Source organism: Quercus suber, unplaced genomic scaffold (genome assembly GCF_002906115.3).
Source record: "Quercus suber isolate HL8 unplaced genomic scaffold, Cork oak 2.0 scaffold_123A, whole genome shotgun sequence".
NCBI classification, from domain to species: domain Eukaryota; kingdom Viridiplantae; phylum Streptophyta; class Magnoliopsida; order Fagales; family Fagaceae; genus Quercus; species Quercus suber.
In genome coordinates, this window is record NW_027071806.1 from 222290 (window position 1) to 294378 (window position 72089).

General features: G+C 33.1%; 3 protein-coding genes across 3 annotated transcripts; all 3 read right to left on the minus strand.

The window, feature by feature from the left end:
• Positions 1 to 4951: 4951 nt before the first annotated feature.
• On the minus strand, positions 4952 to 9855 carry LOC111984602 (protein CNGC15b). Its single transcript, XM_024016226.2, has 7 exons — positions 9622 to 9855; positions 8987 to 9506; positions 8639 to 8851; positions 6957 to 7246; positions 6364 to 6475; positions 5988 to 6224; positions 4952 to 5710 (listed from the first exon to the last, which is right to left on the minus strand). The coding sequence occupies exons 1-7, from the start codon at positions 9648 to 9650 to the stop codon at positions 5060 to 5062; spliced, it is 2052 nt and encodes a 683-aa protein (XP_023871994.1). The 5' UTR covers positions 9651 to 9855; the 3' UTR covers positions 4952 to 5059.
• Positions 9856 to 27688: 17833 nt separating this feature from the next.
• LOC111984631 (protein CNGC15b) lies at positions 27689 to 32532 on the minus strand. Its single transcript, XM_024016252.2, has 7 exons — positions 32269 to 32532; positions 31625 to 32156; positions 31296 to 31508; positions 29651 to 29958; positions 29193 to 29304; positions 28691 to 28927; positions 27689 to 28534 (listed from the first exon to the last, which is right to left on the minus strand). The coding sequence occupies exons 1-7, from the start codon at positions 32295 to 32297 to the stop codon at positions 27887 to 27889; spliced, it is 2079 nt and encodes a 692-aa protein (XP_023872020.1). The 5' UTR covers positions 32298 to 32532; the 3' UTR covers positions 27689 to 27886.
• Positions 32533 to 56463: 23931 nt separating this feature from the next.
• On the minus strand, positions 56464 to 61781 carry LOC111984612 (putative cyclic nucleotide-gated ion channel 15). Its single transcript, XM_065770189.1, has 6 exons — positions 61526 to 61781; positions 61233 to 61425; positions 58603 to 58901; positions 58234 to 58345; positions 57625 to 57861; positions 56464 to 57464 (listed from the first exon to the last, which is right to left on the minus strand). The coding sequence occupies exons 1-6, from the start codon at positions 61552 to 61554 to the stop codon at positions 56814 to 56816; spliced, it is 1521 nt and encodes a 506-aa protein (XP_065626261.1). The 5' UTR covers positions 61555 to 61781; the 3' UTR covers positions 56464 to 56813.
• Between the last annotated feature and the right edge of the window lie 10308 nt (positions 61782 to 72089).

Genomic DNA, 72089 nt, shown 5'->3' on the forward strand with positions numbered 1-72089 from the left:
GCGACAAATGGCTGAACAGCTCCTTAAGAAAGGGATGGATGGGAAAACAAAGATCACTGACAAAATTCGCCTCATAGAAGCACACCTCGCCAACATAAGAACAACAAGCCCTATCATCGCCACTAGGAATCCTAACCCTGACTAATGAAGGGAATTGAAACCTACTCCTAATCCTACCCTTATCTTTCCCCCTCAAAACACAGCGGACGTCCCATGCCTTATAGAAAGTTGAGGGAGAAGTGACCTTAAGAGCCCTACGATCCTCGGACGAAGAGAAACCTGTTTCAAGTTCACTAGACCTAACTGCATCCTCCCTAGACATCATCAAAGGTCAAGAAATCCCCGTAGAACGATGAACCAAAGGAAGGAGGAAACACAAGGCAAACTTGAAAGAACAATCCCTACCCAAAAAAAGCCCGACCTTGGGTCCTTGTTTACCTACAACCTCAAGCAAATCGCATAAACGAGCAAAGAGAAAAGAGATTGAGGGACAATCCACACAATAGTCTACCATAAAAACGAAAAAAAAAAAAAAAAAAAGAAGAAGAAGAAGAGGAACGTGAAAGACTTACCAGAAGATGAGGAGGAAACGAGGGAGGCTCCAGAGCAACTGAAATGTCGTAAAGAATGAAAAAATGAAGCAAAAAATGGAAAAGGAGAAAAGGAGGGAAAAGGTGAAATAAACAGAAGAAAGCGCGCAAGAAGGCCGAGATTCGCTAACCGAAGGAGACATCCTGACCATACACGTGGCGTGCAGTGAATAAGACGTTGGTTCAAAACAAATGTGCCAAACACAAAACACAAAGCGATGGATAAAAATATGTTTTTGCCTTGTCTTAAAGTTGAGAACATAAATAGGGAGGCAGTTGATGAGTCGAAAATAACAAGGGATCGTCCTTCCCAGTCTAAGATGATCCAAACAAATGTTACGCATTTATTGCATGCATTGATAACAAAAGTAACAGACAAAGCAACGGTAACAAATGAGATGTATGTTTTAGAGCTCCCATTCATGACACACTAGCCATTATCCATAAATGCCAAAATTCATTATCCATAAAGATGGGAGGACAACTATAAAATAGGGGAACAACATAACCAAAAGGTACACACAAAAATACTCACCCAAAAACTACTCCAAGTCATTTTTCTCTCTAAACAACTTTCTCTCATTTTTGACTTAAGCATTGGAGTGTTTTTGGCAAACACCACACTGGTGTATTACACTTCTTTCTCAAGCTTTCTTGCGGGTTTGGATCGAAGACACAACCCACCATGGGATCGTCCATCCAGTGAGACGAGGTCCTCAACTTGGTGATTTTTCGCATCATCATCTTCAATATGACTACCATAGCAATTGGACGACCCTCGTGATAGCATTAATCATAATTTCGAAAGGTCCTAATTAATTAGGAACAAGTGAACAACAGACTGGATTGGTTTGGTCTGAGGCCATCTAGTATGGCTCACAGATCACATTCAAAAGTCTCTTGATGGTTTAATCTATACTATATATAAGAGCATTCCCCTCTTTCAAATGGACTTTTATCTGATTAAAAAAAATACTCTCATTAATGAAGGATAATTTCATTTAGAAATAAGGGTCATAAATGTCAAATAACAAATTTCATTTTAAATTCAAAAAAAAAAAAAAATCCTAAAATTTAGGATTTTTTTCCTTCACATTCAAAAGAGAAATTACAATTACTGCTTATCTCTAAAATTTATCATTTTTATTTGTTTGAAAAAAATATTTCTAAATTATAATATATGCAAATTATTAACCTTAAAAAAAAAATAGAAAAGCATTTGAGCACGTGCTTAGAAGACAGTAATAGAATATGTATATAAATTCGGACAATTAACCACAACATTTAACAAAAATTGATGATGAAACTTTAATTGAATAAATTTGAAATTTAAAGAATTGAAATGAATGAAAATAAAATTAGAACACTAAAAAGAATTTCAAAGAGGGTGAATTTTTTAATACAGATTGAGGTGAACAAAATCCGTCCCAGCCTCCTCACCTCTTTAAGGAGCGAAGCAATTCACCTAGGATGAAACAAGACAAGGTAGGTGAGATGGGATGTTTTTGTCATGTGTATGATCCGTGCAAAAGGATATAAAAAGGAGCGTTATCTATTTGATCTTGTGGGAGCAGTCGCACAATTTCAAAAAGTGTATATGCCTATATAGTGTATGATAGGCCAATAATGTATTGAACCCTTAGATAAATTAACTAATTAATTAGCCAAGTAAATTAATTAGATTCAATTACACGCAATAAACATTGTAGCACAAACAAATCACCAACTAAGTTAAATGCATGCGAAAATAAATTTGACACGGGTGATTTGTTTAAAAATGGGAAAAACCACCGAGGCAAAATCCCACTGAGTGAATTTAAGGTCACTACTTCTGAGAATCTACTATTATCAAAACAAGCAGTTACAAATAAAAAGAATCTCAATATCTAATACCAACCTACAGTTGAACTCTTATCTCAATACATAATTGGACTTGCAATGTAGTGATAATCTCTCATTTTAATGCACGGCTCCAAATACGTGACTAACCAATCGATGCACGGATCGCAACAGTACGTGACTAACACACCAACTTGAGAAAGATGTTGACTACAAAGTTCTTCAGTTCATCTAGACGATGAAGATCAAGAAGCTCCTTGGTTACAAAACCCTTAGTGCAAAGACACAGCAGCTTCTACAAAAAAGATGAACTAGGGCAAACTGTCTCTGGTCACAATTTGAGTGAATAATCACTTTGCATCAAGTTGCATCACCTTAGATGGCCTTTAAAATAATCTTTATATATGTTTAGGGTTATGAGAAAAGAAACCCTACACAAATAGCTTGGATATGTGTGAAAAACAAATCTGGAAATTTGAACTTCGTAATTCTCGATAGATACAGCTTCTGTCGAAAGCTGTCGAGAATTAAACATTAAACCTCGATAGATTTATCTGTCGAGTTATCTGTTAAGATTTAATGATCAGCAGTTCTTCACTTGATTCTTCGACAGATTTGCATGGCTTCAATATTAGACTTGAACTCTTGTTCCTTGAAGTATTAAACACATCCTAGATTTACCCAATTACAAGTAAAGTGTGTTTTGTCAAAGAATTAACCAATTCTACATGACATATGTTCTAACAAGTTCCACATGTGTCCTAATAGTGTAAATGGGTATATGTAACACCCCTCTTATATAGAGTGGTCACGCGCTTATGAGATCCACCCCATATAAGAAGGGTGTTACATGTGGTGATTACAAGATATCCTTTTTTCCACCATTGTAAAACTGCTAAAATTAAAAATGCACGCAATATCGAGAAATTGAAGAACCATATCTTTCAAATCATAACAAGGATCTTACATATTTGAACCATTTTCCGTAAAACTTAAAACCCATTTAAAATACGCATTCATAGAAGATTGATATACTAGCGTTCCTTTTTATTTTTATTTTTTCATTTACTTTTTCTTGAGGTTATATAGACACTAATACAGAGGTCTATATGTTTAAATGCATAGTAGTATGAAACTATTACCACAAGGGGTGTGGCTTGATGATAAGAGTTCTCGTTCTGCACTCAGAGATGAGCAGTTCGAGCGATAACCCCAACAAAGCTTATATGGTAAATGTGGTATTACCCATTACCGTCACGTGACATGGGGTTGATGAGCTGATATCTCCTTTTTTATTCAGCCAAAAAATAAAAGTAGTATGAAACCATTGGTATATTGGCTACTGTGTCAGAGTGAAAACATTGTAAACTTTATGTGGGACTAGATAAACAAATAGGGTCCAAGTCCGAAATAAACGTGTATTCCAAATTTGTAGGAACTAGACCAGCCCAGCGCGCTAGGTTTGTAATTCTAACCATAACAAGTCTTATTCTAATGCTGGGCAGCCTGGGCTAATATAATAGAGTGAGCTTTAGACCCGGATCAATCCGACTCAACAAGCAGAGACCAAGTTGTGAAAAGCCTGCCAACTTGAAAGTTGAACCCCAAACCCATTCTGGCCAGAGGAGAAGGTTTTAGCTCCGAGTCCAGGCCATATCATTCGGCCTTGGTCTTTTCATTGGCCCTTAAACAGTATTGTCCTTTAGACAACTATGGAAGAACACTTTAAAATGCCCACCACAATTTAAAACGAGTACAACATCTAACTTGTGAAGAGCTCTATAAGCCATGATTCATGAATTGTGCATAGATCAGGTTAAGTTAATTTTGAGATATTTTTAATTCAATCAACCTTGATTTGGGTTGAGAATTTCCAACCCAACCCAACTCAGGACAATTTTAAAAATCAACCCAACTTCACTCACAAAGATTGGGTTACGTTGGGTTGAGTTGAGTTGAATTGTCAAGTTAGGCCATTTTGTTAGGTCTTTCTAAAAAAAAAAAAAGGGTTTTCATTTAAGTATTTTAAATCCATTATTTAACAAATGATTGCAATTTACATAAGGTCCTAATATTCTAATTTTATAACAAAAAATCTTAAAGTAATAAAATAAATAAAATTAACAAATATAAACTATGTTTCAAAATGATTTAGGTAGATAACGGACAAATATATGGTAAAGGATGGTAACTCCACGTGCCCACTCCCCATGGTAATAGCAGGCTCTAACTATTGTACCAGTCAAGACATATATATATATATATATATTTTTTTTTTTTTTTTTTTTGAGAAAGTCAAGACATATACATTATTGGAAATATATAATATATAATATATAAAGTGATTAGTGTATATAAGATTTAAGTCAGAACATGCAAAAATATCTTTTATGGTAATTTAGACTGGTGTTTTTTTTTTCCAAGTCATGGGTTCATTTGAACCTCCTTGAGTACATTTAGCGCCGCCCCTGCCACCCTTAACGACCTTCGAAAGCACCATAGAACACAATTTTCATGTCCAGTTTGTGTAAAATTATTTATCCAAAACAAGTAAAAAGAGGATATACACAAACAAGTCTTCATTTGAAGATCAGTTCCGTATATAGTTTGGGTTCTATACAGAATCAGATTCAATCAAAATCTACCTCTACGGGCTTTTGCAGCAAGTTGATAGTGCTGGAAATTGATTCTGCGGATTCAAGGACAAACCTTCTACTTCTAGTTTTCTCAACTAATGCTTCTGCATACTTTGACCAGAAGGTTTCCTTTAGAGGCCGTCCACTCTCACTGATTCCATTTTTAGCCATTTCCTTTAGCTTTTTATGCCTACGCCATGCTGCTTGTATAAAACATGCAGCCCATGTTCGCCATTGGTGTGAGTAGTGCCTAAGCGTGTGTCTAAGTTGTTTGCTATGTAGCCTTCGGAATTGTGATGCAACAAATTTTAAGTCCTCTGCTACTAGAGCAAACGCCTCCACTTCAGTTATAGCCTTCACTGTGCGTGTGGAAGTTGGGAGTATGACATTTGGGCGTGGATCCAAAGCCCATGTCAGTAGCTCCTCACCACAGAAGTCACCTGAGCCAAGTCTTGATGAGTTGAAGAACCCAAAACGCCCACCATCAGTGGTGTAAGAGTCAAGGTGACCTCGAATTATGAACATCATTTGATTGACAGGGTCACCCTCGCGCACAATGAACATGTTGTTGGTGCATATTGCAGGTCTAAGCCTCTCACATATGGCGTCTAAAAGTGTTTCATCCATTTGATCGAACAATGGGACCTGTTCAATTAAATTATCAATGTAGCACATCAGTTCTGATACTGGTTCTCAAAGAGAGAAATGGAGAGAGTTTATTATACTATTAAGATTGTATGTAAGTAATCTGACAACGAGTCATATAGGGCCCATTTGGTAACTTGTTCCAATAACGTTGCTTAAATGCTGTTAAAATATATGTAAGTGAAAAAGTGTTGGAAATATGTATTGTGTTGTTTAAATAACAAAAAATATGTTAATGTAATGAATTTACGAGGACATGGAGATTGAGAAAACTTACTCGTCGGACTAGAGAGAGGCAAAGATGACGCTTGATCTCTCTCCGGAGATCCATAGGGAGGCCATCGAGAAGTGCTTCTTCATTGACACCTTTAGTAGCCAACCACTTCGATTGATCATATTGTCGAACAGACTGCCTTAGTTCTGAAGGTAGCTGCCTATGATGCATCCATTGTTCTGTATCAGTTCTCCTGATCCTCCACTCTTCTAATCGCAGTGTTGCTGATTGAAGGTATCTCTGCTCGTTCAAATGGGTGAAAATTATTACTATTAAAATCTAAAGAAGATTATTGTAGCAATTGTACATCTATTTGCAAAATCTATTTACATGCGGTTCTGATAATGGTTTATATATAGACATTGTCATCAGGACTTACTTGCATATTTCCAATGAGCAGTGCAAACAGAAACAGCCCAAGGGAAGCGACGAAGATGGTGAAAACAACCTCTCCCATATAAGTGCTTGTACTAAGATTTTGTCCCGTAGAACTGCACAAATCGATGAAAGATAAGAAATACAGTAAATTTGTTCGACTTCCTGTGAATATAGGATAGTGTCCAGGACATGACATGATGTTCTTACGTTTAATCATGAGGTGCTCAATTTAGTTGCTGTGAAAATCGAAGGAAATTGTAAGTTGAATTTTAAAATGAAGTTTGCAAGATAATGGTAATTGAGATCTCAAAATTTTGATATTATAATTTTTATTTTTATTTTTTCTATATAAAAATAAAAAGGTTGGTAGGTGTGGCCACTGCTCCTTACTTAATGAAACCCAACTTAAACATGGCATGGGACCATTCGTGCAATTATGATATTTGCCACTATTCGAACTTATAATTCCTAAGCTGGCGAGTGTAATGGGTCATAAAGGTTTCTTATCACTAAATTATTTTTGTGAGTGGTTTTGATATCTTAATCTTGGAGTAACTGAATTAAGTAATTGGGATAACTAGGACAATCTTATACCTTAGGTTCCTTAAGCCCCACCATAAACAGTAAAAGTACTTGTTGAAGAATGGCGAAGCTATAACATTTGAGTTCTCTAAATCTCCAAATATACCGTACTGGTAAAAGTTAGAATTTGGAGTGCATAGATTGGTAACATTTGTCGAGCTGAACCAATTAGACCTAGCATCGTCATTAACGGTATGGCAATCAAAGTATTCATTTTGACAAGCCGACTCAAGGCTGCACGCGCTTCTCCAACATGCTTCTTGTCGCTCAATTCCTAGAAGGTACCACCAAGATCCTGAAAGCTTCATAAGAAGAATAGAAATAATGGGTTTGGAACTAATTTATTCAGCTCACAAAGAATAAAAGTAGGCAAAATTAATTCTTTTTTTAATAGATGTAGGCATAATTAATCCATTGAAAGTAAATCAGTAAAACGTAGTATCAATCACCAGTTATATATGGTGGGCAAGCTTTAGTTCTATTGTAGTAGCAGTATTAGAATGTGTGTGTTAAGGCCAAAACTTTGATCTTTTTTTTTTTTTTCTTTTTTTCTTTTTTTATAATTTATTTCCAATTTCTTTCTTTGCTTATCTTGTTTTTTAAACTTCTAGTAACCTTTTGAGTTGAACATAAAAACATACCAACAAAGGGAAAGTTATTGGGTACACCAAACCCACAACTCATGTGATAAGAGAGAGCATTGCTCTCGGAATACGGAGTAAATTTTTCTAGGAAAGAGGTTTGGCCATGTTTTTGAAAATGACAAAAGTTAGGTACACTTCAATTGTGGGGAAAAAAAGTATAAAAAAAATTGAAAAAATGAAAAAGAAGATCTCTGTATGTTGGGAAACTGCCCCAAAATCCTATTATGACTTGGAAAGCTAGTTGAGTTTCCTTATTGAAGCAGGAAAATTAATTTGGATAGTGTGTAAGAAAAGTATATTTTTTAATGTGGATGGAAAGGCTTGTTAAATAAGTAATTAGTATTACTTGACAAAAAAGTAATATATTCTTTGTCCATTTAGGAATAGAAATTGAAGTTTTATGAATAGAAAGTGTTGCAAAGGTTTTGACGGCCCTGGCCTAGAGGCTCTTTCCTATGCAACAAGGGAAAGAATCATAAAATTGAGCATGAAACGGGTAGAGAAAAAAAATGAACTTTCACTTGAGAGGTAATGCAAGAAGAGAGACAATGTTTAAGTTTGCTCCACAAAACTTTTGGAAAACAAACAAATCAAGGAGAATTTGTGAGGCTTGGATTAATGAAGTGAAGTGACAAAAAGAAGAAACAAAATAGTGCGTACGTATGAGAGCAAAGAAAAGTAAGAGATTTTCTCTTCAATTAGAAAGAGATATAGAGCAACTAATTTTTGAGCACTAGGGGTGTGTTTGAATACCGTTTATTTTGCTAAAAATTGAATACTGGAAATACGGTAGCAAAATAATTTTTAAATGTGTGAATAGTGCTGTATAACTCATTTTTAATGAAAATTTTATTGAAAAAAGGGGTTGAGTCCTGTGAATAGTGCACGAGACTTACTGAAAAAGCATAAAACCACAAAAACGTGCTTCTAAAAATAAAAATAAAAAAACGCTGACACAGACGCAAACGTTGGCCTTTTCATCAGTATCTAAACGGGCACTCAATGTACAATAGGAAGCTCAAATGAGAAATGAGTTTTGTTTCTACTCACATGGCTAGCCATTAGGTAAAGCATGAGGTTATAACCAGCTCCGGTCCATGCTGTGTCTGCCGCAATGCCACCTTCATCAATAATTTTCGATGAGAGAGGATAGGTGAGAATCACCCTTGGGATATATTGGACTATCATGATAAACCACATGGCATTTTTTCTCACAGTCACTACAGTACCCTCAACATTGGGTATAACTACCCAAAGTAACACCTGTAATTATGTACATTAAAAATAAATAATTAACAACAAAGAAGTCAAAACTCAAAACTCCATTGATGCCATGGAAACTGGAAATTAAGGCTAGCTAGCTTGCTATGATACACAAGGTTTTAGTGGAATAAATACCTGAGTAAGTGGCAGGGAAGCCATGAGGTCGATAATGAAACCTTTTCTAAGGTACCTCATTGCAATCTTTGAAGGATCAATCACAAGCTCACCTCTTCCAACAACACGAGAAGAGGGTGCTACATAAGCTGTATGAAACCGAACAATGATCTGAATCAAATAAAACACATCAGTCACTGATCTTAGGATGGTGAGGACAACTTGGGCTTTCATTCCATTAGCTAAGCAACCTTGGCTATCGATTACAGGCAACAATAAAAACAATGGATCCAAGAATAAAGCAAATAGGCATGAGAGTGAGAAAATCTTGTTCCAGTTGCTAACGATTTTTCCTCGAGGATCCAGTATCCTTTTCTTCTCCTTCTCATAGTCCTCAGAAAATACTCTTCTCAGGACTTTGTCTTTAAAACTTGTTCTCTTCTCAGAAAAAGCAGTGGCTATCTTGGGGAAGTTCTCAATCACATGATTTTCACTGGCTTTAGGGAGGTCAGCTACTTCAAGATCATCTAGAACTTGAACTCTGAATAACAAGCATGACATAAATAATCTAATCAAAAAACTGGGACTAAACTATTCATTACTAACATTGATATACAAATCAAAATTGCATGTAAGAAATTAAGTAGAGTACAGACCTGTTGAGTCTTGAATTACTGTGACCCATTTGTTCAATTGATGAACTTGATCGATCTCTTAGTTGATCAGAAAAAGCATATAAGTAATTGTGAAGAAAATGCCGTCTACTTGATTCGATTGCAATGATCTAGAAGAAAGATCAAAGATCGATAATGACTTCTTAATTCTAATTTCAACCCTTTGTAAGTGTCTTTTACATAAAGATGTGAACTCGACCATGAAAGTTTTCAGACTACACCAATTTATAAAGGCCAAAGGTTAAAGTATTAAACATGTAACCAATGTCGTGCACACACGTGTATGCATTATGCACATGGCAAAACATGGTTGTGTGAAACGATTTCAACTCCTTATACTGCTACAATTTAGTTATTGAGATTTTTTTTAAAAATTTTTTTTAGGGTAAAAACAAAATTATTTTTGTTTAGAATTTTTTAAAGGATAGTGTTGGTTACTTTGGATAAAATTGATTAATTAAGGTTAATTTTTTTAATTTTACTATTGGTAATTATTGGTAATTTTTGTTGTTGAGCAATTTTTTTTGGGCTTGAATATTTTGTTCTAGATTTTATATCAACAAATTTTTTTATGGTCACTAAAATTAGAAAAATGCTAGAGTTTCAAACTTTTTTTTACTATAAATTACTGATGTGATAAATAGTTACTTGTAAGTAAAAAACTGATGTGAGTAGTGGGCTCATATGTGAATCAATAATAATTTATTATCAAAACTGATGAGTCCTTAGAAATCAGTGGGCTGAAAAGTCTTCGGATGTTGCTGATCTTGAAGAGTGAGTCCTAAAAAACCAAAGAAGATCAGAGAAGACCGGTGGAGGCCGGTCTTAGATCCTCCGATGGTAAAGTTAGTGGATTGAAGTAGGAAAGAAAGCACTTCAAAGACTTCACCAATTTTTCTCTAGAATAAAAAAAGTGTCCATACCTCTGCGTAGAAGGGTCTTTATATAGTGTTAGCTTTGACAGTTATTTCTCTTATCGTCGTAGAGTTTGGAGGATTCAGAAGGTAACTTTCATAATTGTCATGGGAGTTACCTCATCGGGACTTGTGTTTTGACTCAAACAACATGACTCTTGGCTTTTGGGAGTGTCATGACTCTTGGTGAACCTCACTCATCCATCCCTAAGGACGGACGAGGTTCGCTGCTAGTACATCATTCATTGGACGAATGAATGAAGGACGAGTGTAATAGGACGGTAAGAGAGGGACGAGCGTGACAGCCACTCATTCTCCACTTTGTACGTTGTTATGGACGGCCATATGGACGAGAAATCAGTTTGGTGTTTTCTTACACCATCAAAAACAATTTGTAAAAAAGTTTGTGAGTATAGTATTACTCTTAAAAGAATCAATGATGTTGTTTAAAAAAAATAAAATGTAATTTTATAGAACAAAATTGCTAAAATTGATATACATACATATAATAATATTTTTTTAAAAAAAATACTTGGGGACCATTACCCCCAGTCCAATGATACCTCCATCCATGTTTCAGACCATGTCACCTTTTATTTTTTGTAAGACCAAATACGTGATTATTACCATACACACGTAAGAATATGTTTTTCTTTTTAATTTTATTTTAAAGTAAATGAATATTGCTAAGAAGAAACTAGAAAGAGATCTAAAACACAAGAGATGAATATTACTGAGAAGAAAGTAGAAAGAGATCCAAAACAAAAGAGTAGCTCGTACGTATATGTAAGTAATGTCACAGCTGGTTTGATAAAATATTATTATCTAGTATAATAATTGCAAGGTGGTGTGTACATATATATATATATATATATTGATGTGACTTTAACCTAATTTAATATATTTATATACCCACTGTTTCCGTATTCTTCTATAATATTTCTATTATATAAACTAGATCCAAATTAATTTAAAACTGTAAAATAGTCAAAGACCTAGAAATCCATAACTGCAACTAATATATATATATATATATATGTTAATGTGTGTTGAAAGCTTTTCAAGCACTTATTCTTTCCGATGTGTGTAATTTTAATTTTTCCATCTCACATAAGAAATTCCTTGGATATAACCTCAAAATATTAGTTAAAAGTTTTGAGCTTAAAATCTTATAGAATTTATGAAGCCTTGAAAACTAGTATACTTCTCTCTTGAAATTAACTAAACCATTGGATGTTTAGACTCAATTGACATTCAGGAAAAATAAATATACGGATTAATAAAATCATTAATTGGAATGATAGCTGTTGAGAATAAAAGCTTCAATTATTGGAAAGTATAGGTTCTTATAATAATTATTTTTATTCGAGAGAGTTCTTATAATGATTAAACAAAAGGATATATTAACAAAAATAAATAAATAAATAAACAAAAGGATATATCTTTATCAAAAACAAAAAAACAAAAGGTACATCGCGTCAAGGACGAAAGTCCAAATGTTCAACCGAAAATACATTTTAGAACGGAACTTTAGGATCATAGCTTTTTGATACGGAAGGAATATTACAAGGCCCACAACATGTCAAACCCAAACTCTTGATTTGAAGTTTTGGACTACAACATCACCATCCAAGACAATTTTTTACCTAAATTCCTAATCAATTTCTAGACCATGTCAAACCCAAATTTTTTGTACATTTCCTTATTTCTAAAATCTTTCGTATTATTAATTCGGTGACCTCTATAATTGTATCACTTTCAAACTAGTTCATTTCGTAGTTGATTAGTATTAATCAAATTCAGTTTACTTATTTTCTCTCATCAGAGAGAGAGAGAGAGAGAGAGAAATTATCAAGAAAGTAATTACTCCGCCATGCATGCTTCTCAGTCTCACATTTTGTTTTCTAATTTATTTGTTTCGGATTTTTATATATCTCATCCTTTTATTTTTCATTTCAATGTCAATTTAGTTCGTATATTTCCAAATTGAAAACCTTTTTCTTTGGACATTACCTTTGAACGTCAATTTTGTCCTTACATCTTATCAAGCAATTTAATCTACGTGAAGTAAGTCTTGTAGGCCACTAACTCTAAGTCTTTGTGTATATATATATATATATATATATGGTAAGTGATGGTATAATATCATTTTAAAAAGTTTAGCCAATGAGACAAGATCATGTGCATATACTTTTATAAACCTCATCAAAACTTCTTTTTTTTTTTTTTTTTTGAGAATGTACCTCATCAAAACTTAATAAACACTTTTAACAAAAAATTTTATTTTTTTACAAATATAACGTCAAGATTAATTATCCAAATTAAAAATGTAAGAATTCATTTTATATTCAAATAAAATATGCCTTCTTTTGCGATTCCATGTCATGCTTGCTTTTGGTACGCCAAAGAAACAAATCTTTATCAAATCTATATTTATTCAATTGGAAAAAAAATTTCTTATACTAATAAGTTTTTAATCCAACATAGAACGAAAAGGACCATACAAGGGATGTGTAGAAGAAGTTATCATATATGACTTGATCCATAATCGGAAACTATGGGATATAAATGAACCAATAACCAACCTTAAGGATATATAAAGTTTGTTTGGATAATGCTAAAAACTGAAAACACTGTAACAAAATAATTTTTAAATGTGTGAATAGCACTGTGGGATCCATTTTTAATGAAAAAGTTGCTGAAAAGTAAAGTTTGTGGGTCCCGTGAACAGTGCACGGGACCCACTAGTGTGCACTGTTCACACAAAAAAGTCAACAATCATGGCTCAAAAAAAAAAAAAAAAAAGAAAAGCAAACGCAAGACGTGGGAAGCACAAAATACGCTTCCCAAATGCTCACATAAAATTAATTGTTGACCTAACACAACAGTAGAAAGACTTGAGTTGTTCATTGTATTATTATCTTTTTAGCATTTTCATATCTCTAATTACTTAAGAGTATTTCCATCCACTTATTCACCAAAAGAAGAAGAAACAATCATTTTGGCTTGCTAAAAAGCCACTTTATTTACTTTATATAACCACTTTTATAACACTCCTTGCATCTCGTTCTTCATTTTAGATATTGTTTGTTTTTAGACCCCTTAAAATACAAATGGATTGACCTACTTAACAAGCCAAGTTATTACTTAGTCCAAATTCCAGATCTAGGTTAACACAAACATATAATCATATCAATGTAAAGTATGGAATATAAAAACACAAAGATATGATGACCTAGAAAAACCAAATCGGTAAAAGCCCTAGGAAGGATTTAACCTAACTATCCTCAAGGTCAAATTGAATCCACTATGAAAGAATTGAAGTTTTACAATAGCGACTTAGACCACTAACATCATATTGCTACCTCATGTAGAAAACTTACTGACACGACCAAGTGCAAGCTTCGAGACCACGGACTCCTTCTTTCTTGGATTCTCCAACAAGTATAAGCACTCCCACTTGTATATCTTTAAGCTCTTTAGTGTAGCAACTGAATGATCATCAAGCTCTCAATAAAATCTCCTTCTTGATAATCCTAAGCATATATGAAAGCAACCACCTCTCAGATCTCACATGAGATTCACACACACATCATAAGAGCAACCTCAAAAACGTGGCTAGGGTTTCCCTTTTATACTTAGGGAAGAACATAAAACCCTACACGTTATATGGGCTTAAGGCTGAGTTGGAAATTCTGCAGAAAAAATATTCTGCCCGACTTTCGATCGGTCGAGTCTAATTCTCGATCGATCGAGCCAAACCGAATTGCACAATGAATTCTGCAACAACTCGATTCTAACTTTACATAAAACACATACTTTAAGCAAGTCTAAAACAAGACTAAAAACCTGTTTTGATCATGGTTTGCCAACAATTCAAATTAGAGTTCTAATACATTAGTTCCTAAGTACTTAGAACCTAATAAACTCCCCCTTTGGCAATCCATGACAAAACACAAACACAATGCTCAAAGTTACAAGTAAAATCCCTTTACAAAAATAATGCCCATTACAAAATAATCCAACCTAACTACTATCCATCAGTTGTAAGTGTAGACAGCAGCATGACTGAATCAACCTGTATATTTCCTGAAATACTCAACAAACGCATAAACACATGTCTGGAAAATACAAGTAAAACAAAAATAAATTCTTGACTTCACAAAACACAAAACAAAGACATATATCATGAATAACTCATAAATATAAATCAATGAGCAGTGAAACAAGAAACATAGATAACAAAGTATCTCCCTCTAACATGAATAGCCCAAAAACAATACATCAAGAGCCAAAAAGAAAACATACACAATGAAGCACCTAGATACAATCTAAACTCCACAAGCTCCAACAAACAAAAATCTCTCCCTAATTACAAAAATCCTCTACAAGTGTCCAAATTTACTCCCCCTTTTTGTGACGGAATGCCAAAGGGCAATCAGAATCCTTCATCAAAAGAAGGTGGCAAAGGCGAACGTCTAAGATACGCCAAATCTGCTTGCAAAGCACGGAGCTCATCATGCATGTCCACCAAATTCTAACCATGAGCTGCCTGAATGGTTATGACAATCTCTAAAGTACGACGAATTTCAAAGTCGTCCAAAGTAGATGGTGAAGGAACAGCAGCAAGCAACACACAACAGGATCAGTAGACGCCTCACCAGAAGTAGTACCTATATAAGAATGAGGGGTACGGTACCAAAAGACTCAATACAAAGGCGTTTAGAGGTCTCTCTCATCTAAGCAGCCCTCTGCCTAAGAAAAGTGGCACCTATGGGAGCAATAATGTGTACAGGCACAGAAGCGAAAAAGTTATCTAAACCTAAAAACAACAAAATTCTATGAATGAAAACAGGATAAAAAAGAGAATGAGCAGTAGAGGAACTCCTATGGACTTCGTTCAAAGAACGAAGAAACAGATGAGGAAAACTAATAGAAGCATCTGTAACAAAAGCATACAAAAATGCACATCACTCCAAAGGAATAGTGTGCAGATGAGAGATAGGCCACAAGGAATGACATGCTATCCTAAAGAAAAGATAGGTAGTCTCAGTGAGCTCAGCAGAAGTGATTTGAGGATCAGAACCCCACTGAATAGAAGACCCAGTGATGTAACACATGATGTCATCCAAGGGACGAGACTCATTATAGGGATAGACAAGATGCTGGACCACAGGTACCCCAAAAGCATCAGCCACTACTGTAGGAGTAATGGTGTACTCTACACCTCGTATCCAACTCTTTACCAAAGTGTTAAAATCATAGATGTGGATAGAGAAGTTCGAGTAGAACTCTCTAATCATGGTAGTTAGAGGAGGATAATCAATATCCAAAAGTGGCAACCAGCCCCGACGCTCAAAGTTTGCCCTAATGGCAGGATCAAGCTCATCTACCAAAACCTTACGCTCAGCCCAAATCTTTCTCTTAATGTTTAAAGTCTCATAAATCTCTTGGCTTTTCTCAGTCCGAAACAAAGTGCCTACAAAGGAAGGAGCAAAAGAAGAGGAGGATGTCTTATGGGCTCTAATCTTCCTAGGCATGGTGCTAGGGTAAGGACAAAGACACAAGAGAAAAAGCCAAAAGAACAAAAAGAAAAACCAAAGGCAGACTGCAAGTTAACACAAAAAAAAAAAAAAAAAAAAAAAAAAAACAATCTATATGATGCATGAACAGATAAATGTCACGATGCATACTTTAATGCAGTGATAACAAGTTCAATTTAAGTTTAGATTCACAAAATTGGCATGAGCATAGAGTTTATAACAAAAAACCCCCAAAATTTTGAAAAACCACTTGTTCAATTTGTACAAAAGTGACCAATTGATCATCACACAAGGTAGAAAATAGTTTATAATGATCAAATTATTCAATCCAACAAGCCAATTTCATCAATTAAACTCAATTTGAACCAAATCCCCAAATCGGGTAGTTTCAAGCACTAAAATTTTCAATTTCTCACAATACATCAAATTGATCAAATTAAATACCATAGATCATGTTTATAACATCCCCAACAAAAACCCATCGATCAATTGCAAGAAAACAAGCTTGAATCATCAAAAACCCCAAAAATCCATTGGTTTGAATTTATCTCCAAAATGCATGATTTAATACATGAAACATGAAAATAAAAGCAAAAGGAGGGGCAAAAAGGTCTTACCGGCCTTAAGAGAGAAAAACCTTGCAAAAAGAATGGAGGAAAACGACAAAAAATCGAATTGGAGCCTTGACCGAGTCCTATAAAAAGAGAAAAAGTTGAAAAACTTTTGAAAAAGTGAGTTTGAACACGTGATGAACAGTTTTTAAAAAATTCTTTACATGAGTTTCGATCAATTGAAAAACAAATTCGATCAGTAAAAAATGCTTCAATTGATCCAACACTAATCAAGCACCGATCGAAACAGACAGAGACTGACCAACATATTTAATCGCAATTTCGATCAATCGAAAAAAGGTTCGATCGGTCGAAATTCTAGAAAAATCAGATTTTTAAAAAACACAGCATTTTAATGCAGAAACTCCTCAAAGCACAATATTTTATAAATAAAAAGCATGAGTATGAGATGAAATACTTTTCAAAAACACATGTTTTGAAACCCAGTTTTCCCAAAATTAAAATTTCAATCAAGACCGTTAAATTCTTAAACAACAAATATGTTTTGCATAATACTCAAGGAATTTTCAAACTTGGTTGGCCAAACCAAAATCACACCATAACATGTACAAAGTTTAGCAAAGAGTAACTTGTGTGGTGTGTGCAACTAGCAAAAACTTGAGATACATGTGAGGTGATATGTAAATAGAAATCAAGCACAAAGTCTACAAAATTCATCACATAGAATTTGAGAGAGACTATCACCTAAAGAGTTACATCATATAACTCCCACATCTCCTAAAATAAAAGCTTGCAATTATGTAAGTTTCTTGATTTGCCTCATATTGTACACAAAAATTTTAATTGAGCAGAAACTTATTAAAATAACCGGGATAATGTACACACCAATTTTATTTGATTGATTTAATTATAGTTCAATAATGTACACACTAATTTTAGCATTTAAATCGAGACTACACCTTATGTTCTTTTTGTACATGTGCTACACTTTCGTGAGCGCAAAATCTTACGATATGCACTAAGGTGTTCATAATTGGCTAATAAACAGTGGTGAGATGGTTATTTATGCCTTTCTCAAAAGGATCAAGTCCGATAATAAAAGGCAAGTGACTTCAAGACAAGACAAAGTGATCAAAAACTATAAACATCTTTCCCATACAACATACACTAGAAAGCTCAAACTAGTAAAATGTAAGAAATAAGCTCATCAAAGTTAAACAAGGTACATAAACATGTTATGCAAAAATAAATTGGCCAACCTTGATTTCAAATCTAAGAAAATAATGCAAAACACAATTTGCTTTTTTTTTTTTTTTGAAAAGAAGAAACAAAAACAATCCTAAAATGAAATGTATGAATGTTATGTAATGCAAGTCCTACAAAAAAAATTTAAAAAAAAAAAAAAAAAAAAACAAATAACAATGGTCACAAAGGGTAGAGTAATGAAGCATAAGGACCATGTTAGAAAGACTCAATTATATTGAACCTTTTGCATCCAAAATGCACCTTGAGCGTTAGAGTTCTTATTCACATTAAAGTGATTTCCAACTTCAGGATTGGAATAAAAGTTGAGAGTCTTTACCAATTCACCAATAAGTATCATAGGATTTTGTGCTTAAGGCACAGGTATTTTTGGCTTATTTACTCGTTTAGCAGCTTGCAACTTGAAATAGTTTAGACGAATGTGCCCAGACTTTCCACAAAAATGACAAACCCAAGCAAGCTTACCATGCACTTTATCCTTAGAAAGGGTAGACTCCTTAGGTTTAGACTCTTTCAGATCAACCCTAATCTTTCTAAGAAGTGTGACCTCTACAGGTTTAATAGTCTCACTCACAAGGGGTTTGGAGGAAGAAGAATGAACAAAGTTTGTGGAACGGGGTGTAGACACAGAGATGTTTTCTACAAAACCTAAGCCAGATTTATCAAAGGGAGATTTTTGAACACTCAGCATGTGATCAAGTTTAGAACTTGTAAACTTAATAGATTGTTCTCTAGCAACAGATAGTTCAAGTTCCAAATTCTTAACTTTATCAAGTAAAAGCATATTTTTAGTTTCACATTATTCAAAAGTTCATCAGCATCAAACAGTTTCACAAGCAAATTTTTCTTATCAAGCTCAAGAGATGCAATTTTCTTCAAGCCAAGATCAACATTTATAACATCCTTTACAGCAACTTTGCAAAGTTTATTGTAGGCTTCTTGAAGATCTAGATCCTCAGAGAGTTTCCCATCAGAAGGGTTCTCTTCAACAGACACGCTTTCATTGACTACAGCAGTAGCAATGAAAGCAATAAAGTTTCCATCCTCGTCAAAACCAGACTCATCATCGAAAACTTCATTATCACTAAGGGTTATAACCATAGCCTTACACTTAGACCTCAAGTATGTAGGACATTCAGATTTCATGTGATCATACCCTTGACATCCAAAACATTAAGGACCCATAGAATTATTAGAAGATTGACCTACTTTTTCTCCAGGTTTTTCAATGTTGTTAACCTTAGTGGGATCATTCTTCTGAAAATTTCTAGGTTCAACAGTGTTCTTACCTCTTGCCCTTCTGTTGTTGTTTCTAAGGAAATTTCTAAAGTTCTTAGCAAGGTAAGCAATCTCTGTAGCAAAGAGCTCATCATCAAATCCACCAATATCAACATTATCAACTGACTTAAGAGCCATTGATTTGAATTTGCTAGTTTTAAGTAGGTCCAACTCATCGAACTAAAAAGATCCTATAAGTTCATCAACAGGGATGGAGTCCACATCCTTGCTCTCAGTGATGGCAGTCACTTTGGATCTAAAATCTTCAGTTAAAGATCTAAAAATCTTTCTAACAATTTTAGGTTGATCATAAATTTCACCCAAGTTGTATACAGAATTAACAATGTAATTAAATTTAGCATAAAATTCATCAAATGATTCATCATCAGACATCCGAATGCTCTCAAATCTAGATGTTAATTGCTGCAACTTATTAATTTTGACAACCTTTGTGCTTTTGTGCACAATCTGGAGGATATTCTAAGCAGTGTGAGCAACCTCAACATTAGAGATTCTCTTAAATTCCTTCATAGAAACAGCGTTAAAGATAGTATTCATAGCTTTGCTATTAAATGCGGCTGCTTCTTTTTGAGAAGTTTGCCATTCACTAACAGGAGTAGTGAGCTTCTCCCATCCGTATTCAACGGAGTTCTAGACTCTCTCATCAATTGATTTCAGGAATGCTTTCATCCTTACTTTCCAATAAGCATAATTATACCGATCAAAGTGAGGTGGAATAAAAAGAAAGTGTCTATGTTCCATGACAACAGGAGTCAATGATTAGCTCAGAGATCAAAAGATCTACAACAAGTGAGCTACCCGTTCTAATATCACTTGTTTGTTTTTAGACCCCTTAAAATACAAATGGATAAACCTAGTTAACAAGCCAAGTTATTACTTAGTCGAAATTTCAGATCTAGGTTAACACAAACATATAATCATATCAATGTAAAGTGTGGAATATAAAGAACACAAAGATATAATGACCTAGGAAAACCAAATCGATAAAAAACCTGGGGAGGATTTAACCTAGCTATTCTCAAGGTAAAATTGAATCCACTATAACAGAATCGAAGTTTTACAATAGCAACTTAGACTACAAACATCCTATTGCTACCTCACGTAGAAAACTTACTGATACAACTATGTGCAAGCTCCGAGACCACAGACTCCTTCTTTCTTGGATTCTCCAGCAAGTACAAGCACTCCCGCTTATATATCTTTAAGCTTTTTAGTGCAACAACTGAATGATCATCAAGCTCTCAATGAAATCTCCTTCTTGATAATCCTACGCATGTGTGAAGGCAACCACCTCTCAGATCTTACAAGAGATTCACACACACAGCAAAAGAGCTACCTTAAAAACGTGGCTAGGGTTTCCTTTTTATACCTAGGGCAAAACATAAAACCCCACACGTCATATGGGATTAAGGCTGAGTTGGAAATTCTACAGAAAAAACATTATGCCCGACTTTCGATCGGTCGAGTCTAATTCTCGATCGATCAAGCCAAACCAAATTGCACAGTGAATTCTGCAACAGCTCGATTCCAACTTTACATAAAACACATACTTTGAGCAAGTCTAAAACAAGACTAAAAACCTATTTTGATCATGGTTTGCCAACAATACAAATTAGAGTTCTAATACATTAGTTCTTAAGTACTTAGAACCTAACAAATATCATATTAAAACAATCTCCCTTTTTTTCTCAACAAACCCAATCAACTCATCGCAAACCTATTCATCCCACTAACCAAAACCCAATACCGCACATCACCACTGCAAAACCAAATCATTATGATCTCAAACCAACGTACACCATCACTCAAGACCCATGCTACCTACAACCCAAGCATCACCACCACCCACAAACTCACCAACCACCGCAACATAAAACCCAGCACGAGAGCATGTTCAAGATGTCATTAAAATCGTGTTTCTTCTTCAATAACACATCTAATGTTATATTGTTATCTTGTAGTATTGTGCTTTTAATTTTATGTGAGTTGCTCATTTTATATGTTTTACATGTATATCCATGTTAATTTTGATATTCATGCACTCTATAATGGGTTAACCAATTAAACTTTATGTGAATTGTTAGATTAGTTTAAAAGTGATTAAGTTGTAATTTTGAAATTTAGGATCTACATCATTACCTTTGTTGTATTAGGTAATTTCTCAATTAAAAGGTCAATTGAATCCTTACATCCTATCTAGCAATTTAGTTAAGGTGAAGAAAATCTTATAGGCCACTAAGCCTTTTTCTTTTCATATACATATATTCAAATGAGTTTAATAAATGAAGGTATTATATCGTTTTAAAGAATGTAGAGGATGAGACAAATTTGTACTTACACTTTTATAAACTCTATTATTAAAATTTAATAAAAACTTTTAACAAATAATTTTACTTCTTAACAAACATAATGTCTATAAGGTTAGTTGTTCAAATTAAAAATGTAAGAATTCAATTTATATTCAATTAAAAAATGCCTTCTTTTGGTATTTCAAACTTGATGTAATGTTTACTTTTGGAAGTTGAAAGATCAAGAGACCTATATTTGCAAAACTGAAAACAACTTTTTCATAAAATATCACCTATTAATAAGTTTCTAGTACTATATAGAAGAAACAAGGACAATATAAGTGATGTGTAGAAGAAGTCCAATATATGACTTGATCCACGATTAGAAACTACTGGATACAAAAGAAGACACCAACCGGCCCTAAGGATCCACAAATATAATTGTGGACCTAATCACCTAACCCAACAATAAAAACACTTAGATTATTTGTTTTATTATTTATTTGTTGGAAATCAAAAGTTTGTTTTTTGTTCCTGAACTTTAGAAAGCTCTTTTTCATCCTAAAATTTTATAAATTTTTTTAATAGTTTAGAGACAAAAATAAGGATAAAAAAATATATCATTTTTAAAGTTTAAAGGCCCAAAATGGGGTTTTACCCCTTTCTCACAAACTTTCCAGCAAAATGCTTCTTGTCTAAAATTATATAAAGATATGCTCCTATTTTAAAATTCGATTTTTAGAAAATCGAATTTCAATGTAAAACTCGATTTTTGGACAATCGAGTTATAGCGAGATGAAACTTAAAAAATAATAATAATATTTTCAAGGAACTCGAGTTCCATGAACTCGAGTTTTACATTTGAAACTTAATTTTCTAAAAATCGATTTTCAAAATAGGGGCATATCCCTAAATAGTTTCAGACAATGGGTATTTTGCTGTAAAGTTTGTATAAAAATGGTATTTTGCCATTTTGGCCAAATTTAAAGGCATAAAATAAAATATTTTCAATAATTTAGAAACAAAAGACGAACTTTTCAATACTTTAAGGACTAAAAATGAACTTTTTATAGTTTAAAGATGAAAAACAATCTTTTAGTATATTTCTGGGATCAAAACAACATTTTACCCTATATTTGCAAATCTCCTACTATTTAAAAGGATTGAATATTACTGATTTTGTTAGAAAAGATGAACATAACTCTAATATTTACCATATGCAAATAAAATAATGTATAGATGCAAAACAGAAGTAAGAGAAAGAGAGAGAATGTAGAAAGTATGTGGTTCGATTTGATGAACTAAGTTCATTATCAAAAGACCCTGATTCTTACATGACTTATATTTATAAACTTGGTGTTTTACAGGACAAAATTGGCTTCTACCTTTTTCGGGCAAATTAGATAGGGAAATGCCCCCCTTCTCAAACTAAATTGGGAAATGCCCCTCTTTTAAAACTTGATTTTTGATAAATCGGGTTAAGCCCTATAGTTGCGCTTTTAAGGAGCCTAAAGTGACGTTTTAAGGACCTATAGTGACCTTTTTTTAACTCAACTTCAATGAAATCATGTTATAGGCAATGAAATCGACCTATAGTGGCGTTTTGTTACCTATAACTTGATTTCTTTGAAGTCGAGTTAAAAAACGTCACTATAGGCTCCTTAAAACGCCACTATAGGGCTTCAGAATTTTTTTTTTTCTAACTCGATTTGTCAATAATCGAGTTCTAAAAGAGGGGCATTTTCCTATTTAGTTTGAAAAGGGGGGCATTTCCCTATATAATTTGTCTGAAAATGGCAAAAGCCCATTTTGTCCTGTTTTACATGGCTTATATCTATATAACTTGGTGTTTTACATGACTTATCAGAGTTATAATACAAGAAAAATTAGGCTTATGCTTGAAAACAATTAAGTCATGATATCTTGAACAGATCTAATGACCTAAAAGAAATGAAACAAGGTCGCCATGATGGCTGCGCCGCAACCTCATGAACCAGTTATATATTTCCGAAGTTTGACAGAGAGGTCACTGACTTTGCCTACATTAAAATATAGGCACATAGTCTCATTATTAATATTAGGGAAAAAATAAACAAATAATAAAAACGAAGAAGGTGTGCTTGCCTATGCGATCTTAATAAAGTCCATTGTTTTTCATATGCTAACGTTGGGAGCAGGTACGAGGATAAACAATAGCTGGTCAACTCTGAGGCTACGTCACGGGTGAGATGAAGTTTTAATTAATCAATTTAAGCAGAGACTAATCAAAATTTTGAAAATAATATTTTGGTGGAAAAAGATTTAATTAATGCAAGTGCTGTCTCAAATATAAAGAAATTAAATCGAGTATGGGGTCACACGTAACCGTGATTTTGTCACTGTGTGCTAACGTAGTAATGTTAGACTTGGTAAACAAATCGAATTAGATCCGGTTGAATTGGGTTATAAACATGGGTGATATTAAATGGTTTTTTTTTTTAAAAAAAAAATACCAAATGGGTTTTAAATCTTATAACTCTTATTTGATATTTTTTGAGTTGGGAGTAAGGGTAAAGGGTAAAATGATCAATTCAGTATGACTCATATTTTTATTCATGTGAAAAAAATAATGGTAAATAAAAATACGATTTAATTGTCATACTAATCTTAATTCAATTATGTTAGGAATTAGACTATTATGACTGTTTTAATTGTCATACTAATCTTAATTCAGTTCAATTAAGATTTTTTTTTTTTTTTTTGGTTATTAATGTGTGAATTGCCATAATAGTCTAATTCCTAACATAGTTACACATATTTAGAAAGCCAAAAAAAAAAAAAAAAAGGAGTTAGCATGTCTGATTGATTAGTAGGTCGGCCTAAACCAATACCTGTTGTTTCCACGTGTTAAGTATGAGTTGACCCATTTTTGTCCATGGATCCAAGAATCTATACTCATACCCATATTTTTTTTTTCTTTTGTTTTGGGTGGGTTAGCAAGTCCTAGTCCAATTTTGCCACGTCTAAAGTCTAGTGTAACATTTCATGCCATTTAAGTCCAAAAGTCCACCTAATAAGAAGGGATGTCCAAGAGTCAAAAACATCACAACCACTCTGTGTTGGACCATTTTTAATGAGTCGAGAAGGTGCTAGTAATATCTATACTTTACCTTCAAAGAACTAGTAAAGTTACAATTGTAATTTCTTGTAATTCACTTGTATAGTCAAGTTCTACTTAATAAACATCCAATGTGAGACTCTACCTACATAACACACAATATTCTAATATTATTTTCAATAGTAACAATGAGAGAAGAGGGTATTTGAACCTTAGATGTCTTGAAAATACTAAAAAATATTAACCAATTAAGTTACAAGACTCTTAACATAAACTTATTTTAATGTAATATACAGAATCCGGAATATAATAATAGCTAACATAGGGTTTTTTTTTTTTTTAATTTTCATACATTTGATCACTTTGTATACATAGATTTTTTTTTTTTTTTTTTTTTTATAGAATTTCAACCTAGATGGAACAATAATAATTAGGGGAAGATCATTCTCCCCTAATTTTTATATAAATTTTGTATATTAATATTTAATAGTTAGGACAAAAAAGGAACTTACACCTGACAAAATTGAAAACCGGTCCCTCAAAAGTCAAAATTGAAAGTTGGCCAAATAACCCAAAAATTAAAAAGACCACCTAGCCCATATTTGTGGCCAGGAGACCTCTCCCAAATAAATAGCAAAAATATATTTTTATAATTAAATTATGTTGTATATATAGGCATATACAAGTTCAGGTTCCAATAAAAAAGTGATCTTACTTTGATAGTAAAAGGATCAGGGAACTTTATATATATATATATATATATATGAAATGGATCGCTTGAGTGAGCTTCAATCGCCCCAAACACCCGCAAATACAAAAAATTTATTCTGAAATTAATTTTTATCGAATCAAACACAGTCTTAGATTTAATGAATTCCCTAAAAAGCTTATCACATACAATTTTATTTTTAAGATCACCATTAGAGTTGTCTTGAGTTAGATTTTCTTAGGCATGAGCATTATGACACTTAAAACTATCCATGGCAAATAGGAGTTAAGGATCATACAAGGAGATTAATCCTATCAAAGTGAACATATGCTCTAATACCAATTGGAAAAACACGTTTAGACCCCTACAACAAATTGCTTCCAAGTTTTAACGGATTAACTCAATTATTTTCCCGGGTAGTTAGTTAATATTCATGCATAGTACAGAATATGAATAAAAACATGAAAAACAATAAAGAACAAATTCATATGCACACAGAGACGACATTTTATCACGGAGTGAAAACCAATAGGTAAAAACAGTCTAAGACAAAGCTCAACTCAACAAGTTCACCACAAAGCTTGTTGTGGTAAAAATGATACTCACACGACTTCCCATTCATGTAGTCCTAGTAAGTACCCAACATCCACGCTCATACTAGGAATTGTAAACTCCTAAACTTGTGCCTTCAAAGTTGCTCGTTGCGGCAAGTCGATCCAGCAACCAATAAACCGTTCTCTTTGTCACTTCAAGGCTTCTTAAGGATTTGATATAGTCTTTGTGGTTTCCAACTGCAACTCCAATAGAGTTAGTGACCTTTGTTTGAAAGTAAAGAAGAAAAGTCAATTGGAGAGGTGGGAAGAACTAGAAGGCTTTCAAATGGTTTTTCAAGGTTAGTGTTGCTATCTTTCTTCTTAATGAATTAGAGTTGAAGTTTCATTTTGAATGTTCAAATAGCGTAGAAAACACTATGAACGTTTAAATCTCCAATTACAAAATTATCAATTCAAGCTTAATGTCAAACAATATATGTGCGGAAAATAAACATAAGCAAATAACAAAATTGATAAACAATCTAAACCAATTAAAATCACATCCACAGCAGAAATTAAATGACAAAGATTAAGGGAAAAGAAATGCAAACACAAGAACAACACAACAATGTGTTATCGAAGAGGAAACTGAATCTCTCGGCGTAAAACCTCTCCGCCGCTCTCCAAGTGGTCAATAATCCACTAGAAAATGTAGTTGGGATACATGAACAGCAATAGACCCTCCAAGTCTGATCTACCCAGTGTACCTAAGCCCTCCAAGCTTCTTGCTCCAACGAGGTTACACCGAACCTTTTTCTTTTCTAGTTTACCGGATTTCGCTATAGCCCATAGCATCAACCAATAACTATTGGTCCCTTCCTAACTATTTCCCAAAGCACCAAACAGCCTTCTCACAAATATGGGTATGGTGAGAAAATGATTTGAGTAATAAACCTCTTAAGGATGTAACAATAGAGAGGGTGAGAGTAGAGGAATTTGAAGAGTCTCTATAAAAAGATTGTGGATGAGTCAATCTTGTTTTTCTCTAGAATTTCTCTCTCAAAATTCTCTCTAGAAGCTCTCTACATTTCGTGGGTATAAAGGTCTATATATACTGGTGAGTGTTTGGAATGCGAAGAGTCATTTTTCCAAAACAGAGCTGGCTGGCGACTTAGCCTCGCAACTTGATTGAATCATAAGTTCAAGCCGCGAGCTAACTGAATAGTCAATCTGGATTTTTTGTCCTGTAGTGCTACAGCTGGCACGACGGTATAGCTTCACTGCATACTTCACTCGTGTGCATTTTCTGGTGGCTTGCTAGTTGCAAGCCACCCACGAGATCCAATCACGAGTCCCTACTCCACTGCACAGTCTTGAGCATTTCTTCACATTCTCTCACATACTACTCTTACATAATTCTCACCTAAATACAAGGTTTCTAAATACTGAATTACAAGCAAATTTGACATGGAATACAACCAACAGAATGGTTGATTAAATTCAACCTTACACATTTAAATACAAGTAGGATCTAAGGTATTCTTGTCTACAAATCAGCCATGAAATTCAAGTTGATAGATTTCCTTAAATGATTTGCTAGACTGAGTCTCACGAAAGATTACCAAAACCCTTTGTCCAAAATCCATGGTTCAGTCTACTAATCAAGCAATTTAGCTTGTGAAATCTTCATTTCAGCACAGTGAGTAATATTCTTTAGTCTTCATATATCCTCAATTTCACACGTATAATTACAATTGAACATATATGAATAATTACTAATATTTGTCATGGAATTAGCCAATGCTAAATCCTAAAAGCAATAATGCGATCATTACTGTTAATATTCTTAATTGATTGGTAATTTGGTATTCAATTACTACATATTCTTTTTATGGACTTGAACACTGCTGTTCAAGTTTGAATAAATTCATCAATACAACATAAAGAGGGAAAAAAAGTGAGACAAGGTATACAAATAGCTAACTAGTTACTAGTGTGAAGCCCATATCCAGAGTTTGTGCTGTAAAATTCAATCAAAATTTGGCTCTGCAGGCTTTTGTAGCAAGTTGAAATCACTGGAACTTGATTCAGCAGAGTTGTTGACAGCCCCCCTACTTCTGCTCTCCAGTAGTGTTTCTGCATACCTCATCCAAATGGAATCCCTTGGGGCTCGTCCTTGCTCCCTAGCTCCAATTTCAGCCATTTCCTTCAACTTTTTATGCCTACGCCACGTTGCCTGTATAAAACATGCTGCCCATGTTCGCCACTGGTGAGAGTAGACCCTAAAAATGTGTTTAAGTTTTTTTCCATGCAGCCTTCGGAATTGTGATGCCACAAATTTCAAGTCCTCTGCTCCTAGAGCAAACGCCTCAACTTCAGTTATAGCTTTCACCATGTGTGTGGATGATGGAAAGATGACATTTGGACGTGGGTCCAAGGCCCATGTCAGTAGCTCCTCACCACAGAAGTCGCCTGAGCCAATCCTGTATGAGTTGGAGGAACCAGAGCGGCCACCATCTGTGGTGTAAGAGCAAAGGTGGCCTCGAATTATAAAAAGCATCTGCTTGACAGGGTCACCTTCACGCACAAGGAACATGTTTTTGGTGCATAATGCAGGCTTAAGCCTCTCACATATTGCATCCAACATTGTTTCGTCCATTTGATTAAACAGCGGAACCTATTTAATTACATCATAAAGCTTGTACATTAGTTCTTAATTATATCATGTGTTACAAAATTAGTTACAATCATAATCGATAATTTTTACATAATTCTCTTAAGTGTCATAAAGTACTATCCATGTTAAGGATACAAATGCATAAGAACAACTTACTCCTCGAACTAAAGAGAGGCAGAGATGGCGCTTGATCTTTATCCGGAGATCCATAGGGAGGCTATTGAGAATTTTTCCTTCATCAACCCCTCTAGTAGCCAACCACTTGTAATGATCATATTGTCGAATACTCTGCTTTAGTTCTGGAGGCATCTGTCTATATTCCATCCATTGTTCTGTATCAGTTCTCATGATCCTCCACTCTTCCAATCGCAGTGTTGCTGATTGAAGGAATCTCTGCATGTTCAAAATGGGTGATCATTATTAGCTAAATGAAATCTAAGGTTTCTTGGATTTCATGAAAGCAATCAAGGACATTGTAAGTACATTTTTCATGGTCTCACTCTTCCTAAGGTAAGTGTTTTACAAAGAAACTGAACCTAGAAGCAATTGTTTCTCAAATTAACTCTGCACCTTATAATTTGGGGTATCCTCTACATGGATGATCATTTTTTGCGTATGTTAAGATAATAGGTTTAGAGAGATTATCCAGGGGACTTACTTGCATATTTCCAATGAGCAGTGTTAATAGAAACAGCCCAAGGGTGGCAACAAAGAGGGCAAAAACATCTTCTCCCATGGAAGTACTTGTAAACATATTATTTCCTATAGAACTGCACATCATTTCTTGGTAAGTGAACAGCACAAATTGATTAAAGAAGAGCACAAGAGTACCAGTAATCAAGGATATTGTTCTACAGAAGAATTTCTTGTTGAATGGAAATGAAATTGATATATTTCTTTGGAAAATAAGATGGGATCTCTTTCACACTTTCGCCTATAAGCTCCTACATTAATTTATTGGTTGCTATCAATTTTGCTGCTGACAAACTGAAAAACATGTAATTTAAATTTTGCAAACAGCATTTGAACAATAACGATAAGGTCCAAAATATATATCTAATATCTAATCATTGTTCTGAGCAACTGAATTAAGGGTTTGTGAGGATAATCTTATACCTTAGCTGCCTTAAACCCCACCAGAAACAGTAGAAGTATTTGGTGAAGAATTGGGCGGCTACAACATCTGTGGTCACTGCATCTCCAAATATACCGTACTGATAATAGCTGCTAGGAGTAAGATTTGCACTTGGAATGCATAGATTTGTGACATTTGTTGAGTTGAACCAATTGGCCCTAGAATCGTTATTAACACTACGGCAATCAAAGTACACATTTTGACAACTCGGTGACTCAAGGCTGCACACACTTCTCCAACATGCTTCTTGTCGCTCAATTGCTAGAATGTACCACCAAGCTCCTGAAACCTTCATAAAAAGAGAGAAAAAGGAATTGGATTGGGTTTAATTCATTCAACTTCATGGGGTCACAAATTTCTTTATTCCTTACAATAAGTGGTAAAGAATGAGAAACTTGAACCAAAGTTCTTCCTATTAGGAGGATGGAATGTCATTGAACTACAAAGCTCTTGACCCAAGTAGTCACATCTTTACTATGAAAAATTGTTTGTTACAATGAATAGCATATATATAGTGGAAAATTATTAGAAACGGATAGACTCCAATAAGTATAAATACATTATATAAGCTCATAAAGTAATATGCAAAAGCTAATTCTAAGTTTATAATTAAAAAAATAAAAATTGTATGTTACAATGAATAGTATATATAGTGGAAAATTATTAGAAACTGATAGACTCCAATAAGTATAAATACATTATATAAGCTCATAAAGTAATATGCAAAAGCTAATTCTAAGTTTATCATAAAAAAAAAAAAAAAAAATTGTGTGTTACAATGAATCATATATATAGTAGAAAATTATTAGAAACTGATAAACTCCAATAAGTATAAATACATTATATAAGCTCATAAGTAATATGCAAAAGCTAATTCTAAGTTTATCATAAAATAAATAAATAAATAAACTAATTCTAATATTAGGTGACTTGCGTATATTTGATGTAGTATCACATCAACTAACATCCTACACTGCTCCATCTTCTTCTATAATAAATCTATACTCTTTCTTCATTTTTATTTATGTCTTCGTTTCATATATTATCCTTTGTGTTTATGAATTTTACTGTTCTTGAATGTGTTGCAAGTGTTGCTCTCTTCCTCCTATTCTTTTTCTTCTTTGATGTTTGTTAAAGAATGGAAGTCAAGAGCTCTGCTCTACGACAGAGCTTGACTACATGTGTATAGCCTTATGTCTAGTTGGTTAAATGAATTAGCAAGTGTCAAAAAGTAATTAGTTATTACACGTACGTGTTAAATGCGATTGTGACTTTTTGTTAGAACTTCATTCACTCTCCTGTGCGTGTATTTGTCCAAACAAATGGTAATTATCCCACATCTTTTAAACGTATGTAGTATAACTTTTCCACATTTCCTTAAAAAAAGAAAAATCCTCGGATAAATGAGAGAAAGGTAAACTAGAGAATACATTAAAACATTGAAAGACCATTATTTTATGTTCAGTTGTTTGTTTGAGATGACTCTTTTATGTATTTTATTGAAAATTAGAAGAGATAGATCTGCTATTTTTCTTTTCATGCTGTAATGCACAATAGCTACCTAACAAATCCCGAATCCCAAAATGAAGCTCAAATTAATGAGAAATGAGTTTTCTTTCTACTCACATTGCTTGCCACTAGGTACAGCACAAGGTTATAAACAGCTCCTGTCCATACAGTTTCTGACAAAAGACCAGTAGTATTAACAATTTGCGACGAGAAAGGATAGATGTGAAGCACCCTAGGGAGATACTGGATTAACATGATGAACCACATGGCTCTTTTTCTTATTGTCACTACAGTACCCTCAACATTGGGTATGACTACCCAAGCTAACACCTGAAATTAATGTACATTAAAAATAAAAAACAACAGAAAAGTCAAATCAAACTCCATTATGCCATGGAAACTAGAAAGGCTATGATACCCAAGAATTTAATTAGTGGCATATATACCTGAGGAAGTGGCAGGGAATTCAAGAGGTCCATCCAGAAACCTCTTCGAAGGTACCTCATTGCAATCTTTGAAGGGTCTATGACTAGCTCTCCTCTTCCAAATATACGTGAAGAAGGTGCTACATAAGCTGTATGAAACCGAACAATGATCTGAATCACATAAAACACATCAAGCACAGACCTTATGATGGTGAGGACAACTTGGAGACTGGTTGCATTAGTTAGGCAGACTTGGTCTCTCATTATAGGTGAAAATAAAAACATTGGATCCACGAATAAAGAAATTAGACATGCGATTGAGAAAATCTTGTTCCAGTTGCTAATGGTTTTTCCACTAGGATCCAGTATCCTTTTCTTCTCCTTCTCATAGTCCTCAGAAAATACTCTACGCAGGACTTTATCTTTAAAACTCCTTGTCTTCTTGGGTTTTGATTTAGGTGTAGTCTTACACTTAGTCCCATCAATATAGTAGTAGTTCTCTATCACATCATTTACACTGTCAGCTACTTCAGGATCATCTAGAACTTGAGTTCTGGATAACAAAGTATGAAAATAATCTAATTAAAAACTGGGACTAAACTAGACTCATTACTAACATTGATATACAAATCAAATTGCATGTAAGAAATTAGTAAAGAACAGACCTTTTGAGTCTTGAATTTCTGTGACCCATTTGTTCAATTGATGAACTCGATCGATCTCTCAATTTATGATCAGAAAAGCATACAAGTTTTTTTTTTTTTTTTTTTATTGGAAAAGCATATAAGTTTGTGTGAGTCACTGTGAGAGAGTTAATGCCATCTCCTTGATTCGATTGCAATGACTTTAAAGCCAGCAAGAAAGATCAAAGACCGATAATGACTTGTTTTTAACTCTTTGTAAGTGGTTCTACAAAAAAATGTAAACTCGCCCATGAATCTTTTCAGACTACTACGCCACTTTATAAAGCTCAAAGTAATACGTGTAATCCAATACTTTTCACACGTGTGTACATGTGCGTACTCAGGAAGTTGTCAACTCCAAGGACATGCTTTTCAGACCACGTCACCAAATACATATGATTATTATCATATACACGTAAGTATATTGTTTTTTTTTTTTTTTTTTTTAATAATAAAAAAAAAATGAATATAGTTGAGAAGAAAGAGAAACAAAACTTCAATCAGGTCACAACCGAATCTGGGAATGAAAGAGATGGAATCGATCCATTCCTTCTAGACTAAGCTACAACAAAAGAGTTGCTAGTATTTGTAATGTCACAGACTCACAGTTGGTTTGATTAAAATATTATTGTCCAGTATAATATTGCTGGATTTTTTTAATAATATTGTTGTGACTTCAACCTAGTTTACTGTTTGTTTAAAACGTAACCTAGAACCAAATTAAATTTAAAATTGTCTCTTAGTCACAGCAATTTATTACTCACACACCGTTAGACAATATATATATATATATATAACACACTATTTATTTATTCATTGTGTGTGTTTAGAGCTTGACTTTTTTTTTTTTTTTCTGTTATCTGTAGGGTTTTTTTTTTTTTTTTTTTTTTTTTGTGGAGAATGATGTTATCTGTTGTTCATTACATTAAAAAAATTAAAAGTAAGTTCAACGTACTAAAGGTATATTTGGTAGACCATAATAGATATTGTAATGTAATGTAACAGTTATTCTTATAATTTAGTCAATCAGTAGCTAGGTTATGTTTTTAAATAGCTATTCCTTAGTAGGTTATACTCCAGCTTAATTTAAGTGTATATGTGTGTGAAACTCTCTCCTGAAAACTTGAACCTGGCCCTTCCCCCCCCCCCCCCACACCCAACACTATTTATGGAGTGATCATCGCGTCAAGAGTGTGCAGTAGATAAGCGCATGACAATTATGAAAATAAAAAATCATAAAAAATAACTAATCTCTCTTTCAAATTTAAAAAATATTATTATTTAAGAAATATAATTATATGAGTAAGATATTTCCTAAAATATATCTTAAGTTTGATTTAAAATATTTTCATTCCATTGTATTATTGTGTTGTCACCAAACAAATGAATAGAAATAAGTATTATATTACAATGTCTTGTATTCTTTGTAAGTTGTATGTTGTAATACCTATTCCTATGTAATTACCGTTACAGTCTACCAAACATGCTCTAAAAGTTTTGAATCCAGAATCTTATAGATCTTATAAGATTTTGAAAACCAATTCCTTGCAATTACTCCATAAAATATTTGAGTAATGCTACAAACACAAATTATTTTACAACATTTTTACAAACTGCTAATATGACTTTAGTAATTTTCAAATAATCATTAATAAACATAAATGTGATGTTAATAGTGGACTCATATTAGAACTAATAAGAATTTGTTACATCAATAGTTTGTAAAAATGTTGTAAAATAGTTTATGATTATAGCATTACTCAAAATATTTAAAGTAAATGAACACGAAGAAAAACTAAGTATACATAATGTTAAAGATCAGTAATTGTTATGATGGCTATTAAAAATTAAAGCTTCAATATTGGAAATTGAATAATGGTTCTTTTTATTAGGGGGAGTTCTAAGTTCTTATAATAATGTCTTCTCTTCTGATTAAAAAAAAGTTAAAAAGAAGTTCTTATTATCGATGATTAAACAAAAGGATATGTCACAATCCAAAAAAAAATAAAATAAAAAGGATATCACTTAAATGACCGGTTTATTTGGATTTTCTATATATATATATATCCAGTAGAAGAGTGAAAGACTGAAAGTGATCTCAAAAAAAAAAAAAAAAAAAAAAGTTAGAAGAGTGAAAGTTTACGATCATAGTTTTTGATCCGGAAAGAATTTCAAGGCCCAGGACGTGTCAAAACGAAACTCTTGATTTATAAACTACAATATAATCCGAAACAATATTTTTACCTGAAATTCCTTGTCTCTAGACCACTTTTTGTATATTTCCTTATTTCTAAAATCTTTTGTACTATTAGGGTTAGGGGTTCTACCTAGGGGTGAAAATAAAATAATGCCTGCAAGGTTAATTATACAAATTCAAAATGTAAAAATTCAAAGAATGATGTGTGTGAGTTTAAAACCTTGCACTGCACATTCAAGAGTTAGGCTATTTTAAGTTTGTACCATATTGTAAGTCTTTTAAAAATCCCCTTTCCTTTGTGTGTGTGAGTGTAACTATTCAAAAAAAAAAAAAAAAAAACGCTTTATGTTGGTATTCCATACTGGATGTCATGNTATATTTCCTTATTTCTAAAATCTTTTGTACTATTAGGGTTAGGGGTTCTACCTAGGGGTGAAAATAAAATAATGCCTGCAAGGTTAATTATACAAATTCAAAATGTAAAAATTCAAAGAATGATGTGTGTGAGTTTAAAACCTTGCACTGCACATTCAAGAGTTAGGCTATTTTAAGTTTGTACCATATTGTAAGTCTTTTAAAAATCCCCTTTCCTTTGTGTGTGTGAGTGTAACTATTCAAAAAAAAAAAAAAAAAAACGCTTTCTGTTGGTATTCCATACTGGATGTCATGCTTGCTTTTTTGGAAATTGAAAGATCAAGATAACTATATTTGTCGAATGAAAAACAAGTTTTATCATAAAATCTCATCTACTAATAAGTTTCTAGTTGTTTCTCAAAATAAATAAATAAATAAATAAGTTTCTAGTTCAATATAGGATTGTTCACAAGTCGAGTTGGGTGGAGCATATCTCAACCCATTACCGACCGCAGAGGTTGATCAGATCGAGCAGATCTAGCCTTCAATGCGAGTGGCAGTCAATTTGGAAAAGGACGAAAATTCAATGATTGAACAGCGAAAAATGGCAAAAATCAAGTTAGATTTTGGGGGATGAGATCTTACTTGATCTAGTAGAAATCTCACTTGAAAATTTTCACCAAAAAAAATCCTTATATTAGTTAGTTAGTTTGGGTTTTGGGGAGAAGACCCGCCACTAACCGTCGGATTAGTCAAGTTGAGTGGGCAGTTGGCTCGAATCCAGTCAAATTTATCGGATGGGTTCGACAGCTCTAGCCCAACAATGAACAAATTAAAAGGACAATATAATTGATGCGTAGAAGAAGTTATCATATATGTTTTGATCCATAATTGGGAACTACTAGATATAAAAAAAAATACGCCAATTAACCCTAAGGATCCATAAAATTAATTGTGTACATAACTAAACAATAGAAACACTTAAGTTGTTCCTATCAAAAAGAAAAAACACTTAAATTGTTTGTTTTATATATTTGCAAATCTTCTACTATTTAGGAGGTTTGACTATCATTGATTTTGTTAGTAAAGATGAATCATAACTCTAAAACTACATGAAAATGAGAGGTGTTACATTCACAACATTTTTACAACAAATTCTAGATGAAAAGCTGTTATTAATTCTAATTTGAATTCGCAATTTAAATTATTTTTTTACCAATTTGTAACAACTAATAACAACTCGCCACTTAAAATTTGTTGTGAAAATATTGTTAACATAGTATTTCTTAACGGAAGTAAGAAGAAGAAAATAAAATAATGTACAGAAGCAAAACAAAAGTAAGAGAAAGAGAGAAAATGTGAAAAGGACGTGGTTCAATTTTATGAATTACGTTCATTGCCAAAAGATCCTGATGGTTACATGAGTTATATCTATTAAGCTTGATGTATTACAATGAATCCATAGCAATGGTATTTACAAGAGGCTATGTTCTATAGAAAGTAGAATTATAAAACTAAAAATACAAGTAAAATTTGGCTTAAGCTTGATAGCAGCAATTGAGTCTTGATATTTTCAATAGATCTAATCACCTAAAATAAATAAAATAAAAGGCTTCGGATGGTAGCTGTGACGCAAACCCATGAACATATTATTTTCAGAGTTGTTTTAGTTACACAATTTTTTTACCACAACTCTGATATGATAGATTGTAAGTAACAAATTATGAGTAAATACTTATTACTTTCAGATAGATTCACTATTTTTTCTCCACTATTCATAGTTTGCCTATGACAAAAATAATTATGATCTTAAATTTTTCCCTTATTTAAGTTTAACAGAAAAATCACGGCCTTTGTTATAATATAGGCATGTCTCATTAGTCAATAATAATAGGGAAAAATAATATATATATATATAAATATATATATATATATACATATTCTATGAATATTAGATTAAGAAATTTTTTTAAAAATATTTATTTTTACACTTTTTATTTTTCTCATAAAAATAATATTAAAACTTTCTTAAAATTAAAATTGTTTAGTAATAATTATTGTAACAGCAACCATTAATTAAATATTAGGAAAAAAAAAAGAAAAGAGAGATGTGCCTGCCGACGTGGTTATGTGATATTGAAAAGTCCATTATTGTTCGTCCCCTTGAATTTGATCTCCTATGTCATGCAATTAATGGCTGGAGCAGGTACGAGGTCTGTCCGATAATTAGTGTGTGGTCAACTGAGATGCCGGATCAGCATCAGGTGCAATACCACCTGATAATTAGATTAGTGTGTGGTCAACTGAGATGCCGGATCAGCATCAGGTGCAATACCTCAATTTTTTTCATAATTTTTTTAACTTTTTTAACTTTTTAACTTTAACTTTTTTACTCTTTTTTAATATATTTTATTTAATAGCTGAGATTAAAAGTTGTTTTTTTAACTTTCAATCTCAGCCTTTGATAAGCTATTGCACCTGATGTGAATCCATGAGATGCCAGGGGTGACAACTGACACGTAACGTCACGGGTGAGATAAGTTTTAATCAATCTATTTCAGCATCAAGTTTGGAAATAAAATAATAATAATTCCTTTCCGTAGAAATTGATTAAATAAAAAAATATTTTAAGGCAAGCCCTGTCTCAAATATCATGAAAGTTACAATATTCATATGATAAAAAAAATCGAGTAGCACGTCACACGTAACCGTAATTTTTGTCATTATGTGTTAATGTTAGACTTCTTCAACAAATCGAATAGATCCGGTCGAATTGGGTTTAAAAAAATGGGCTTCAAAATCTTCAATACAGATCTTCATTCCCACTGCTTAACACCAAAAAATAAAAATAAAAAAGCGCAAAAAAATAAAATCTTCAATCCCACTTTTTATATTTAATTTTATATTTCATTAATTATGACTTTTATATATATTACTTTTCTTTTAAATACCACAATTTTTTCAATTTAAAAAAAAAATCACTTATATATATAACAAATTATAATTTGTAGAATATAAAGTATAACACAAAAAGTAACACAAAAGATTTATATTCATAATACTTATAACACTTATTTTCATTTTGTTTAAGTGAGTCAGGAGTAAGGATATGATCAAATCCAATATGACTCTCTTTTTTCACATAAAAAGATAAATTTAATCATATTGTCTTTATTTTTTTACATACAAATAAGTGAAGAAAAAACCAAAATAGTCAAAAATAAACTTTCAAACATACATATACTCTTAAGCTTGTATAGTCCAAGGTTCATTACCCTTGTCATCACCACAAAAGAATAATTATTATTAATAAAAATTAAAAAAAAAAAAAAAAACTAGGTGCACATTTCACACGTAAAATATGAAATAAAGTTAAATTGCCTACGAAGATAATTAAATATAAATAAAAAAAAAAAAAAATTAAAAAAAAAAAAAAAAACTAGGTGCACATTTCACACGTAAAATATGAAATAAAGTTAAATTGCCTACGAAGATAATTAAATATAAATAAAAAAAAATTGATTATATATAATTTACACATTATTTTATTCAATATTTTAGTAGTAGAACAAGCAATAAAATATTTCATTTTATTTTATTATACAATCAAAATTGGTGAATAAAGAATTAAAATTTGATAACTATGACTATTCTATAAATGATTAATATTTATTATGATTTTTTGAGTAAAGTCTGTGGTGTGTTTTTGTGTTAAAACCTCATTCTCTCTCTTTTGTGTGTGTGTATGTGTGTGTGCGCTTCCCAACCAAAGAAGAGATTAATATTACTTTCAAACCTATATAACTAACTTTGAGTATAAATTTAAAGATTCCACATCCTCTGGCAAAAGTCAAGATTGATACTGGGTAAGAATCTTGTTAAGTTTTAGACCCTTAGAAAACAAAGTTTGTTTAACCTAATATATTAACCAAGTTGTAACTTAGGTTTATTAATCAGATCTAGGTTAAACATACATCAATCATATCATAAACATCGGAAAAGTAAAGAATATAATGATATGATGACCCAAGAAAATAAATAAAACAATCCAATTTCAAGGTTTAAAACTTGGGGAGAATTTAACCAAAACAATCCACTAATAAAATGAAAGTTTTTACAATAGATTTAATCCTAAATTTAATGCTACCTCTTGTAGTACTTACTCACGTGACTACAAACAGATCTGAATTCATGGACTCTTCTATTATGAATCTGTTGCACACAAACACTCTAGTTTGTGACTCTGATAACTCTATTCAAAGATTTAGATCTCTAGCACCTTTGATAACTAGTGATGGAAAAAACCTCTACAACAGCGGATCTTGATTTTCTTCAAAGAATATTTCCAGTAGAAGATTTGAGAGAGTTTTGGATGCAAAAACCTTAGATCTACAATAGGAGGCACAAGAAGCACTCTTCTCTCTTTAGAAAACATGCATTAAGGTTTCCTTTAAATACTATGTAAATTAGATCTAAAACCCTAATAACTTAACGGGCTTAATGGGCTGATGAGCTTAATTAAAATTCTACAGATTCGTGTCTTGATCGGTCAAACCTGGCATGTTTCGAATTTCTTGAATTTGCAGTTTTCTTGTTCTTGTATTCTGACTTATAGCACCTTGAACATTGTCTAATCATACTTACAAACTTAGGAATCTATATCTAGATAAGTTTGTGCTCACAGTTTGCCAATTGTTCTAAACTTTTAGAACCTAACAAATCTTATCTCCAATGTCAAAAGTTGATTAAAAAGTAACCACAATTATAAGAACTAGCTACAGATCTACGCGATGCATGGAAATAGATAATTTTATTTTAGTTATGGTATAATATATAATTTGTTCTATAAATTTTGTGGAAAATAATTTGTTCTCCCAAAAACTTAAACAATTTCTAAAATTATTTTTCATTTATCTATCTCAAAAAATATATCATCATTTTATTATTTGGATTTATGTGATTGATATTATTCATTTTTTAAAGAGGTCCATATTTTGATAAATTATGCTAACTTGTGTTATATTTTCCTAATTTTTTTTTCCTGTAAAAATAAACTATTAATTGAGTTTTGTTTACTAATATAGATACATGAGATTGGAACTACATATTTCTTAGACATTCCTAAGAGACTATACAATATTATAAATTTAATATTTAAAATAATATGTAGGAAAAATGTAGACTTGATGTCTAAAATTGAATAGTTCACCTATCAAAATGAAAGAAAATAATCTATATAAAAATATAAAGAGAACATAATTAAAAAAATTTTTAACTACATACACTTTTATTTATTAAGATTTAATTGTCTTTAACTGGATCTTCATATCAAATTTTTGTTATTACGCTCTTGTTGAACCTTCTCATCTGCCACATCATTGACCACATCATTATTCTTTTTATTATTTATTTTTTACTTTTAATTTTTTGACAATATTAAATGTAGGGTCAAAGGCCCAAAATTATGTATTGGGCCTTAGGCCTTGTCCGAGAACGTTAGCATGTCCGAGGAAGGAAAATTAGTTATGAGGGATTTCAGTTTAGAATCTCATGAACAAGAAAGGAATAAAAGGCATTCCGAGGAGGAATTCCTCCTTGGCCATGACAGATATAGCTCGAATATGCATTCCAACGACGAAAATGACCTCCATAGAAGCTCCAGTGTTAGAAGCATGCCTCACGACCACACGAGAGGGAAAGGAAGCCAAGAATATCGAAGGAAAAACTGCTACTTCTGCATTCAATGCACTGCAACTACTTTCCTGGCCGTATTTATGTGGAGAAGACCACTGAACAGTTTTTCTTGGCTATCGCAACTCACAGAGAACTAGAAGAGGTGTCTAATTGGACAGGCACACAAGTGGTAGCTTGGATGAGTGATAAATGGAGGGCCAGGATTCACCGGGAAGGAGGTCTATAATGTAGGATACCCCTGGAGGAAAAAGGATCGAAAAAAAAAGGAGGAAAAAAGATTACTATAGCAATCACATTTGCACTAATAGACAATTTGATTAATTGATACCAAGACTTGTCTTCTCGAACAAGAATTTTATTTAATCCTACGTTGTTTTGTTCTTTCTTGATCATCATCTAAATCCATACTAGCCGTTATTAAGTTCATTAGGGCCTAGTTCTTTGACCCACTATCTACAAATTCATTGTGCTGGACTCATTGGGCCAAGATCCCACACGTCTTGGGCTTAGGCCGCATAACAGGTCCCTACATTAAATATATAAATATAATGGCTTTACAAATTCATCTTAGGTAGTTTTAACTTTACATATTGATTTACTTTAATTTTGATGTTATTACTAAATAATAAATCAATGAAAATTTAAAATTAAAATATTGTCTATACATATTCATCTTGGGTGGTTTAATTTTAATAGTTGATAGATACATTCAAATACATAGTCAATATTGTATTTTTATATAAATTCAAAATCTCACTTCCAAAATAACTAAGTATTATGTCCAAATATATATATATATATATATATATCAAACAAAAGATAAAAGAGGGAGAGAGAAGACTTGTGACAGAAAAATTAAAAAATCAAACACACTACCAAATTGTATTAACCCAAAATAGTATTATATACAAAAATACAATGATTCATAAAAATAAAAAATAAAAAAGTATAAATAATATATATATATATTTGTGAATTCAAGTATATTATGTTTCCTAGAATGTAAATGGAACACATAAATAACATTAAATCTCATGCTCAAATATTATGTCCCTATTTAATCGTAGTTACTTGCAAAACTATTGAATCTTTTGAACGGTTTTAGACCCTTAGAACCAACAGATTGTTAACTAATTATATTAGCCAAGTTGTAACTTAGGTCAATTATTATGCAGATCTAGGTTAACAATACATCAATCATATCATAAACATCGGAAAAGTAAAAAAAATGATATGATGACCCAGGAAACCACACGGTAAAAACCTGGGGAGGATTTGACCTAACTATCCTCAAGGTAAACCCGAATCCACTATGCGAAAGAATCGAAGTTCATACAAAAGGACTTATAAGCTACTCGCTTAACTTCTTAATGCTACCCACCAGTAGAACTTACTAACACGACCACGTGCAAGCTCCAAATCCACGAACTCCTTCTTTCTTGGATACTCCACCAAGTATAAGCACCCACGCTTGTTATTCTTTAAACTCCAATGACAGCAACTGAGTTGATCATTAAGGTGTTAAAGTAATCTCTACCTAGAAAACCCTAAGTTTATGTGAAGGAAACTCCTCAAGGATCTCACAAGAGATTCACACAAACCACAAAGTATGAGCAACAATACACTCAGAACAACTCACAAAAATGTTGCTAGGGTTTTGCCTTTTATACCTAGGGTAAAATTAGAAAACCCAAAACATTTAATGAGGTAAGGCTGAGTTGGAAAATTCTGCAGAAAAACATTCTGCCCGAGATTCGATCGATCGAGTCTAACTTTCGATCGATCGAACAAGGCCGAAATGCACCAATGCATCTGCAGCCACTCGATTCCAACTTTACATGAATTACACAACTTTGAGCAAGTCTAAACAAGACTAAACATATTTTTTTAATCATGATTTGCCAACATTACACATTAGAGTTCTAAATACATGAATCCTAAATCTTTAGAACCTAACAAACTTCCCCTTTGGTAATCCGTGACAAAACACAAATTAAAATCTCAAAGTTTACAAAGAAAAGCTTTTTACAAAAATAATGCTCATAAACTCAAATTCAATTCTAACTACTATCCATCAGTTGCAAGTATAGGCAGCAAGTCAATTGAATCAACCTGTATATTCCTGAAATACTCAACAAACGCATAAACGCATGTGTGACAGAAAACATTGAATCAACAGGTATAACATTCTTGTATGTTTCACACAATACATAATAAAGACATATATCAATGAATAACTCATAAATATAAATCAATAAGCAATGAATCACAAGAAACAAGAATCATCTATATCAATCATGCATAACAAAAACAATGTAACTCCCCCTAACATGAATAGCCGCAAAAATGATATACAAAGTGAAACACCTAGATACAATCTAATATCTCCACTAACTCCGCAAAACAAAAATAAACTCCCTCTAACTACAAAAACTCCTCTACAGTGTTAAAACTCTACTCCCCCTTTTTGTAATGGAATGCCAAAGGACAATCACACGCCATCATCAAAAGGAGATGGTGAGGGTGAACGCAGATGTGCTAAGTCGGCTCGCAGAGCACAAATCTCGTCAAGCAAGTCCACCAAAATCTAACTATGAGTCATCTGAACAGTTATGACAGTCTCCAAGGTACGATGAGTATCAAAGTCATTCGAAGGAGGTGGAGAAACATCAGCAGTAGCATCATCACTATCAAGATCAAGAACATCCTCACCAACAGGACCTGTAGAAGAAGAAGGAGGAGATGCACTACCAGAAGGCCCAGACCTAAGGTGTTTAGAGCCAACTCAAAGATGAGTAGCCCTCTAACGAAGAAAAGACACACCTATAGGAGTAATAACATGAACAGGCTCAGAAGAAGGGAAACCACTAAAATCAAGATAAAGCAAAATCCTATGAATGAAAATAGGATGAACAAGGGCATGAGAAGAAGATGAACTCCTATAAACATCGTTCAAAGAACGAAGAAACAAATGAGGAAAACTAATAGGAGCATCAGTAACAAAAGCATACAAAAACACACACCACTCAAGAGAAATGGTGTGAAGATGAGAAATGGGCCAGATAGAGTGACAGACTATCCTAAAGAAAAGATAATGTAACTCAGATAACTCAGATAACTCAGCAATGGTAATCCTAGGATCAGAACCCCACTGGATAGAAGACCTAGTGATATATGACATAACATCACTAAAAGGAGGAGACACATCATAAGGATAGACAGGATGCTGGACCACAGGTACCCCTAGAGCATTAGCCACTACAGTAGGAGTAATGGTGTACTCTACACTTCGTATCCAACTCTTTACTAAAGTATTGGAATCATAGACGCGGATAGAGATGTTCGAAAAGAACTCTCTAATCAAGGTAGCTAGAGGAGGAGGATCAGAAACATCCAACAAAAGTAACCAGCCCCGACGCTGAAAATTTGCCTTAATGGCAGGATCAAGCTCATCTAAAAGAACAAAACGCTCAGCCCAAATCTTTCTCTTAAGGTTCAACTTCTCAAAAATCTCTTGGTTTTCTCACTCGGAAACTTCTCACGGTCAAAAGAAGATGGAAGAGAAGAAGGTGAGGGAACAGACCTACGAGCTTTAGTCTTCCTAGGCATGATGCTAAAGAAAGGACAAAGACACAGGAGAAAAAAAAAAAAAAATAAAAAACAAAATAAAAAACAAAACCAAGGGTAGATTGCAAGTTAACACAAAAAAATATAGAACAAAAATCTATATGATGTATAAACAAGTACAATGTCATGATGCATGTACTAATGTAGTAAACAAAGTTCAAATTAAGTTTAATTTTACAAAATTGGCTTGAGCATAGAGTTTCTAATAAAACTCCAAAAATTTAAAACCACTTGTTAAGTTTTTAGGAAAAATTTGACCAATTGATCATCACACAAGCTAGAATACACAATATAATGATCAATTATATCAATTGAACCCAATTTGAACAAAATCCCCAATTCGGGTACATTCAAGCTCTAGAATTTTCAATTTCTCAAACTTTAAACACATTTTGCACTAAGATTAAGGAACTTTTAATCTTGGATGGCCACAACAAGATCACACACAATAAAATGTACCAAGTTTAGCAAAAAGTAACTTGTGTAGTGTGTGCAACTAACAAAAACTTGAGATACATGTGAGGTGATATGTGAATAGAAATCAAACACAAAGTCTACAAAATTCATCACATAGAATTTGAAAGAGACTATCACCTAAAGAGTTACATCATATAACTCTCACATCTCCTAGAACAAAAGCTTGCAATTATGTAAATTTCTTGATTTTTGCTTCATAATATACACACCAATTTTAATTATGTGATTTGGCATTAAGCCTAATAGTACACACCAATTTTAAGCATTAAGCATTTAAATCAAGGTTACACCTTATGTTCTTTTTGTGCATATGCTACGCTTTCTCGAGCACAGAATCTTACTATATGCACTAAGGTGTTCATGATTGGTTAGTGAACAGTGGTTAGATGATTATTTATGCATTTCTCAAAAGGATCAAATCTGATAGTCAAATAACATGTGACTTTAAGATTAAGACAAAGTGATAAACACCATAAACATCTTTCCCACACAACATGCACTACAAAGTTTTAACTAATAAAGTGCAACAAATAAGCTCATCCAAACTAAACAAGGTACATAAACTTGTTATGTAAAGATAATATGGCCAATCCTTGATTATAAATCCAAGATGTGAGATACAAAACAGAAAAATCTTTTTAGTTTTGAAAACTATATGACCAAAAACAAAAAAGCACATATTATGCTAAATGATTAAAAATGTAAATGCAATGCATGACAGTGTTCAACTAAGTTATAAAGGGTACACAAATAAGAAACATCAATTTCTTAATTAACCCTTGAGTACATGTACAAACTAGTACATACTCACACAAAATCAGAAATATCTTAGCACTTATATGACACATGCTATTCAAGTTTCTCCACAATGTCAAGTATGTTCTAAATCAAGAGAGAGATATATCATAATTCATGTAATCCTAAAAATAAAAAATAAAACAAGACTCAAAATAAAATATTTTTGTCTTTTTGAAAATTTTTCAATGTTTTGGATTTTTTTTTTTAATAAAAAAACAACCTAAAAAAAACACGACCAAAAACAGAAACAAAACATGTCCACAATTAATTGAAAGAATTAAATCAGGGACAAGTTAGAAACACTCACCTTGGAGAATCTTTTCTCACCCATCTAGCACGAGTCTTCGGCTTTGTAGATGAAAATCCATGTGAAGCAGAGTGTATTTAAGAGATTACACCAGTCTTCTGAGAAAACTGAAATCCTGCAAATTCCTTTCACAAGCCAACAAGCTTAAACTTTTCAAAACCATATGAAACAATTTATTTGGACTTATGGCAGAAGAAACATCATCACACATCCTAGATTGAAATACAGAATGTTTAGATTTTAATTTATGACAATTATGACAAATGTGACCATGGACACCACAAAAGTGGCGAACAGGAACAAAATTAGGAACATCAATATTCCTAACGGTAAATTTATTCTCAGATTTTGGTTTTTGCCTCAACAAAGAATAGTTTGGTCTAATATGATCAACAACACCACAAAGGTGACAGGTAGGCACAAAAACAGATTTATTATACTCTCTAACAGTAGGTTTAAACTTAAGTTTAGAAACTTCAGCATCTACATCAGAACTTTTACTTTTGTCTAACCTAACAAAATAAGTATTTTCTTTATTATTTCTCTTGAAAAGATGGATATAAACTTTCTCAGTTTTAGGCTTAAGAGAAACAGAAATACTTCTGTTATCAACAGCAAGCTTGGTACTAGTCAAATTTTCAATTTTAGTTTTAGATTCAACTAACTCTTGTTCCAAGCTTTTCATCTTCTCATCTTCAGAGGAAATTTGATTTCTCAAAAATTTATTATTTTTATTAGATTCATCTAATCTAACAATCAATTCCTCTTTTTCAAGATTAGCCAATTTTAACTCTTCCTTGAATTTCTTAGAAATTTTCAAAGATTTAGATAATTCCTTACGAAGAGTTTCAAAAGCATCAAAAAAATCAACAGAAACAATAGTGTCCTTTTTATTCAAAGCATCACAAACATGAGCAGAAAGACACTTCAAATTATCCATGATAACAGGGGTCAAGGATCAGCTCTTAGATCAAAAGATCTAAAACAGAAGAGCTACCTGCTCTGATACCACTTGAACGGTTTTAGACCCTTAGAACAACAGATTAACCTAATTAATTACCAAGTGTTAACTTAGGTATTATATCAGATCTAGGTTAACAACATAACAATATATCAAAATATAACAGTGAAAAGTAAAAAAAATGATATGATGACCCAGGAAACCACACAGTAAAAACCTGGGAAGGATTTGACCTAACTATCCTCAAGGTAAACCTGAATCCACTATGCGAAAGAATTGAAGTTCATATAGAAGGACTTACAAGCTCCCCGCTTGACTTCCTAATACTACCCACCAGTAGAACTTACTGACACGACCACGTGCAAGCTCCAAATTTACGGACTCCTTCTTTCTTGGATACTACACCAAGTATAAGCACCCACGCTTGTTATTCTTTAAACTCCAACGGCAGCAACTGAGTTGATCATCAAGGTGTTGAAGTAATCTCTACCTAGAAAACCCTAAGTTTATGTGAAGGAAAGCTCCTCAAGGATCTCACAAGAGATTCACACAAACCGCAAAGTATGAGCAACAATACACTCAGAACAATCACAAAAACATGGCTAGGGTTTTGCCTTTTATACCTAGGATAAAATTAGAAAACCCAAAACGTTTAATGAGGTAGGGCTGAGTTGGAAAATTCTGCAGAAAAACATTCTGCTCGAGATTCGATCGATCGAGTCTAACTTTCGATTGATCGAGCCAGGCCGAAATGCACCAATGCATCTGCAGCCACTTGATTCCAACTTTACATGAATTACACAATTTTGAGCAAGCCTAAACAAGACTAAACATATTGTTTTGATCATGGTTTGCCAACATTACACATTAGAGTTCTAAATACATGAATCCTAAGTCTTTAGAACCTAACATCTTTGACTTGTACAATGGCCAATTTTGGGTATCACATCTTCTACCTAAAAAACAACAAACCCCAAATAAGAAATTTGGGCAATAGCAAACCAATGTCTCCAAGACATTTATTCAAGAAAAGATTGATGTGAACATTGTAATGGAAGGGGAAATAGAATAATGTAAAAATTAAAGTAAAGGGCAAAAAAAAAAAACAAAACAAAACACACACACGCACACATCTGAGCAACCCAGATTTAAGATTTTAGCATTTGGTTCATTTTCAAATATTCTAAAAAGATTAAATGTACTAAAAACAAAAAATACTGGCCAAATAGGATCATGCTCTTAACTCTTCCAATTAGTAAGTAAGAGTTTGTCAATGCCACCCTCCTCTTCAAATCAACATAGGTAAATAAGCATATCCATAAATAGAAGAATTTGTGCAAAAAGTACAATAGACTAATATGAACAAATTTGTAACTAATCAAATAATTCACCAAATTTAGACCCTAAGCCTCACATTTGGTAACATAAAAAATCATGATAGCATAAAAAATCATGATAACAATAAAGTATAGATTCATAGCATAATTTTATGTGTTGTACTATCCTAAAACAGTTGTTTGTGGAATCTTTTTAAATTCATATAAAAGCTACTTTTAGTGTGTTATAGAGTTAATCATGTGTGGCTCCCTTGTTGCTAAGTTGCTGCACTATTCATAGGTTGCTACTCTACACCTAGTCTAGTGCTAGTGTATTAGTGATTTGGTCATCTGCTCAACTACCTAGTTAATATACTTATTGTGGGTCCAAATGCTAACACCAAAACAAAAACAAAAAAACCAAAACATCAAAATACCAAATTGTAATTAGCCCATCAACAATTTTTTCTCAACAAAGAATAATAATCAAATAACACCACCCAAGCAAGCAATAGAAACCATAAAACCCAGCAAAATAAAAATTGTACAAAACAATTCTGAAGTTTAAGCACTATAACTTTGTATAGCTGATACATACCTTTAGGTGCCTTAATCAGTCCAAAAGTCTTTCATAAATCTCTCTGGTCTTTTCAAACTCATCCTCTAATATTTCAAAATCAACATATGCTTGTTATTAAACAAATAAGAAAAGAGAAAAAATTCATGGTAACAGAATTCTTTTACAACACAATAGAACCAAGGGCAAGTATAAAAAACAATACTAAAGAGAATTGTTTTTTGAATTAATAGCTCTCTTTTTGTTTTCCTAAACTCTGTGTTTTTTCAAATTTAATAAACTCAATTACTTATAATAATAAAAAAAAATAAAAAAAAAATCTTCATTTGCACATACCTAACGCTCTGTTTGTTTCACTGGAAAACCTTCTGTAAAGATAGTTTCCACATTTTCCACTGTTTGGTAGCACCCAAAAAAAAAAAACTGGTCAATGGAATACTATCTTTAGTCAATGGAAAACCCTAATAAAAATAAGGCTTATTTTCTATAGGTTGTTTTCAAAAAAAAAATATATATATATTTGGAAAACAATTTCTCTCTCATACATTGCATCTCCTATAAATATTATCTTCATCTGTAACCATGGGAAACATAATTTTTTGGTGCCTTCTCTCTCTCTCATGGTTAGCTTTCTCACTTTTTCTCTCTTTCCTTTACTTTTTCTCTTCTCACACCCTCACTATCACTAACTCTAGTCTCTCCTCTTCCCATAGATCTCTCTCTCTCTCTCTCTCTCTCTAATTGTCTCTTTTCTCTCTTTTCTCCATGTTTTTCTTCCCCTCTATAACACAATTCTCTGATTAAATTTTTTTTTTTCCCTTCACTGATTAATCAATAGCTCCGACTTGCAAAAGAGAAAAAATTTGCAACGATAATTATTTCATTCCTCTCTACCAAAATCCCAATTCTTTGCTTTGAATTTCAAGCTTGATTTTCTTTTTTCTCTAAGAATTTTTTGATTTGATGGATTCCAGGTAGAAGTTACTTCTTTTTCATACATAAAGTGCAAAAATAAATAAATAAATAAAGAAGAAAGAATGAATGAATGAAGTAAAAGATGAAAATTTTAAACATAGTACCCTAAATTGCTCTAAATTGCTTTTACATGGGACAATCTTTACCATGGACTAATAATATTGTTATGTAATGAATGATAATTGTTTAGGGGAATTGCTTTTTTGTTGGTAGATATTTTTTTTGTTGGCAAATACTTTATACAGATACTATATAGTGATGATATAATATGAAAATACAATATGTAAAAACATAATTTAGAGTAATATTGAAGATTTGTGGTTGACCATAGTAGACAATTAGTATACGAACAAAAAGAGTAGACAATTAAAGTAGTTATTTTTATTAATACTTATTGAAAATGTATTCCCCTGTCAAATNATATATATATATAGAGAGAGAGAGAGAGAGAGAGAGAGAGAGAGAGAGAGAGAGAGAGAGAGAGAGAGATCACCTTTTTTGAGAGAGAAATAGAAAATAAAATGAGAAAAAGAAGCATAAATATATATATATATATATAGTCATAAGTCAAACTCCAAATTATCCAAGTCATGATATATAATAGAATTACATTATATTATTGTAAACTATATTTATATGCAATAGAATAACATTTAACAATCATAGAAAAGAAAAGAAAAATAACTTTAAAAAATAAAAATAAAAACCAAATTGCAACCCAAAGTAAAATTCTAAAGAAGTCATAAATACATCAATCTAAAGTAGAGATACAAAAAATAAAAAATTCACACAAAAATAAAACATGAGAGAGAGAGAGAGAGAGAGAGAGAGAGAGAGTAATAACCCTTTTCAAGTGAGAAAATATGTATAGAATATGAGTGAAAATGTCATATTTATATTAATACAATGGGGATATGAATAGTGATGTAGGATGTAGTGAGAAGACAGATTTCCTATGTTTTATTTGATTATGTATCAAAGACAATTTTGTAATTTCAGAATATTCTAGAATGGGCTATGCTTAAAGTTGATTGGATCTTACTTTAGTTTTATTTTAAGCTTGGCTATTTAGTTTGGGTAGAGTAATAAAGCCCAAGGAGTCCAAGTCCAAGTCTTATTAGGGTTTTAAGAAATCCTAGTTCAACTAGGATTAGGTATAAGTCTTCTAATTAAAGAGTTATAGTACTTTCTATTGAGTTGATTATTAATGAATGTTTTTAGAATTTAAGAGCTATGAAGCTTTCTTTTATGGTTTGTGTGATGCAACCTTCTTCGAGGTGTGATGCCAAGGAACCCTAGGTGTGATGCTTAGGAAGTCTAGGTGTGATTCCTAGAATTTATCTACTCTCTTTAATTTTACTATTCATGGTTACTATTCACAGATCACTGTTCACAGCATAGGAATAGCCACCTAAACCTTGATTGTTTTCCTTTATTTCATCCCTAAACCCCACTAATCCTTGTCCATTTGGAAACCCTATTATCCCTCTTATTTTCTAGCACATTCCCCACCAAAACCTAACCCTAATTCTTCAAAACCCAAGCTATACCAGATCTGCCTCTGGTTTTCTAAATCAGAGATTGTTGTTCCCCTTTGTCCTACGTCAAATAGTCAAAATAAAAGAAAGAGGAAGAGATAGATAAAGAGCAACATTAAGGTTGAGAGTAATGGAGAGATGAAAAGATAAAAGGGAAGTTATGGTTGGGAGTAGTGGAAAGAAATAGGAAATAGTTAGATGATGTGGCCGCTAATGTAGCTCAACGAGAGCGTAGCAACAATAAATGCTACGATTCAACTTTTAGATATATACTAATTGCGATGCATGGGATAGTTTAACAAAATTAAATTGTGGCACATCAATATAACAAAATGGTAGAAGAATTAAGGACATTTATTGAAAGCTCCCTCTAATATACAAATGCTAATAAGAAAATATATTAGAAAAGATTACATGGTACTCGTATTCTGCATAAGGACAATAAAATTAAAAAATAAAAGATGAAGAGAAAAATATCAAGAGAATACAATTTGACTAAAGAGCGAGAGAAGTAACTCATACTAAATATTAATTATCAAACAATTCTTGTATGTAAATAACTCACATATTATAACAATGAAAACAGATTAAATCAACCACATATATAAGTGGAAAGTCTTGTGCCACTAAGTTCGGAGCTCATAAACATGAACAACCTCCATATCAACAGATTTTATATGGATTGGGGCATTCAAGGCTTTGGCAATATCAATGCAACATTGTGAAGAACTCCCCGCACTTGAATTGTGCTCCATGTAAGCCTATTAAAAATTACCTCTCGACACAACTGATTGTATTGCATTGGTTTGGGGATTTCAAGTTTCAACCTTCAGAAAAATAAGAAAAAATAACATCTATCTGAATGTAAAACTGAGTCAAAACAAATATAATATAAGTCATGAAGTCGAAAAAAGTAAAATTTTAGAACAAATTTTTCAAGCTCAAAACTAAATGTGATTGTCCCTTTTGTCCAACTTAATTTTGTCATAAAATATCTCTCTTCAAATAGGACAATATTCAATGTTGTCCACTATTCAAATTTGTGTAGTTTGACTAATTTAAATACCTTTGTGCTATATCCAACTAAGAACCATAAAGAAACCAAGAACCATAAAGAAAGGTAGAGGGAGGAAGGCTGATTTAAATGAAGAAAAATGAAGGCCTTTAATAAAAATGAAGGCTTCTAGAAGAATTCAAACTCGTAACAATAGCAAGCATCACCTCCAACTTAAACATTAGAGCCCTTATGTTTGGAATTTGGGCAATAAACATTAGAGCCCTCTCCTAAATTTTCAATAAAACCCAAAAACCAATGCACTTTCATGGGCTTTCAAGTGTGAAATCTTAATTTCAACTATAATTCTTAAGCTTGTAACTTTATATACATGCAGAATCATTACTTTTTTTTCTTTTTTTTTTTGTAGTCGCAGAGTCATTACTTATCTTTTGCATAATTGGGTGCCAAAATGCAAGCATCACAATGTGATTTGATTTAGGTCTTTTATTTATTATGTTTGATAAAACATGTATTTTAGTGCTCAATATTTGTTTCATAATTAGAAACTCTTCTCAAAATAGTTTGTGAATTCAAGTATATTATGTTTCCTAGAATGTAAATGGAACACATAAATAACATTAAATCTCATGCTCAAATATTATGTCCCTATTTAATCGTAGTTACTTGCAAAACTATTGAATCTTTTGAACGGTTTTAGACCCCTTAAACCAACCAGATTAACATAATTAATTAGCCAAGTGATTAACTTAGTCAATTTTTGCAATTCTAGATTATCACAAACATACAATCATATCAAGAATATAAAGCAGCAGAAAAGTAAATAACACAATGATATGATGACCCAGGAAACCACACGGTAAAAACCTGGGGAGGATTTGACCTAACTATCCTCAAGGTAAACCCGAATCCACTATGCGAAAGAATCGAAGTTCATACAAAAGGACTTATAAGCTACTCGCTTAACTTCTTAATGCTACCCACCAGTAGAACTTACTAACACGACCACGTGCAAGCTCCAAATCCACGAACTCCTTCTTATTGAAAATGTATTCCCCTGTCAAATATATATATATATATATAGACAAATGGTTAATATATATATATATATATATTTATGTGGTGTGTGTGTGTACGTACATACGTACGTACGTTACTATCCATATATATAAGCAAGATGAGTGGTAGAGATCATGAAAATTTGGCAACTAATTAATTTTGATTGTATCTATTGTCAAAATTTTAGTATGAAAACCAAATTCATTCTTGGTTTTTTTATTTATTTATTTATAATGATTACATTAGTTGGTTTACATAATACACGTGTTTTAAATTATATAAGAAATATTTTTTTTTTAAAAAAAAATTTGCATACCAAACACCAAAAAACATTCTCAAGCTCATTTTTAAAGTCGCTGCCAAACATTAGAAAATGAGACAGTTTTTTTGAAAATGCTCTTTGAAAAATGAACCATTTTCTAGAAAACGTTAATGCTGAAACAAATAGAGCATAAACAATAATACAAATACAAATAAACAAGCAATTAAGCTAAACTAAATCTCCTATAAAAAAAATAAAAATAAAAAAACAAAACAAAACCTAAATAGCAAAAAAAGAACTTGAAACTTAAACACATGAAAGCAAAGAACATTAAAGCAAAAGCTGTAGGATTGTTGTCTCAAAGTTGCTTAAGATCTTGAGGGCTGGGAGGCTCTTCAATACTACCTCACGGCCCCACTACCAAATACATCTATGTACACAATATATGAGGGCAGTAACTTTGACAATGACCCATCTAAAATTTGGACTCAAAGAAGAGGATTTGAGTGAATGGAATTATTGAAACTCAAAACTTTAGCACAAAATCAAAGTAAAAGAATGCTATTAGTCTTATTTTATTAGTACCTTCTTGATGAGAAGCAAATGTAGAAGCCACAGAAACAGTTCCATTTTTGGTCTTCACTACTAAGAGGTCACCAAAACAATCAAACTATTAAAGTAGCTGGATCTTCATTTTGCATAATGTAAATCTAAATTTGGCTTTTAAAAATATAAGGTAGAAAAATAAAAATAAAATATTGATGATGTAGAAAAACTATGGGAGCTGCAAAGTTGATAGACAACCTTCTTCGGCAATCCAATTAAAAAACCCAGCAATCAAAAACTCAACACCATAAGAAAAATCATTTAGAAAGTAAAATCAACATAACAATCATCCACACCACAGCACAAAACCGACAGTAACAAAATGGAAAAAGGGAAAAAAAAAATCAAGCAAAAGAATAGAGCTCAAGAGAAACTGGTATTTAGAGATACTTGAACTAAATCATCCACCTTCTGTCAGTATTTATATATTGTGAGGAGAGGAAGACAGAGAGACTACTGTTAGAATGGAGAGAGGCTAACATAAACTAAATTTGAAATTGCAAAATAGAAGGTGGAGAAGGGGAGAGAACTAAATTCGAAACAGTTAAACAAAAGCTGGGGAGATAGAAATTCGTGACTGCCAAACAAAAGGTGGGGAGACAGAAAGTTGAAACTATGAAAACAAAGGGTTTCACAAAGGGTTTCGGTTTAAAAGGCTTTAGGTTTGGGTTTTACGGTGGAATTAAATTTATAAGAAGTAGACTTTATGGTAGAGATGGGGCTAGAAATTATTTTAGATTTATTAGTATTTTAAAATTGAGAAAAACTATTTTAAAATTGTAAGACAAATTCAGAAAAGATGATGAAAATAACATGGTTGCTGACGTAGCTCAACGTGAGCATAGTAATATTAAATATTACGCTTCAACTTTTAAGTAATATATAAATTAGATGTTAAAAAAATTGTGCGCGATTCATTAAATATAGCTTAGAAAACTGATTTTTGTTATCTTTCCACCCAGAGAGAGCATCTAACTTTGCTTGTTGATTTGTCTACCCTCTTAATTAAATATAAGTCCAAGCGAAATTTTTTTATCTGAACTATAGTAATAGTCAAATTCTTAACATAGATAAACAAATTAAGAAAGCCAAAAAAAAAAAAAAAGAGTCAACATGTATGAATAGTAGGCCGACCTGAATCGACCCACTGTTTCAATGCCTGATCCTACCATGATATGTCCTAGGATGGTCTTATTAATTAGAGTCGATCTTTACATCAAGCTTGGGCACTAGATATGTTTTCTAGTCTGACGTTAGATTCAGCTAGTTCTTCCGGCCTTCAAGCCCTTGACTTTAACCCTAAGGCATTCTCATTCTTGACTTCATTTACCAACTTATTGATCTCTTCTAAATAAACACCTAATTTCTCATTTAGTTTTTTTCTAAGAACTTTCAGCAATTGTCTTATATTTTTTAACCAACTTATTGGCTTCATAAAATTTCCCTATCAATGTCTCTTCTTCTATCTCTATCTCTTTATTTAACTTTTTAAGGATCTATTAGAAGATTTTTAGATTTAATGAATTCCCAGAAAGCTATCACATACAATTTTTAGATCGCCATTAGAATTGTCTTGAGTACATTTTGACAATCAAGAATATTAAGACAGTTAAAACTATCCATGGCAAACGGGTTAAGGATCTTAGAAGGAGATTAATCCTACAAATAAAAGTGAACATATGCTTTAATACCAAATGAAAAAAACACATTTAGGTCCCTACATCTGCTTACTACCAAGTTTTAACCAATTAACTCAATTATTCACCCTGATAATATTCAAGCTTAAAACAAAATATGATTAAAAACATGCAAAAGAGTAAAGAACAAATACACACGTAGACGATATTTGTTCACGGAGTAAAAACCCAATAGGTGAAACACTCTGAGAGAGAGCTCAACTCAACAAGTTCACTATGAATGTTGTTGTGATACAAACAATACTTACATGACTTCTTGTATGTGCTGTCAAACTAAGTATTCAAGCTTCCCGCTCCAACTAGCAACTGTGGAGTTCTATCTTTTGCCTTCAAAGTTACTTGTTGCCGCAAGTTGATCCATTAACCGCAAAACTATTCTCTCAGTCATTTCAAGAATTTTTAAAGATTTGATGTAGTGGTTTCAAACAACAATTCCAATACAGAGGTGGTGATCTTTGTTTGGAAGTAAACAACCTCTCAAGGATAGTCAACTGGAGAGGTAGGAAGAACTAGAAGGCTTCGAAAAGGTTTTTCAAGGTTTAGTGTTGCTGTCTTTCTTCTAACGAAATTAGTGTTGGAAGTAATTTAATTTAAATACAAGTAGGATATGAGGTATTCTTGTCTAAAAATCAGCCATGAAACTCAGGTTAGTGGATTTCCTTAAATGATTCATTTAGTCTCACGAAGGACTGCCAAAACTTTGTCCAAAATCCCTGGTTTAGTAGACTGATCAAGCAACTTTGCTTGACCAAAATATACATTTCAGCACAATGAACAATATTCTTTTGTCTTCGTCCTTAATTACAACATATAATTACAACTGAACATATTTGAATAATTACAAATAAATCTGTCATGGAAATAACCAATACTAAAAATCCTAACAGCGAGGGGATCATTACTGTAATGTCCTTAATTGATTGGTATACATTGACTGAATATGCTTTTCAAGTCTACCATTCCAATTTGAACAATTCATTCATCCAACAAATAGGGGAAAAAGTGAGACAAGGTACACAAACAACTCACTAGTGTGAAGCCCAGTTCCGGAGTTTGTGTTGTACAATTCAATCAAAATCTGGCTCTGCGGGCTTCTGTAGCAAGCTAACAACACTAGAACTTGATTCAGCAGAGTTGTTAACAAGCCTCCTACTTCTACTCCTCTCTAGTAGTGTTTCAGCATACCTCATCCAAAAGGAATTCTTTTGGGGTCGTCCGTGCTCCCTAGCTCCGAGTTCAGCCATTTCCTTCAGCTTTTTATGCCTACGCCACGCTGCCTGTATAAAACATGCTGCCCATGTTCGCCACTGGTGAGAGTAGAACCTAAACGTGTGTCTAAGTTGTTTGCTATGAAGCCTTCGGAATTGTGATGCCACAAATTTTAAGTCCTCTGCTACTAGAGCAAATGCCTCAACTTCAGTTATAGCCTTTACTGTGCGTGTGGACGATGGGAGGATGACATTTGGGCGCGGATCCAGGGCCCAAGTTAGTAGCTCCTCACCACAGAAGTCACCTGAGCCAATCCTGCATGAATTGAAGAACCCAGTGCGACCACCATCTGTGGTGAAAGAGTCAAGGTGACCTCTAATTATAAAGATCATCTGATGGATAGTGTCACCTTCACGCACAAGGAACATGCCTTTGGTGCATAGTGCTGGCTTAAGCCTCTCACATATCGCATCCAGCATTGTTTCATCCATTTGATTGAACAGCGGAACCTATTTAACCACATCATAAAGCTAGAAAATTAGCTCTGAATCATATGTTACAAAACGAATTACTATCATAATTGATAATTTATATCTAATCCTCTAAATGTGTCATAAAGTATTATGATATTATCCATGTTAAGGATATGAATGCACAAGAACAACTTACCCCCCGAACTAAAGAGAGGCATAGGTGGCGCTTGATCTCTCTCCGAAGATCCATAGGGAGGCCATTGAGAAGTGCTTCTTCATCGACCCCTCTAGTTGCCAACCACTTGTATTGATCATATTGTCGAATAGACTGCTTTAGTTGTGGAGGCAGCTGCCTATGATGCATCCATTGTTCTGTATCAGTTCTCCTGATCCTCCATTCTTCCAGTCGCAGTGTTGCTGATTGAAGGTATCTCTGCTTGTTCAAAATGACTGATTATTACTATGTATATCCAATGTTTCTTGGAGTTCATGAAAACAGTCATGGACTTTGTAAGTACATTCCAAAGGCAAGTGTTTTACAAAGAAGATGAATGTGAAGCAATTGTACATCTATTTGCCCAAATAAGGTTTAGGTCTTATAAACCCACTACATAGACATCATGTTTGCTTGCAGTTGAGGTAAAATTTTAGAGGCAAAGAGTCTAGTACACTCAGTTGGCACTTCCAAGTGTTTCTAACGAAGAAGTCCAGGACTTACTTGCATACTTCCCTCTTCCCCAACTATTGAATTACCAACATAAGAGAAGAAGATAGAAGGTTTTGAGAGATCATCCCAAGGACTTACTTGCATATTTCCAATGAGCAGTGCAAAGAGAAACAGCCCAAGGGTGGAGACAAAGATGGTGAATGTTACTTCTCCAATGTAAGTGCTTGTAGTAAGATTTTGTCCTGTAGAACTGCACACCATTTTTGTGTAAGTGAAACAAATTGATGAAAGAAGAGCACAAGGGTACCAGTAATCAATGATATTTTCCTATAGCAGAACTGCTTGTTTACTGGACAGGAAATTGATATATTTATCTAGAAAAATAAAATGAGATCTCTTTAACACTTTCACCTAAAACCTCCTACATTTTATTAGCTACTCAATTTTGTTGCTGACAAACTAAAAAACTGAATTGAATATAAGGATTTGTTAGGCTAATCATATTACCTTAGATTCCTTAAACCCCACCATAAACAGTAAAAGTACTTGTTGAAGAATGGGGAGCCTGTAACATTTGAGTTCACTGCATCTGCAAATATCCCGTACTGGTAAAAGTTAGGACCTGTTGGATTTGGAACGCATAGACTTCTGACATTTGTCGAGTTCAACCAATTGGTCCTAGAAGCGTCATTAATGGTACCGCAATCAAAGTATCCATATTGACAAGTCGACTCAAGGCTGCATGCACTTCTCCAACATGCTTCTTGTCGCTCAATTGCTAGAATGTACCACCAAGCTCCTGAAACCTTCATAAAAAAAGAAAAAGAGAATTGGTTTGGATTTAATTAGTTTAGCTACATGGGGTCACATTTTTTTTTTCCTATTTGCTTACATTAATAAGTAAAGAATGAGTGATTTGTACCAAAGTTCTCTCAATTGGGAGGATGGAATGTCATTAAACTACAAGGTTCTTGACCTAAGTAGTCACATTTTTTTTTTTATTAATTTTGATACATTGGTAGTAGGGGACGGCGGAATTTAAACCCCGAATGTCTTCATTAGAAACTTAATTAAAAATGTGTCAATTAATTGAAAAACAAAACTCTTAGCAAGAAGTCACATATTTAATATGAAGATATGTGTGTACAATGAATTTAATAAATAGTACATGAGATTAAATTCTATAAAGATGTGGTGTAAAACCCATATTTTACCCCTTCAATCCCAATATGTCACATCATCTTATCACATATTTAAGAATAAACATAATCACACACAATCAATTCATATACCCATATATAAATCTAACCAAATTGGGAATTTATTGAGATGTTATTAGGTAGGATAGGATGTATTGAATTTTAAATAAAATGATAAATAACAATCACTTATTAGATGGTGTAAAATATAGGTATTATACCCCATCCTTATAAAAATTAATCTCATAGTATGTATAGTGGAAAAATATTAAATACTCATGACTACAAATCTAGAATAATGTGGTACTGAAAACCAATAAATGCAAGTTATTAGGTATAAATATATTATATAAGCATATAAAATAATATGAAAAAGTTAATGTAAAATTCTTATTAAATTCAAGAATTCCAACTCTCACATTGTACGCAGTAAATATTATTCTAGTATATATAGCACATTTAAAAGTTGGAATTCTTGAATTTAATAGGAATTAAGATATTCATGAAAATTATAATTTTTAGTAGAGTCATGTTAAGTGGTGCCCTTAAGGCAATTATTAATAAATTATTTTTAAAAAGTTTTTATACCATGTTTATGGAAAATTGAAAAAACTATGAAAACATTAATTACTTTTTTTTTCTTTTCTCATATATAAAATCTTTCTTAAAATGGTTCACTAAAATTATCCCTAGGGCATTTATCAACTTTTCCCTTTTCAAATAATTGTATCAAATGAATAACAAAATTTTCACTAATTCTCAAAAATTAAGGGTAATGTTAGAGATACAAACTTTTTTTATAAAAAATTTTACAAACTGCTGATGTAGTGAGTGATAATTGGTAAATGAAAAAGTGATGTTAATGATGAGTTTAGATAAAAATATTAAAAAGATGGATACATTAACAGTTTGTAAAAATGTTGTAAAATAGTTTGTGGGTGTAGCATTACTAAAAAATTAATAATTATTCTCTCATAAAAATAATAATAATTATCTCAAACTCCTATGTAACTGACATACTGTAAAAAAAAAATTTCTCTTTGATGATCTTGAAGGGGCCGTCGTGTGAGGAAAGTGGGTGAGTATGAATGTATGATCTTTAATTAAAGATTCGATGTCACTCTTTCAAGTTTGAACCATAGACTTTTAATATTTTTTAGCGTTATAAGCAAAACCAAAAAAACAAAGACCTAAGGTAGCTTATACGTTATTCAGCACACACACACAAAAAGAGGTAGTTTATACGTTGGGTCAAAGCATGTAGGCATGAGACATCACAAGGTTAGTTACATCTTAACGCGAAGGAGAAGAGTTAAAAGTACTCTTAACTCCTCAAGGTGGTTTAGACATAGTACCATAGGGTATTTCTTAAGAGTTTTTCATTTCTTCTACTAATAAATAACTTATAAGAGGGAGAGAAAGAGGAGTAGATGAAGTCCTTATAGATGTAAGCCCCACGCCCACTTCAAAAGAAGTACTCAACTCATAAGATAGTCAATGAGGCAACTTTTGTATCGCATAACAATAAGTATTTTGCCAAAGTCAATGACCTATGAGTTTACAACATCTCCAGCTTTAAATCTCTCTCCCACTAATGTATTTATATGAAAAATACTAAAAAGCACTTTGACCCTTAAAATTCATGATTGTTTTCATTTTAGTTACTTAAGTATGAGAATTTTTTATTCTAGCCCACAATGCTTGAAGGAGGAGGAAAAGCAACATCATCTTTGCCTTTTGTCGCCATGAATTGTCATTAAAAAATTTAGGGTTAAAGGTCGGTCTTTGATGTTGGGATCTGTTATTTAGGTTGGTTGAGAGAGAGAGAGAGAGAGAGAGAGAGAGAGATAATCTATGCATGGTGTTGATTTGAGACTTCAATATTTTTTTTTATTTGAGAAGGGGGGGGGGGGGGGGGTGTGGGGGGGGGGGGGGNGCAAATAAGTAAAACTTGCTCCAATAGCTAATGGCTTGTCCTCGAGGATCCAATATCTTTTTCTTTTCCTTCTCAAAGTCCTCAGAAAAAACTCTACGCAGGACTTTAGCTTTAAATGATCTTCCGGTCTCCTTCTTTATCATACCTTGTTCACTGGTTCTAGAGAGGTCTGACACTTCATGATCATCTTGAACTCTGAATAAATCAAAAGTTATTCTAATTAAGAACTCTAATGATGATCAAATCGATATTCTATTTGAAATCATTTCAGAAATTAATTAAGGGGAAGACATACCTTACGAATTTTGAATTACCATGACCCATATTGGTGATTGATGCTAGCTCTTCCAAAAGGTTGTGTTCAATTGTTGAACTTGCTAGCTCTTTCAATATTTAAAAAAAAAAAAAAAAATCTGAAATGAGGATATTGTCTCCTCGAATCAACTACGATGACCAAGAACAAGTTTGATGCTAGAAAAGGTCAATAAGACCTATGACTTTTCTTTTTTAGCATGAATCGTTCCTTAGTGATTTACATAAAGTGTCAACTCCAACATGTTGCTTCTCAAACTATATATATATATATATAGGTACCACCATTTAAGGCGAAAGCAAGGAAGGTACACACTTGTCAATACGTAGTTCGGTAGTTGGCTTTACTAAACTTTTACCAACATAAATTTATTGAATAATTTAAATAGTTGAACCTATCTCATATAGTTCCATACGGTGTAGTCCTATTAAAGACAGTTTCTCAGCAAGTACATGTTAGTCTAACTATGATCTCATTCAAGAAGGTTTCCGCGAAATAGCCAGTACGGTGTACCCCATGCCAAATTTCTACTGTATTTTTTATTAGTTTTAAAAAGTATCCCAATCGTATGAGTTTGTAGATTCGATATATAGTAAGCGTTTGGATACGCCAGCGTTTACGTTTTTGCCGGCATTTGGCATATTGTGTGGGTCTCGTGTACTGTTCATAGGACCCACAAACTTCTTTTTTAAGCAAAATTTTCATTAAAAATAGGTCCCACGGCACTATGCACACATTTAAAAATTATTTCGCTACAGTATTTTCAGTTTTTAACAATAAACAGTATCCAAACAAACCCATAGTGTGCGTTTGGCTCCAGCTTAAAAAGTCAGCTACTTTCAGTAAAATATTTTCAGTTTCGGTAGAATAAGTGAATCTCAAACAAACCCATAGTACATTGAATTGATATGAAATTGTTTATGCAAGCTAAGCATAGAAAATGCAATATAAGATATAACTCTAGGATTGAGAAAATATTTGTCTAATATAAAAATATTTATGTACACTAATATTTGTCTAATATAAAAATATTGACAAAATATTTGTATAACATTAATTAATAGTTGTCCCATGGATAATTTTAACATTACTTTTTTTGGTTGGGGGGGGGTGGTGTGGGGGGCGCGGGGGGGATGGTGGCAGCAATATCAATATGGGAAAGACTTACCAAATGTCATTTAGCCTTTGTTTGGATACCAATGAAAAATGAAAATTATTTCACTATTTAGCTTATTTTTACTATTATTTATGGGCCCTACTAGACTTTTTGTTACTATTTATAGGCCTCCTGTACTATTTCAGTTAACTTTTACCTTTATCTACAGTACTTTTAGTAATAAATTTTTAGTTTCAGCAAAATAAGCAGTATCCAAATAAACTCTTACTATGTAAATTTTTTTCTTTTGAGAAGAACTATGTATGCTTATATTGCTGAGTAAGAATTAGGGCTGTCCAGAGTAACCGATCACCTACCAGAACCAACCCGTCATGGTCGGACTAACACCTCCGATGGGTCGGTGACGGGTCCAAACCTTTAGAACCCGACCCCGGCGGATCGAGTGGCGGGTTCCATCCTCAAAACCCCGATCTACCCGATAAAACCTCGAAAAGAAGGTCGAATCCGGCGATGTTTGGGCTTCTCAGCTCCTATCCAGCCACGTTTGGCCTTCCTTTACTCTGATAAGCTGAAATCCTCACTCTGATAAGCTTAAATCTGGCAAATCTAGCCTAGATCTACTCAAACTCCGGTAAGCTCGACTCTAACTCGGCCAAATCCCTTTAGATATCTGCCAAATCTCAGCCATATTTTCATAGATACGAAGAAATATCGGCCAAATCTCGTTAGATCCGGCTAGATCTGACGAGATCTGGCCAAAACCGGCAAAATCGAAAAACCCGAAACCCGATACGAACCGACCCGCTTGATCTGAAACTACATCCAGGTCGGTTGTGGGTTGAAATCTTCCCCACCCGAGACGGTCGGGTCAAGTCCAGGTTGGACACAAACCTGACCCGGCCCAACCCGTGGACACCCTGGTAAGAATACAAAAGTCCACAATGTCATGCTATAATAAGATAGTTAAAATACTGAATCACCTTCATATTTAGTAAGCACAACAATTATGAGAAAAGCATTTAATTCAGCTATAAGTTTCTAGTTTTCAGTAAAAAAAATATTATTTTTATTGAATTTTTGAAGTTAAGAACGTACGTACAACTTAAACCTAATTTATATGTGTGTGTATTTGCGCACACATGCATGAGTATATGGTTAGATTTAAGATACAATTGATTTAACTTTAGGTTACTATATATTATTTAATATCTAATCATCGATTAAGTATGTTGTCAAATCCATTGTCAAAGATTATATGTTTTTTTCAAACACTTGGTACTAGTTAAAAAAAAATAAAAATAAAAATAAAAAAAGATGATATTATATTAGAAACTATTTCACCTTTAAAAAAAATATTTAAAATTCTTAGTTTTTTTAATGACTAATGTGAAATTCTGTGCATGTATAATAAGCACATAGAGAATATGTGATTTTTTTTTTTTTAAATAATTAGGGTGTGAGGGGATTTAAACCTTATAGGTCTCAGTTGGAAACATCAAGTTATGCCAATCAGTTGAATTAGAAGCCTACAAAACTCTTAAAAAAAACATGTGATTTTACAATTAGATTAGTAAAAAAATAAAAAATTCTAAAATTACTAGAAATTTTAATACATAAAATTTATAATGTGACATGACAATAAATATAATTAATAAATTTCAATAGTATAATAAATAAATGTTAATTACTTTTTCTTTCCTTTTTTTTTGTAGTTGGTGCACATCTCTTTATAAAATTTATATAGTAAAATCCAAGACAAAACACTCTTGACAAGATTTAATCTATTATAACTATAAAGTAATGGAATGGTCTAACTTTTGCTAAAGTTACACTGGCTGGCATAGATTGAGTCTAACAACACACTGGCAGGCATAGATTGGTCTAACTTTCTGTGTCTTCTTTTCCTTTCTTTATTCATTTAAAACACTAAAACTCTCGTGTTATCAACTAGAAATTTGGTGATTTCAGAAAAAGACAAATTTTGGAAAAGGAAAGAATAGAAAATAACATATATTTTAGGCTGTGTTTGTTTCGCGTAAAACGTTTTTCGGAAAATACATATTTTCCGGAAATGCTATTTTCCGGAAAAGGAAAATATATTGAGGTTGTTTGGCTGTCTCGGAAATCGATTTACGGAAAATCAATTCCGGTGTTTGGTTCGGTCAAATATTTTACGGAAAATGCTTTACGGAAAATCAATTTTTATGTTTGGTGCAAGTAAACATTTTACGGAAAATAAAATCCATTTTTTCCGGAAAATCAATGTTCATGTTTGGTTTGTGAATTAATTTTACGGAAAATGCCTTACAAATTTCAACTCCTTTGTCATCTAGACAAACCTGTAATAATTAGAACCTAATCATTCACTTCAACATACACCTGCATTGCGTATACATATTTGTAACAGTACAAAAATAATCATCCACTTCAACATAAAAAATAATCATTTAAATATACCGATAATATTAATATAAAAATAGCCACATTCATCGTTCACCATTGTCATTACACCTCCATGGTGTACAAAAATGATACCTACTCGTGGTATCTGAATAGTACAAATACATAACTGTATTGTCCCAATAATACAAAGTACTACATATAATACAATAGTAGGTTAATACTAGTTCTACAACAACAGTGAATCCATAAAGCTACCATCACAGTCTACATGAAACAGGCAAGTCAAAGTTGTGAGAAAAAAAAACCATCCAACCACAGCTTTCGCAGCCTAGCATTCTTAGCCAGAAATCCCCGTGCTACCTTCTCATTTTCACACAGATGGTCAAACGCAGTTGCAAGCATTTCTTCACTATACCCATCCGCCATCATAGCCATAACCTCATTATAAAGAGATGTATAATCTATCGGGCCCCGATTGATTTCTTTAAGAGCCGTAGCTATATCCTTCAACTGATCAGACAGATCAGTCAACACGCTATCATCAGCAGTAGAATGTGCACGACCTCTTTTACGGGATTTTGAAATTCCCGACCCAGTTGTGGAGGACTCCCCTAGGGATGAGCTTTTATGAGCTTGCTCTAATTTCATATTAAAAAAAAAAATCAAAACAGTACAAAATTTAATTAATAGACATCAATGTATCGATCAACATTGAGATTCATCATTTCAAATAATAATTTTAAAGAAGATATCGTCATGAAATAGTTGCATAAACAACTTATCGTTGCAAGACTAAGTAAACTTCAATAGTTCGCAGAGTGGGGTTTAAGTTTATTTTTTAGAATAACTTTCAAATCATCCTTGGTCTGTGTTTTGCTAGGGAACTTGTTATATGCTTATTTGGGTTGGTGAGACCAGAGACAGACTGTGCCTCTCATAGTTTATGCAAATGGGGTTTAACAGTTTAGTTTTAAGTTTTTTTTTTTTTTTTTTTTTTCAATGTTTTCAATATGTTGTTGTAATTCTTTGTTTCCCTGTGGTGTATATATACTCTGTCATTCTTTGGATTAAAAATGTCTATTTCATCCCAAAAGAAAACAAAAATAAAGTTGTTTGGTTCCCAAGTCTTTTCCTCCCTCAGTAGCGGAGGCACCAGAAAAGGACTAATATTGTTGCCTAGGTTGCATTTTTTATATCTATTGCAGGAAAAAATTAATGTTATACTTCAAAGTTGGATAAAGTCATTTTCATTAACATTCGTATAAAAATCAAAATTTAAAAAAAAAAAAATTTTGAATTATTCTTAATTTTTTATTGAACATCGTGAATGTCATAAACAAATTAAAATACAAAGATTTAAAAATAAATAAAGATTTATAAAAGTGAGCCTGCATGATATGATATCATTTGGGCCAATGACAGTTTCAGTGTGTGTGATCTTGAAAATTCCTTTGTTCCCTCGAACTGGCCCTACTCATGTGGTTAGTGGTAGCGTCTGGAGCAGGTATACGGTTTGCTTTATTAATCGACAGAAAGAAAGAGAATAGACATGTAGGTTTTGTTTCTTTAATCAGAGGCAGACAGAGAGCGAGAGCAGGTACAAGTACAACAAGGTTTTTCCTTTCTTTTTCTTTTTGTTTTTGAGACTCTGTGTTTTGAAACTTGAGGCGGGAAGGAAAGCGTAAATGAGTCATGGATGAGAAAATAAAACGTGTAGTTTATGGTCACGTTAACTCATGTTTTTTTAAGCACAAAAGCAAGGGTTGCAGAAAAGGTTTACCAGCTGCTGACACCTAAATGGAATTTTTTTTCTTTTGGGTCATGAGTTATATACAGGCTTTGACATCTCAGTTACTTGTTGATCCTTCCCCATTTTAAAGATTTGGTTATCTTTTCAGGCTGGAAACTTGGAAGACTCCGCAAATTTGACATAAGTTTAAAAAATGAATTACATACTAACGCTCTAATTGTTGTGAAGTAAAATTTTTTTTTTAAATTTTTTTTTTTATTTTCAGGTATTTGTTTGTAGTTAAAATATAATCAAACTTGTAAAATATTTTCTGTTGACCGTAAAATCTTTTATAAAATGTTGTAAAATATTTTATTTTTGAAAATTTGGTAAAACATTTTCCAAAAACACAGAGTAGCTTCCCCTCTCACATCAAATTACTAGGTCACTAGTCTAGTAGCCAGAGAAACCCCTCCAATGACTGGTGCCAGTGGTTTGATGGCTTGAGACTTCTCTCCGGCAACCCGTGATGGCAGTCCCGTGGCTAAAGACTCTGCTCCGGCAACTTGTGTTATCGGTTTGATGTCTAGTTACAAGTGCTAACGGTTCGATGTCCAAAGACTTCGCCCCGTCAACTAGTGCTAGTGATCCGATGGCCAATGACTCCACTCCGTCGACTTGTGTCGATGGTCCGATGGCTGGTGACTCCCTTTCGAGACCAATGCCAGTGGTCCGATGTTCAAAGTCTTCGCTATGACAACTAGTCCAAGTGGTCTGGTGGTAGAATATACATCACTAGTGATTGGTGTCGGCAGTTGCCAGAGACACCGCAACACAACCGGTCTCGGAGGTCCGATAATCGATGACGTCGTTTTGTGGACTGGTGTTGGTAGTCCAATCACTGGAAATACTGCTCCAATGATGATCGTCGATAGTTTGGTCGCTGGAGCCACAGCTTTGACTGTTGGTTCCAATAGTCCGGTCACCAGACCTTCGGCATCAACAACTTTGGTGTTGGGCCATCGATTTTGGTGGTTTGCTTAAAAAAATTTACTTGTCATACCAAACAAGTAATTGTTGTAACCATGGTTTAATTTTACATTTGACAGTATTTTATTTCATAACAAATGAAACATAAATAAGGTTCATAAAGTTTTTTTTTTTTTTAATATCGCAAGCCTAAAGTCATGACTCAAGCTTTATCTTAAACAAAGTATTACTTATACAACAATTCTTGTAACCATGGTTTAACATGTGGTTAGTTTAGGATTTAGCCTCTTATAAATACTCTGGTTCATTCTTTGAACATTGGCTAAAACACTGCATTTTTTCTCTCTCTAGCTCTTTTGTTGTTGCTTAATTCTCTCCTTATTTTTATTCTAATATTTTAGTGACAAATAATGCTGACCTCTGCAATATTTAGAAGAAAAGATACTCATACGCTTCACTTAGAATGGTGTCCCGCAAACCGGTAGATATGCTCTTTATATGATGCGGAAATTCCTGCTTTAGAGGTGCTAATACTCAAAGAGATTGCTGCTTTTTCTTTTTTTTTTCTTTGGTCAGAATACTTTACTTTAATTGAAAGTAGGAAAAACAAATAATTAGTCAAGGACATATAAGCCAGTGGTAGTTTCTTGAAAATTAATAAATAATAATCACCAAATGAAAAGTTGGTGAAGGGGGATAAATTCTCTTTATTGGGGGTTTGAACTTTGAACATAATGGTTGTTGAGACTTGGGAACATCTTTAGTTCCACAGTAATTTAGATATTAGTTTTTGGCTTCAAAAAATTAAAGCTAAGTATATGCTTCGGAAAAATGAAAAATAATAGTCAATCCCTTTATAGATAAGCTAAGGGTGGTGGGGAACACTTAATTAATCATGCTGATTATGACATGGAATATGCTTTGTCCCACCCATTTCATTGTGGAAATTGTTTCTCCCTTAATTTGTTTATTTGATCTTTCAAAGTTTTATTAAAGAATATATAAAAATATATTATTCATCAAAGGGCAACTAATCACATCTCTAGTTCATCAATAAATAAATAAATAAACTAATCACATCTCTAATCAAATAGTTTTATTGAAATTTCTCATTCACCAAGTGAATATTTGATGAAAAGGGATTATTATATAGGGAATCAAAAAAATGGATGTTGAGCAAATCAGTGGCAATCCTAATCAATTCGTTACTCAACTATCTGCAAAATTAAACCCATTTTTATGGTCAACGTAGATGTATACGAAATAGATGTTGAACATTTCAGTGGCAATCCTAATTAATTATCCATGCCAATGTTCTTACTCTTATTATCTTTCCACTTTCAAGTAATTATTCACTAATCTGAAAATTTACAGCACTTCACCTTTTTACGTGCTAATGTGGTTTTATTAGTTAAATATATGTGAGAGAAGATATTACTATTTTCGGATTATTAAATAGTAAAGCTTTCTCCTATCCAAAAAATATCCCCATTTCTAAAATAATTTTATTTTTATATATTTCAATTTACAACATCAACAATAATAAAGCGATGTGCATAATTTGCAAGTTAATAGATTATTTCTTTTCTTTTTCTTTTTCTTTTTTTCTAAAATAGGTACTAGGTAGTACCTTTTAAATCATGTTATGTGGGTTGTTATTCCCACGTCCATAGTGGTGGGCGACGCTCAATAAGCCCAACTACTTGTGGGAATAGCTTTTCCTTCAATTTTGTTCTAGCCGGGAAAAAAAAAAATCATCTAATGCTAATGACTAAGGTGTTGTTTGGATTTTGCCAAACTCAATTAACAAAACTAAGTTTTGTTAACTCATATCTCAAAACTCGTGGGCCCCACATGTATAATGTTTGTTTGGCTTTTTTTCGGGATGTTAACTCAGTTAACAAAATTGAGATTTTTGGGATATGAGTTATCAAACTTGGAAACTCCTCCGGGCTGTTTTCAATTTTTTTGAGTTTTGAGTTATGTTAAATCAGTGGCATTTTCTGTAATTTACAGCACAATTGGGTCCCACGGAGCAGAGTGTTGTTCCATCACTGTAGCAACAAATGCTCCAACGGGTAGTATTTTCTTCTTCTTTCTTTTTCTTTTTTTCTTTCTTTCTTCTTCACAGACTCACTCCAATGGCATTTTTTTCTTCTTTTTCTTTCTTTTCTTCTTCACAAAAACACCAAATATACTTTATTAAAAAAAAAAATTTAAAAACACATGGGTATCGATTTCTCAAACCCAGAAAATCAAACCCATAAACACATGAGTTAAATCATACACACTAACACAGAAACACAAACCCACAAACATGTTCACCATGGGTCTGACTCCATAGCCGCCGCTGCTTCAAGATTTCACAAACCCACAAACATCCTTCGTGGCTGCCACCCTCTCCCTCGCCGCTACTGCTTCATGATTTCACAAGCTCGACCTCTCTCATCACAGCTGTTCTAGAAAAAAAAAAAAAAAAAAAAAAGAAGGAGATCGGCGCTGGGTTGAGAAGGTGGGAGATCAACACCGATCGGCACCGTCACTACAAGTCGGAGGATCAACATCGATCGACGCTGCTACTACACCGATCAACATCAATTGTCTTCTACCTTAGCTGGGTTCGAGTTTGTGTTGGGAGAGTAATAGGGCAATGGTGATTGAAGGAGAAGAAAATGAAATGAAAAGAGTTTAGGGAGGCAGGTAGGCTAACTATACTCACTAACATGTGCTCAGGCAGTGGGTCCCACAAACAACAGAAAATTTTGAGTGATAAGAAGCTGAAAATATGTGCCAAATGGTGGGGTTGGGAAAATTGGGGTATTTTAAGTGATGAGTGACGAATGATGAGTGAAGAGTGACGAAAATTTAGTGAAGAGTTATGAATGATGAAAAAAAAAATCCAAGGCCTAACGAGTCCTATCCCCTATTTGTGTGCCTATCCACTTGTAATTCAAATGGTTGGATTTCCAACCGAAATGTCCAGAGTTTAAATACCTTATCTCCCATGGTAATTATCAAAATATCAACCAAAAATAAATAAATAAAAATGGTGATCACCAAAAAGTCTTGATTGCCTATTGGCTCGAGCAGCCATGTAAATGTTGTATCATGTATGTGCCACTAATGCAATAACCAAATACAGATCAATAAGTATGGTGAATAGGAAAATAATATTAGTGGTGGATTCAAATAAAATTAATAAAAAACAGTCAACCCAACTATTATGAAAATTGTTGTGTATTTAGAAGCACATTTGATATGGAAAACACATTCTATAAGAAGGACGCTGAGAGTTCAAAATGCGTATAAAACACCTTTGAACGTTTAAACCCCAAATTACAAAATATCAATACAAGCTTATTATCAAATAATTAATGTGCGGAACATGAACATAAGCTAAATATAGAATTGATAAACAATCTAAGCCAATTATAATCACATCCACAACAAAAAATAAAAGGCAAAGATAAAGGAAGAGAGATGCAAACACAAGGACAACACGCGATGTGTTATCGAAGAGGAAACCAAAGCTCTCGGCGTAAAACCTCTCCGCCACCCTCCAAGCGGTAAATAATCTACTAAAGAATGTAGTTGGGATACATGAACAGCAGAAAACCCTCCAAGCCTAATCTACCTAGTGTACCTAAGCCCTCCAAACTTCTTGCTCCAACAAAGTTACGCAGAACTTATTTCTTCTTTAGCTTACCGAATTCCGCTACTAAACCATAGCATCAACCAATAGTCATTGGTCCCTTCCAAACTGCTTCCCTTAGCACCAAATGTACCTTCTCACAGACGTGGGTATGATGAGAAAATGATTTGGTAAATAGCCTCTCAAGGATGTATCAATGGAGAGAAAAAGAGTAGAGAAATTTGTAGAGTCTCTTAGTAAAGATTGGGAATGAGGCAATCTTGTTTTTCTCTAGCGTTTCTCTCACAAAAATTCTCTCTGGAAGCTCTCTTGATTTCGTGGGTATAAGGGTCTATATATAGTGGTTGTTTGGAATACGAAGAGTCAATTTTTACCAAACGGGTAACTTGGCGGCTTGACCTCACAACTTGTCCAAGTCGCGAGTTCAAGTCGCGAGATAACGGCCTGGCCAGCCTGGGACTTTTGTCCTATAGTGCGACAGCTGGCGCGACCCTTCAGCTCCCCTGTGTGCTTCTCACGTGCCTGCAGTTGGCGGCTTGCCAGTCGTGAATCAGCCGCGAGTCCTAGCCACGAAACTTTGCTTCTTTGCACAAACTTGAGCTTTTCTTCACACTCTCTTCACACACTACCCTTACATAAATCCCATCTAAATACA

What these genes read in the sequence shown, in the direction of transcription:
- LOC111984602 (XM_024016226.2), bottom strand. Translation starts at nt 9,650, where the DNA reads ATGGGTCACAGTAATTCAAGACTCAACAG. An exon ending in CTTCCCTGCCACTTACTCAG is followed by an intron (nt 8,852 to 8,986) that starts GTATTTATTCCA and finishes ACATAATTACAG; the next exon opens with GTGTTACTTTGGGTAGTTAT. An exon ending in TTTACCTAATGGCTAGCCAT is followed by an intron (nt 7,247 to 8,638) that starts GTGAGTAGAAAC and finishes CTTCTTATGAAG; the next exon opens with CTTTCAGGATCTTGGTGGTA.
- LOC111984631 (XM_024016252.2), bottom strand. Translation starts at nt 32,297, where the DNA reads ATGGGTCACAGAAATTCAAGACTCAAAAG. An exon ending in ATTCCCTGCCACTTCCTCAG is followed by an intron (nt 31,509 to 31,624) that starts GTATATATGCCA and finishes CATTAATTTCAG; the next exon opens with GTGTTAGCTTGGGTAGTCAT. An exon ending in TGTACCTAGTGGCAAGCAAT is followed by an intron (nt 29,959 to 31,295) that starts GTGAGTAGAAAG and finishes CTTTTTATGAAG; the next exon opens with GTTTCAGGAGCTTGGTGGTA.
- LOC111984612 (XM_065770189.1), bottom strand. Translation starts at nt 61,554, where the DNA reads ATGGGTCATGGTAATTCAAAATTCGTAAG. An exon ending in TGGGGTTTAAGGAATCTAAG is followed by an intron (nt 58,346 to 58,602) that starts GTAATATGATTA and finishes AATGGTGTGCAG; the next exon opens with TTCTACAGGACAAAATCTTA. An exon ending in TGCTCATTGGAAATATGCAA is followed by an intron (nt 57,862 to 58,233) that starts GTAAGTCCTTGG and finishes TTGAACAAGCAG; the next exon opens with AGATACCTTCAATCAGCAAC.